Source organism: Cyprinus carpio, chromosome A8 (assembly GCF_018340385.1).
Source record: "Cyprinus carpio isolate SPL01 chromosome A8, ASM1834038v1, whole genome shotgun sequence".
Taxonomy (NCBI): Eukaryota; Metazoa; Chordata; class Actinopteri; order Cypriniformes; family Cyprinidae; genus Cyprinus; species Cyprinus carpio.
In genome coordinates, this window is record NC_056579.1 from 2,307,392 (window position 1) to 2,367,301 (window position 59,910).

At 36.4% G+C, this 59,910-nt stretch overlaps 2 protein-coding genes and 1 long non-coding RNA gene across 5 annotated transcripts; 2 read left to right on the forward strand and 1 right to left on the reverse strand.

Moving 5' to 3' along the window:
- Positions 1–10,996: 10,996 nt before the first annotated feature.
- Positions 10,997–25,209, forward strand: LOC109075777 (mucin-2-like). Its single transcript, XM_042763047.1, has 6 exons — positions 10,997–11,087; positions 14,042–14,140; positions 14,345–14,479; positions 14,653–14,694; positions 24,739–24,867; positions 24,997–25,209. Exons 1-6 carry the CDS (start codon positions 11,027–11,029, stop codon positions 25,137–25,139), a joined length of 609 nt encoding a protein of 202 aa, XP_042618981.1. The 5' UTR covers positions 10,997–11,026; the 3' UTR covers positions 25,140–25,209.
- Positions 25,210–38,084: 12,875 nt separating this feature from the next.
- On the forward strand, positions 38,085–39,700 carry LOC109095148. The gene is made up of 3 exons (XR_006160608.1): positions 38,085–38,179; positions 38,314–38,384; positions 38,766–39,700. It is a non-coding gene; the product is annotated as an uncharacterized LOC109095148 (long non-coding RNA).
- Positions 39,544–58,384, reverse strand: plat (plasminogen activator, tissue). Of its 3 annotated transcripts, none has more exons than XM_042761581.1 (15): positions 58,229–58,384; positions 52,867–52,953; positions 52,725–52,767; positions 51,635–51,769; positions 50,949–51,059; positions 48,940–49,114; positions 48,647–48,738; positions 48,395–48,569; positions 47,055–47,140; positions 45,917–45,979; positions 45,593–45,800; positions 44,617–44,753; positions 41,962–42,102; positions 40,731–40,879; positions 39,544–40,647 (listed from the first exon to the last, which is right to left on the reverse strand). In XM_042761581.1, the coding sequence occupies exons 2-15, from the start codon at positions 52,930–52,932 to the stop codon at positions 40,486–40,488; spliced, it is 1,743 nt and encodes a 580-aa protein (XP_042617515.1). In that variant the 5' UTR covers positions 52,933–52,953; positions 58,229–58,384; the 3' UTR covers positions 39,544–40,485. The 3 variants fall into 3 exon arrangements, with proteins under 3 accessions (XP_042617515.1, XP_042617516.1, XP_042617517.1); XM_042761582.1 differs by lacking the exon at positions 58,229–58,384 and adding an exon at positions 54,359–54,630; XM_042761583.1 differs by lacking the exon at positions 58,229–58,384 and adding an exon at positions 53,855–54,320.
- Positions 58,385–59,910: the final 1,526 nt, after the last annotated feature.

Consider the following 59,910-nt stretch of genomic DNA (forward strand, 5'->3'; position numbering starts at 1 on the left):
TCATTTGCAAATGAAACTAGCGGAGTATTCATTTATAATTTAGTATTTATTATTATAGGGTTATTGTTAATTCATCCTCTAAAAGTGCACTTTAATGAAAAGTGTAATGAAAAATAGCAATATTTTACATATGATTTGTAGTTTTTTTTAAAATTATCAAAAAATATAAAGGTGTGCATTATAGTTGACACCTGGATGAATGATTAACAGTTGTTTTTCATGACTGTTAGTCATTCTCTTGCATGCTATGGCGTTAGAGAAGTGTATAGTAGTTTGCATGTAACTTTAGAGACGGTCCCTAGATTTGCGAATATCAGACGTTAACGTCAAGTAACTTTATGCCAGTAAAAAGAGCGCGCATCGAGAGAAATATACAACAGATGTGCATGGTAACGCTTCTTTAACTTGAGCAAACGCTGCTAATACACATAGCATTTGTTAATAAAGTTAATAAAACGGAAGCCATGCATGTTTTAATTCTAGTGAATAAAGGCTTGATCCACTCGCATGCATCTGCTCATCATGACTACCTGGATCAGTGAGCTGCGTCTCGGACCGATGACGCCACTTCCAGGGAGCATGTTGTACACGCCCTGCCCCTTGACTCCACCCCGTCAAAACAGCGTCACAAAAGCGAGGCGCGCAGAAAAATAGAAAGCGCACAGGAAAAACTGCAGCGCCAAGCTCAAAACTAGACTGACCGCATAAGAAATAAAATCAGTGTTACCAAATAAATTGTAGATATGACCATGGAAAATATGTTTTGCAAAATCATTGCTTTTAAGCGGTATCATTTATGTTTTGCAATTCTTTATTTTTGTTTGCAAAAAGCAAAATTATTTTCCTCAATACTTTAATTTTGTTTGCAAAACTTTATTTTCCTTTGCAAAACTTTTATTTTTTGGTATATATGTGATATTATATTGACTCCATGGTGTATAATGCTGCAAAAACCTCGTCTGTGCAGGCGCAGATACGGCATGACAGGATGTGCAAAAGCCACACACACACACACACACACACACACACACAAATCGGCTTTCTCCATAGAATTATAGGTGTTTTAGTCACAAGATAAAATGCTGGTAGCAGGACTGTAAAAATGAATAGATGTGATTATGATGATTTCATAAATAGAAGAGAGGCTTCGCCATAGTTTGAGGTCATTTTACTTTGTTGTGTTTCCAATCCCTTGCGAGGAGCCGCTGATGTAGCCTCTTTAAAATGGTTTTGTGGGTGCCGTTGTTGTATTTTAAAACACAATTGCAATGTTTTTCAACTGACATTATAATTTAAAATAAATGGTATTTAAAATAAAATTATCCCCAAGCGTAGCTTTAATGGTAGCGCGTGTGACTGCGACACAATAAAAACAGAAGATTTGTGCTCTTGTAAAATAAAGCAAACAAACAGAATAAGTTGTCATCCTTTTTCTTTTCTTTCCGTGAACTTATGGAGCGCCGCCACACTTCTGTTTTAAATCCGTTATCTTAATTATTTAAGTCGGATATATTTCGCATATTTAAAAAAACAAAAAACAAAAACAAACAAAAAAACAACAACAACAACAAAAAAACAATTATGAAAACAAATTGTATTTTTTATGTTGGGCCTATTACTTAGGCTACACAGGCTATACATTTTCCTTAAAGCATCCCATTTTGTCCCAGGGCTTGAGAACCTGTGCACTAGGTGCGTGCAGAAACTTGTGAACGATGCTCGGCGTCACCGTTTAGTGACATCACTGAATGCGCGTGGGAAAAGTGTCGGTCACAGCGCCTGTTAATCGCTGTTTTGAATCCAGAAATTATTTATTTACAAATTATAAGCTATGGTTATGACAAGTGTGGTATAAAAGCTTTATTTATTAGAGGAATAATAGGAAATGTTAGATCGCGACCATGCCTCTGGATGCCGTTCGAGCCCATAGCCTTCATGTATGCAGCTTTGTTCTGGTTTGCCGGTTGGTCACGAATTTCCACAAATTCAATAACATATAGGCATTGTTTCTTTTCCTAAATCTTCACAGTCTAACCCTCTAATTTCGCAGGTTTATTTTATTAACTTTCACTTTTAATAACTGTTTTCGCATCTCTTACTGTGGTAAACATGGGAAGGGAAATTAAAGATTTCAAGAATTAAGAATTCGTTCGATTTATTCATTTGTTTCCTTATTTCACTTAAATCATGGGTTATTTAGGGAACAAAATTAATGAAAGATGGAAAGTTGCCACAAATTAATAAATCGTGGGAACGAATTAACAAGTTGTAGGATTGAATAGACTACCTGTCCTGTCACTGTGTCCCGCAGCCCTGCAAAGCGCACGATATGAAACAGTTATCTGATGATGAAATTACTTAGTTACTACATTTCTATTGCTTTTTATGTTGAATAACTTTTATGTTGTTTCTATTTTAATGTACTTTAAAGTTTAAATCACATTAAAAGCTTAATTTGTACATTGTGAATGATTGATGATGCTTTTATATACCGTCACCGTCACTCACAGCCGCTCGCACGTGTTTTGCGCATGAGCCGCACGCAGCCCAACCACTGATCTATGTATGTTCTATATTATAGATCAGTGAGCCCAACATTAAATCGGTTAACCGACCATCGACAGCCTTAATCGATTGCATCTCTTATCGACAATTAATCGATCATCGATTAATCGTTGACATCCCTTATCCAGACCATTAAATAAGAAGCCACTGAGAAGCTGAAGTCAGAAGATCACAGGCAGAGGTCTGACACACACTGAATCTATAGGATGGCTCCCACTGTTCTTCTGATCGGCTGTCTGCTCGCTACAATCAGCTGCTTAACCACAGGTAACATTCACATCAGCTGCACTGTAATCTGTGTCAGATCTGAATATAGTTTTCAATACAACATTAGATCCACCACTGATTTCCTTGATTTTAATTGCTTTGAGAGATTTTAAGAACCATCAGAAGCAAATGGAATAAATACCACACTGTTTCTCCACATCAATTAATGCTACTATTGCACAACCTAACGCAACAAACATTGCTTTGCAGTCTGTAAACACTTAGGATTCTCTGATTGTCTTTCATTCCACAGTTCAATCTACCACAACACCACCTTCACCAGCACCGACTACAACTACTACAACAACACCACCTACACCAACACCAACTACAACTACTACTACAACACCACCTTCACCAGCACCAACTACAACAGCACCTACACCACTGACTACCAACTCTGCAACTACAGTCAGTCCACCAACATGTGAGGCAAAATCCTGAATATTTAAAATTAATATTGCAGTAGTAACTAACTCTAAACTTGTACATGATTAAACAACATGCTGTTTAATTCCACTAGAGAAAAACATCCATGCACAGAAATATTTCCTTGTTCTTGTTTTATTAAACCATGTCTTGCTCAGACAGCTCTGTGGCTCATCAACGTTTAACTCTCTAACTTCAGTTACTACAGAGAATGGTGACCTCAGTGATGTGACCGACATCCCAGAAACCACACAGCCTGGAGTGACCAGTGTGACAAATACAACAACAACGACAGCTCAAGCTCCCGTGTGTGAGTGTTTTGTCTGTGTGTGTGTGTGTGTGGGTGATTAAATGACTGTGCCAATTGCATACTGTATATTATTTTGTATGAAATTACATGAACTGATGTGCTAGATGTATCTGTCATAGAAGAAAATTGTGCGAATCCAGATCTGTGCTGCTCTGGAAGGAATGACGCCTGTCGCCGCTTGAATTGTTTTTGTGATGTTGCTTGTCTGAGATTTAAAGACTGCTGCCCTGATTTCAAACCCACCCGCCTCACAGGTATTCAGAAATATTCATAGTGAATGAAGAAAACTGATTAATCTGTGCTGAAATCAATCACTTACTGTATTTTACATTCTAATTTATGAAAACCTAATAATATACTTTATCTGCACCTCTGTCCCATTTTTTAGTCAATAACACCACCAACGACACAAAACCAAACACCTTGCCACTGACAGGTATATTTTCTACTCCTTTATTTTATTTATATTATTTTATATCAAGTTAGAGGCTGTTTGCTTTTAAAAATGTTATGTCTCGTTTTTGAAAACTTCTTTTAAATTAATGGTGTGCTTATGCACAATATGGTGAAAAGGCAGTGAGAAGGAAGATCACATCATTTTACTGACCTTTGAATTTCATCCAGCATCTTTATTCAAAATAGGTTTGTTTGAGCAGAGTTTAAATGTTACATTATCAATCCAGCCCGATCTCACGGCAATTTGTACATATTTTACGAGGTGGCTAATTCGTACGAATTTGTACGACCTCACTCGTGCAAATTCATACGATTTGTGCTAAATCTTGCATATTTTACGAGTTGCACAATTCGTATGAATTTGTATGAATGACCTACACCTAACCCCACCCCTAAACCTGCCCATCACTGGGGTCTAGACAAAACGTACAAAATCATACGAGTGAGGTCGTACGAATTCGTACGAATTAGCCACCTTGTAAAATACGTACGAATTGCCATGAGAAAGCGTTGATCAATCCACATTATTCTTCAATGATTTGATGTAAATTTGATGTAAAATATTGCATATAATTTTTGAGGGTAACTTTTATTAAATAAGTGAGATTGGTCCTTAGTCTGTGTGACTATAAATTCTTATCTTAAATGACAAAATAATTTATATATATATATATATATATATATATATATATATATATATATATATATATATATATAGTTATTTTTATTTATTTAAGTTTTAATTATTTTAATACTTTAACTTAAACTAAATGAACAAGAAATATTTTTTTCAGCTAATATTTATTTTAAGTAATTATTTTAAGGATTTGGTTTAATTTTAGTTAACGATAATAACCCTATTTCTCAGAAAATATAAACTACTTACAATGTTTTTTTTTTTTAAAGGCAACATTAAAATTCATCCAAACACCTGAAACGAACACCTTCTGTGTGCCAGTGTCTTTAGCAAGCTTGAATAAGTGAGTGTACTGAGGAATGACGTGTCGTCTGCACTGCTCCTATAGGAACATGTTCACATCCGACTCTGTGCTGCAGTGGCTTGAACTACAGCTGTTTCAGAGGCTGTTTCTGTGATGATGTCTGCAAACAGCTTAATGACTGCTGTCCGGACTACAACAGCACCTGCAGTAAGAACCCGCATACACAGATACAGAGAGGTTTATGCTTTGCTTATTGAGAAGCACTCTTTGAGCTGAAGTATGTTGAGAGACTGAGAAGATTGTTTTAGTCTGTTGCTGATTTAATTGTTTCATTCAAGTCAGTGTCAGAGTAATCAGTATTGTATTATTGCATGATAAATCCTGAGTCCTCTTAAATACTACAACAGACATAGTATCTGTCACTTCCTCCACAGATTTCACTACCCCAACCACAGCTCCTCCCTTAGACTCCACTACAGCTCCACCCTTCGACTCCACTACAGCTCCTCCCTTAGACTCCACTACAGCTCCACCCTTCGACTCCACTACAGCTCCTCCCTTCGACTCCACTACAGCTCCACCCTTAGACTCCACTACAGCTCCACCCTTCGACTCCACTACAGCTCCACCCTTCGACTCCACTACAGCTCCACCCTTCGACTCCACTACAGCTCTACCCTTCGACTCCACTACAGCTCCACCCTTCGACTCCACTACAGCTCCACCCTTCGACTCCACTACAGCTCCACCCTTAGACTCCACTACAGCTCCACCCTTAGACTCCACTACAGCTCTACCCCTTTAGACTCCACTACAGCTCCACCCTTCGACTCCACTACAGCTCCACCCTTCGACTCCACTACAGCTCCACCCTTCGACTCCACTACAGCTCCACCCTTAGACTCCACTACAGCTCCTCCCTTCGACTCCACTACAGCTCCACCCTTCGACTCCACTACAGCTCCTCCCTTCGACTCCACTACAGCTCCACCCTTCGACTCCACTACAGCTCCACCCTTCAACTCAACTACAGCTCCACCTATCATCTCCAATACAACTCCACCCAAAGGTAATTTACTAGTGCATGTGTGAAGGATCAAGCCAGGGGTTCATCTTTTTGGAAGTTCAAGTAAAGAAAGTTTGTTTTACTATGTGTGTGTGTGTGTGTGTGTGTGTGTGTGTGTGTGTGTGTGTACATAATGCAGTGTATTTGAACTTACTGATTGTTGTGATGTTTGGGTATATCACAGATGTTCTGACGATACTCACTAATCTGGAGGTGGAGGTTTTGGCCGAGGAGTCGTCCACTGAAGAAGAGCGTCAGGCTGCACTGCTTCAGGTGAGAGGAGCGTTTCTGACTGTTTGACTGCGTCCAGATCACTTACTTGCACTACATGCTAAATGTACTTTGCTGTTGATGCGAAACTACACAGTTCTAAGTATGTAATTAATTTGCTGTTGATGCGAAACTACACAGTTCTAAGTATGTAAAATTAATGAAACTCAAAAAAACTGCTTTTGTAGCTTCAGCCTCACAGTTGTTCTACAATCGAGTTGAAACAGGTGTGGCGTCCATGCTAAATGTACTTTGCTGTTGATGCGAAACTACACAGTTCTAAGTATGTAAACAAAGTTCTTTATTAGAAATCCTCCATTATTGCTTGTTGCTCTAAACCATAAAAGTACATCAGTTAACATTGTTTACATTATATCACACTATAGAGCTGCAGTAGCATTTACAGTAGTTAAATTTTATGAATAAACATATCAGATTTGTGTAGAATTATATGAGGATATATGTTTATTATTATACTTTTGGTTTCACTAAGGAAAGATCCAAACTATATGAAATATACCATAATATCTGTAGTACTCATAAATTATGAATTGTTCTTAATTATTCTCATCTCGATGCATTATGGACAGTGTGTGAATTGAGAAAACTTCTGGACCTGTCTTTCTCATCTCATATGGTCTTTTTTCTCAGGTTGCTGCTTTGGTGGAGAGATTCTTAAGAGCGAATGATACTGACATCTACTCTTTTAGTGTCACGAGGATTAAGCCTTTATCACCATGTGACTGAGTCAGAAATCAGCTGAGAGGAACAGACATGAATAAATCCTCAGTGATGCAGAACTTTTACTATTTTAATATGAGACCTGATAATATATTGTGACAGTTCAACAAAAACACTGCATTTGTGTTGCATCTGCATAGGATCACTAATGATTGTTGATGCCTTAGAGTCCCTTTTAGCCTTTTGACATTTGCATATCAATTTCACGACTGGCCCCACAGCGTACATTTATATGGGTGCTAATTTTCCAAAGGTTTTCCCTCACCATCTAGAAGATATCTCTCTCTCTCCCCTGAACATGTTTGCTTAGTTTAGTTGTATGTTAGCTGTAGTTTCATTTATTAAATTCCTTATATTCACAAGGGACTGTCTGTGTGTGAGTCCCTAAAGGTTGATCTTGCTAACATATATTCGCATTGCTAGAAATATGAGATAATGTTCTTGTTAATGTTTACTAATGAACTTACTAAACATAACTTAATGATTATTTCATGTAAATTGAAATGCTTACAAATGTCAGTAAATTTTCAATTCATATGATCTTCATTTGTTGTCTTTGTTGTGTAATACATCTTCTATTAATTATTTGTTCATGTTTTTTTCAGTACCCAATCTAAAGTGGAAACTATTCATCATTTGTAAATGTTTATAAACGATTTCTAATCATTTAGTATCTTTATTGGCATAATGTGGCTAATGTAACAAGGTTTGTGTAAAAGATGGCTGGTTAAGTTTAGCTAAATGCTTGCTAAAGACATAACAGATTGTAATTTGGGTGTAAAAAAATGTTTTTCTCAACATTTCTCAATGTGTTCTCAACAATCACATGAGTCTACTACTCTTCAGTATAACATTAAGCATGATATTCCTTGAATCATAAATAAACAGGAGAAAACAAATCATTTTTTTAAAGAAAATACTCATTTATCAAATTATATGGAATTGAAAGTTTAATGATAATTGTAAGCATTTTAACTCACATGAAATAATGATTCATTTGTATATTATCTAATGTTTAATACGTTTATCAGCAAACATTAACAAGCACATTATCTAATGTTTCTAACTCTAAATATATATTAACTAATGATTCATTAAGCAGTATATAATGTTTGGTAAAGATTTATTAATGAAAGTTATTATAAAGTGTTACCATTTAAATACTTGTAATACTGATTCTTTTACAGTAAATTCTGAGATCTAATCTAAATATTTATAATTCATTATAAATATTTGTAAATAATCATAAATATTTCCCCTTTGAGATAATTTTCTACAGCTGACAATACTTATTTAAGTTTTTGTTGTTGTTGTTGTGCTTTAAAGCCTCTATGGCATGAATTTTTATTTTGGGTGGGGAAAAAAAAATATTTCATCCCATTTTTGGGGAGTTTGGGGTTCCCTGATAATATATCCATCATAAAACATAGTTTTAGTGTAAATTAAAAATAAAATAAGTCTTTAAACAAGCAAACGTTCTTCTTTACATACAAATGCACATGCATATATTTTTTAAAAAGTGATATTTATCTTACCACTGTATTTTCTGTAAAGCTGCTTCGTGTATTGTGAAAAGCGCTATACAGATAATTTAAAATTGAATTGAATTTGAATCGAATAACCAATTGGAGGCACTGTATCCCTTTTGCATTGCCAAAAGGCCACACGCACTTCAGACCATCATTTAATTGAACAAACATGTTCGGTGATATTATATATGTATATTTTTTTATTAAAAAAATAAAATAAATAAAGGGGTGGTTGGTGGTAGGTAAAATGATGTGGTGGGGTGGTATTATTAATAATAGAATTGTTGTTGATTAATGAAAACTATGGAAAGAATGTGTAAAATAAACATCAGGTTATTATCTGTTCTAAATGATTTCCTTGTTCCTCATTCATTCACACGGAAGGGAAACCCCTGCTGTTTTAAAATGACCTTCTTGACTTTTGAGATTCCTGTTTGTTGAATTACATGATCCTCAGTGGTCAGTGCTTTAAGTTTTCAGTCTGAACCTGGAGCTTTAAATCTAAGTTTCAAGTTACAAGAGGTATTAGCAAGTAATAGTTTTAAAAGATCAAATTTTGAATTTCTCATAAAATCAATATTTTGGCCATTCCCAAAATGTTAGCCGATGTAAGGTCCGCGCACTCGGTCCAAGGAAGGTATGCAGTGCTGGCTGAAGGTTTCTTGCGCGTTCGGTCTTTTCAGCACGCAAAGTTATTTAATTTAAGTTCAATTCTAATCTGACTCCATTTTAGTATGACCTCAAATTTAGGTTGAAAGGTAAATTGGTTGTTTGTCTGTCTCTAATTATTACTATTATTCTGACATTTGATTATTCTAGTTAACTCTTTACTCTATATTTACTATATTAGGGTTCTATGTTGCACAGGGTGCCTCACGTCGACCGTTCTACGTGTGCCCCACGATCACAAACTCGCCAGTCTGATAATTAGTCAGAGGTTATGACTAATACTATTTAATAGGTCGCCCATGCTTACCATTCTTTAAATAGTGTTTCTGTTTAGTCCCCCACAGTTACTCAAGTACAACTTAGTTAAAGCTCAAATCAATAATCAGCGGTTATGCTAGTACCATATGCATAGCCCCCAATAGTTATATAACTATGTACAATTTAACTAAATTTGAGACAATAATCAGCGGTTATGCAAGTACTATGAAATATGTTAATATTTCGATAGTAATTTTATCTAGCCCCCGATAGTTAATATAACCATGTACAACATAATTAAAGCTGAGACAATAACCAGCGCTTATGAGCAGTACTATGACTAGCCCCCCCATAGTTAATGCAATTGAGTACAACTTAACTAAAGTCAAGCAGTTATTCAGAAATCTATAATCTCACCTGATGTGCCCTTTGCTCCATCTAACCTGAGATTTAGTATACACTTAACACTGGACGCAGATTTGCGGGAACATACGACTTCACTTAATCTACTTGAGAAAATAATTTCAGAGTAAGTCAGAGTAAATCATATGTATTTATTATTTATCATCAGTCAGGTAAATATGTATTATGCCAATTACACAGCCAATTCAAATATATCAGCTCAATACAAAACATCAATTTCTCAAAGATGAATCTGACAGTAAGATGCACACTTCATACAGACTCATTCCAGCTACAGAAGTCCCAGTAATGTTTGGCCACTTCGCTTATATACCCATACCAGAACAAAGAAATCTTCAAGTCGTAAAAACATAGAAGACCTTTTGGTAGTTAGGGTCTCTTAACCCAAAAGGTCACACACCTAGTTTTGGAGATGAAAACAAATGGTCATCAAAGATCTTTATTGGGACATCTCCCGCATCAGAAGAACAGGTTTTGTTTTGTTTATTCTTGCCTGTTCTGTTGATGCGAGAGTAAAACCACTTTAACAGTCCCACCTGAAGTATTTATACTGACCACACATAAAACAGCTTGAAACAATAGATTTAGAGGGACAACAATAGAGGTATAAGTGGAGGAACCAGTGGAGGAACCAGTGCATATCTGAGAAGTGTTTTCCTGCATTTTCTCTCAGTGAGATGTGGGAACACATGTACGTATGTTAATGCACTGTGTCTATTGTATGTCTCAGAAGATCAAAATGTCTGAGGTTCTGTAATTCTTACACTGATATATTACAAAGTAGAAGCGATGAATAACACATCTCAAACTGTCTTCACTTATTAATATTTTTACTATTAAAAAGCAAACTGAACGTACAGTTGATTGTCAAGCCTGATTGCATTTTGGTAACAACTTTCATCAGGTATTCTTACAGTATTGTACAATAATACAGAATTTCAGGATCTCTGCAGATTACCTGATGAATCAGATTCTGATTAATTTGTCTCTGATGTAAGAGTGAAGTCAGGTGGCAGGACAGACACGTGAAGGGTTAAAAGGAAACGAGACAGCGATAAGATCACAGGCTTGGTCTGAGTCTGACACACACTGAACCTGTAGGATGGCTCCCACTGTTCTTCTGATCGGCTGTCTGCTGGCCACAATCAGCTGCTTAACCACAGGTAACATTCACATCAGCTGCACTGTAATCTGTGTCAGATTTGAATATAGTTTTAGTTTTCATTTACGGAATTAGTTCCACTGACTGGCTACGGATACTACAACTACCACATCAACGACCTCCTTACCTACTACAACACCACCTACACCAGCACTAATTACATCTAGAGCTGATTATTGATACAGACGATTTTGATTTACAAGCATACTGTGTGTATGTATACAAAATAGGTAATTGTAGCATTTTATAATCGCAGCGTTTTATCTCACAAATCTTTGACTCTTCTCATAATTTATATATTGCAGTTCTGATTTAAATTTTCTCTGAATTGTGAAAAAAAAAACTCTACTAAAAGTAAATAGTTACTTTATTTATTTATTTATTTTTACTATGTGACTAGTCTCGTGTAGCCAGACCTTCAGCCTGAAGGTCTGGAATGTATGGCAGCTTTCACTGGCCAAAGCCTGCCCATGAGGCCATTTCACCGACATGTCAAACAACCAATCACAGTTCGTTTCAATCATCATTACGTTTCGATGCGTGGAAATGTCGCCACAATAACAGACTGGTGTGTAAAACTCTTGAACATATTTTAAAGATTCTATGCCGCGAACATTAAATATTTCACATGTTTTTTTTAAATCCAGCGTTTAGTTGATCCTGATAAGTGCTCATTGTCACAGTTGCAAACACAGCAGCTTTCTTATTTCGTGAGGGGGTTTGGCGCCACGGTATATTTGTTTCCGGGTGGAATGTTAAAGAACGAGACACACATCTTGCAGAAATCCTGTAGAATTCAACCAATCTGATGATGACTTCGACACTCCTGAAGTGTTTTCCACTTTTGTGTCCCATATGCATCAGATGTTTAGCCAACGTTCCATGGGCGTGATATCTGATGCTGAGACTACTATGTGACCAAAACAAGCTTCCATAGTATACAAACATTTGCATTATATTTAGCAATATACATCTTTCCAGAGGTGTGGGCACTTGAATAAATCACCGCAGGAACTTTACCCAGGAACTAGGGACTTTGGGCTGGTACTCGGTGTGTTTCCACTGCAGGAACCAGGAACTAAATAAAGTTCCAGGTAAAAAAATGTCCCTCGGAAAGTCCCTGCTTGCGAGGTAGTACTTTTTCAAAGTTCCGGAACTTTTGGGGGCGGGACTTGGGCGCCAAACATGCCGATTGGTTGAGTTCACTCAGCATTGTGATTTCAACCACCATTTATTCTGATCATTTTTAAAATATTACTGTTATTATGTCATGAAATGTAATTTTAAAAGTATTTCAGGCGAGAATATAGTTGTTTAAAACTCAAATCTGTTGTTTATTTATAAAGACAGCGCCTATTTAAAAATGTGTTTCACCGATTTCAGAGACGGTCAGCTCCACGTGATCAGCGGGAGCTCAGTGATCATGTATCCGCGGAGAGCAGCCTCACCTCGGCTAGTGCTTCTGATATGTGCCGCTGGCTCTGATGTCTCTTTAGTGGTTATACATAAAATATAATTTGTTTTGAGTAAATCTAACAGGTAATCTTTGGTCTGTATTCAACTTATCTATATGTTAAAATGAATATAAAAAAGGCAAATTGATATAATATTTCGTTTCATTGTAATGGCTGTATATATACACATTTCCCTGAACTAAGCACATTTCTGCCGCTATTATTATTATCTTCAAATTTAAACGAAAGGAGGCAGTGGTATTTGATATCCTATTTCGTTTTATTGTAAATATACATTGAGGAACATTGCAGTAGCCAAGGTGAGCTGACTGATGTTATCAAGTACGCTGCTGTTTTCAGAATTACCAGATTTACATCGTCGCGGACATCACACTCCCAAGTCGAATGCGCAAAGTCCGAACTACAGAGGATGCAAGTCCAAAATCAGCGTACTTTGTATTGAGAAATGCGCGCAGACCTACGTCACCAGACTATTTGCCTAATCTTCCCGGTACTTTAGACCACGGTGGAAACGCAGAAAGCAACAGGTCTGGGGGGAAAAAGTTCCTGGGGAAAAAAGTTCCTGGTACAAATGTTCTGGGTAATTTCAGTGGGAAAGCGGCATGTGGTAAATGTAACGGTCTGGGACACAAGCTGCTTTAATTGTAGGCGAATTAACAATTACATAATTTTTGTTTATTTCATTCTATTGTATAACTTGTAGTAAAGATAAAAATATGTTCAGTCTCCAGCTGAAGTTCCCATGAGCTCCTTTAAAGGGACTCCATACCAGACCTTTGCCACTGTATCCCAGACTCCATTTCCCATAACACCCTCTGCCCAGGAACTGATTGCATCCACACCTGTTTCCTATCAGTGGGACTATTTAAGCAGCACACAAACACGATCACATAGGGAAGTCTTGTTTAGCTGTTTGTAGACATTACTGAGTATTTCCATGATAACCTTGCCTCGTTTGCCTAGTTTATACCTTGCCTTACCTGTGTTTTGGACCATGGACTTTTATTGTTTTTGTAGTGGTTTGCTGCCTGCCCTGATCATTGCCTGTTTTTGGATTACTCTTTGTCATGCCTCGGATAATGTTGTTTGCTGATATTAGACCCTGCCAGTTTTGACCATGATTTGTTTTAATAAAAGCTTGCACTAAGATCTCCATTGTCACGCCCAGTCTGTTACAATTACAGTAAAGCATTCTCACTGTCGCGCATGATTAAACTAAACATTTTGTTTGAATTGTCTGATTACATTGACAATTTGAAAGCTGATACTTTGCTTCATCAAAAGTAACATAAAACAACTTTTTTTTTTATTGAATAGAGGTGTGATATAGTTCATTGTGTTTACTCATCTCATGCCTAGGATTTACAAATCAAGATAATTAGAATCAAGATTGCAATTAACCACAAAATCTATATTTTTGCCTAGCTCTAGACTCAGTTTATGTGCATGTTAGCCACATGTTTGCTCTCTGATTTTACAGTAGTGACTGGTCAAACTAGTAATGTGACCTCCACCCCTGTAACCACACGACCTGGAGTGACCAATGCAACAACCACAACTACCACTCAAACTCCTCTCCGTGAGTTTTTCTTTCATGTATGTGTACAATAAATCACATTGTATTCAGTGTCACATAATCCACATGAAATTATTCTAATATGCGGAATTGCTGCTCAAGAAACATTTCCGATTATTATCTGTGATAAACTGTGATTTGATGAATATTTATTTTGATATTTGTGTGATAAAATATTTTTTCACTGTAGTGATGTTTTTCTGACAGGTGGAAGTTGTGCAAGTCCAGATCTGTGCTGCCCTGGATATAATAGCAGCTGTCACCGCTTCAATTGTTATTGTGATGTTGTTTGTCTGAGATTTCGTGACTGCTGCCCTGATTTCAAACCCACCTGCCTCGCAGGTATTCAGAAAGATTCAGAAATGACACAAGTTGCAGTAATCAGATTGTGTTCTACTCTGTACTACATGATTTTAATGTACTTTACTGTGATCAGGTGCTCTTTGAGAGAGAGAAAAAAATACTGCACATGTACTAAGAAACTTATCAATCTTCACCTCTTTCCCCTTTTATAGTAAATAACAGCACAAACCCAAACAACACTTTGCCACTAACAGGTTTGTTTTATACTTATTATTTTCTATAATTATTCTATATCATGTGAGTCTGTATTATTATTTTGAGTTCTCTAGATCTTTAAATCTGCATTGGATCTCAAATGTTGCATCCATGTCTTGGTAACTGAAAATTCTGAAAACTGGTATTCAAGAACAACAGCAGATTTTTTTTTTTTTTGGCATTATTATTTTAATGTTATTTAAGTATATAAGTCAAGTCAAGTCAAGTCTGCTTTATTGTCAATTCTTCCACATGTACAGTACATACATACAGAGAATCGAAATTGCGTTACTCTCAGACCCCCGGTGCATACAGATAACACTAACAGTAGAGCCTAAAATCTGGATCAAATATAAAATATAAGATAAAACTATACAATAAGGGAATGTAAAAAAAAAAGACATAGAAAAAAATAAAATAAAACTATGGTTAAATAAAAGCAGCGCAAGGCACATGGCAGATAGAGTGCAAACCAGTGAACAAACAGTGCAGATAAAAAGATTTTTTAGTGCATAAAAAAAATAGCTTATTCAGTCTGATTAAAGTGACAAAGGGCTCAAGAGCAGTTATTTTATTTAAACTGACTGATGGGGAGGTAGAATGACGTCAGTTCCATGGTGAATGAGGTAGTGAGCAGACCAATGCTGCACAATGCTGCACGAAGCACTGGTGCATGACATCGTATGTTATTGGAAGGACCTGGGGATGTGGGACCTGGGGGTGACTGATCCAGGACGCGTTGCAGGCGCCATACCACACAGTGATGCAGCTAGTCAGAATGCTCTCGATGGTGCCTCTGTAGAAGGTGTACATGATGGGGTGTGGGGCTCTGGCTCTCCTCAGTTTGCGGAGGAAGTAGAGACTGCTGCTGTGATTTCTTGGCCAGTGCTGCGGTGTTGTCGGTCCAGGAGAGGTCCTCTGTGATGTGCACACCCAGGAACTTGGTGCTGCTCACTCTCTCCACAGTCGCACCGTTGATGGTCAAAGGAACATGCTGAGTGTGCGCTCTCCTGAAGTCAACAACAATCTCCTTCGTCTTCTCCACATTCCGAGAGAGATTGTTGTCACTGCACCACCCGGCCAGGCGGCTCACCTCGCTCCTGTAGTTTGTCTCATCTCTGTTGCTAATGAGACCCACCACAGTCGTGTCATCCGCAAACTTAATGAAAAATAACGAAGGTTGTGTGACGGTGTGCAGTCGTGGGTCAGCAGAGTGAAGAGGAGGGGGCTCAGCACACATCCTTAGGGGGCCTCAGTGTTCAGTGTGATGGTGCTGGATGTGTTGCTGCCGAACTGTACTGCCTGAGGTCTTCCAGTCAGAAAGTCCAACAGCCAGTTGCACAGCGAAGTGTTGAGCCCCAGCTCGACCAGTTTGTGAATGAGCTGTTGAGGGATGATTGTGTTGAATGCTGAACTGAAGTCTATGAACAGCATTCTGACGTATGAGTCCTTTTTGTCTATATGTGTGAGTGCTGAGTGGATGAGGGTAGTTGAGATGGCATCGAGCGGTTCGGTCGACAAACTGGAATGGGTCCAGGGAGGGGGAGAGGGCAGACTTGATGTGGTGCATGACTAGCTGTTCGAAGCACTTCATGAGGATGGGAGTAAGTGCAACAGGACGGTAGTCATTGAAGAAGGATGGAGATGGCTTCTTCGGGACTGGAATGATGGTGGAAGTTTTGAAGCATGTGGGAACAACAGCCTGACTAAGTGAGATGTTGAAAATGTCTGTGAAGACATCAGTGAATTCTGCTGCACAGTCTCTTAGTAATATTTTATTTTCCCTAACAGGACCCGGAGCTTTGCGTGCATTGATCCTGCTGAAGGATCTCCTCACGCTGTCCGGTGTCAGCATCATCACCTGGTCACTGGGAGGAGGTGGAGTCTTCTGTGCAGTGGTGCTGTTTTGTTCCTCAAAGCGAGCGAAGAAGGTGTTCAGCTCATTCAGCAGAGAGATGTTGCTGTCACAGGTCCGCGGTGGGGGCTTGTAGTCCGTAATGGTCTGTATCCCCTGCCACAGGCTCTGAGTGTCTCTGCTGTCACTGAATTGATGGGTTATCCTCCTGGAGTACTGTCTCTTAGCATCTCTGATGCCGCGGGATAGGTTGGCCCTGGCTGTTCTCAGGCCCACCTCATCTCCAGCTCTGAATGCAGCGTTCCGCGTCTCCAGGAGTCTGTAGACCTCTCCTGTCATCCACGGCTTCTGGTTGGCCCGGACAGTGATGGTTTTTGTGACTGTTACATCCTCAATACACTTGGTGATGTAGGCAGTGACGGTCTCTGAGTACTCCTGGAGGTCAGTGGTGTTATTGTAAGTGGCAGCCTGCTTAAACATATTCCAGTCAGTTGTATCAAAGCAGTCTTGAAGAGCGTCAGACGACCCTTCTGGCCACACTTGAATCCGTTTCTGAACTGGTTTGGCAACTTTAATGAGCGGTCTGTATGCAGGCATTAGCATGACAGTGATGTGGTCTGATGCACCAAGGTGGGGGAGGGGGAGGGCTTTGTAAGCTCCTCTCTGTGTGGTGTAAACACAATCAAAAATATTTTTGCCTCTTGTTGGAAAGTTAATGTGTTGGTGTATTTGTATTTGGTGTATTTGGTGTAAGTCAGCATGGTTGAAATCCCCAGCTATGATGAGAAAAGCATCGGGGTGTGCTGTCTGCTGCTCACTGATGTGCTGGTGCAGTTCATTTAGTGCATCGTTCCTGATGCTGTTGTTGTTGTTCGGGGGAATGTAAACCGAAACGAGCAGTATGGCAGTATATTCCCTCGGCAGATAGAATGGCTTGCACTTAATAATCATAAACTCCACCAGGGGTGAGCAGTGTTTGCAGATCACAACAGCATCGCGGCACCACGCATCATTGACGTAAACACAAAGCCCGCTGCCGCGGGTTTTTCCTCCTGCGACGAGAGCTCTGTCTGCTCGATAGCACGTCAGCTGGTTGAGCTGAATAGCGCAGTCCGGAACGCTGTTGCTAAGCCATGTTTTCGTGAGCACAAAAACACAACAGTCTCTAACAGTCCTCTGAGTTGAACGTAGTAATCGGATGAAGTGCAGTTTATTGTCCAAAGAGCGTACGTTAGCCAGTACTATGGTGGGGATAGATGGCTTGTGTGGGTTAGCTGTTAGCCTGGCCCGGATACCTCCGCGCTTGCCCCTCTTCTGCTTCCTCTCACGCCGCTTGTGGCACCTCTGCTGTGGGCGAGATGCAGCAGTGGGGGTCGGTGATGATGTAGGCCTCCGGAGCAGTCCGAGATCTCGCAGCTGTTCCGCGTGCACGGAGTTTAACTCTAAAAATGCAGTTCTGCCGACATCCAGCAGAAACTCACGACTGTATGTGCACTTAAAGACAGGTAGACACGATGACGACATAAAAAAAACTGCGACTCACAAGACAAAAATCACGAAAACACCGTTATGTCGGGACAGAGAGAAGCCGCTGCATGTGGACGCGCCGCCATCAATAGCTACTAATATCAGTCCATTAGCTACTAATATGAGATATTAGTTACTAATATCTATTTCATTAGGTACTAGTACATATTCATTAGATACTAGTGCTTTATTAGCTACTAGTGCATATTCTTTAGGTATTAGTAACTTTTTTAAAGATACTAGGACTTATTCATTAGATACTAGTTCTTATTATTACATACTATACCTATTAATCAGATATTATTACTTTTTATTAGACACTAGTACTAGTTCATTAGTTACTATCACTGGTGTCAAAAGTATTCACATTCATTACTCAAGTAGAAGTATAGATACTAGGGTTTAAAAAGACTTTTGTAGAAGTTGAAGTATCAACTCAAGCTTTTTACTCAAGTAAAAGTGTAAAAGTACTGGTTTCAAAACTACTTAAAGTATAAAAGTAAAAGTAATGTAAGGGAAAAAAAATGCCATTAAGAACAAAATCTTAGGTTGCGCCACATGGTCCTATTGTGCACTAGGCCATAATGACTATAATGTTATATTAAAATGTTCATGTTGAAAAATTTGGCATGCACTACTGTTTCAGCCGCATATATGCCCATTGAAAATTAACGCAATTTAGTACAATGCAAATACATTAAATAACTAGAGATATGATGACTAGTTGCCTTTAAGTATTGTAATGGTGCAAAAAGTCAAACTTCAGAGGCATGTCATCAATAACCTTTAATGAAATGTAAATGTACATCCAAGCTTCGCTGCAGGAATCTGCGAGGGCAATGGACAAGAAAATTTGTGTACCCAGGGCAGGGTTAGTAACAATTACCCTTGTATGGTTGTCTATATACAATAAACATTAGTGTTGTCAAAATGAATGATGAATCCAAGTGATTAATCAAAAAATAAAAATGAAAAATAACTCATAATCCTAATACCTTCTTGATTGATAGCTTCCTGTATTCGCTACATACGTCTGCTATGTCCAGTGTTGGGGGTGGGGGGATAACGAGTTACAAAGTTGGTATAGCCTACTTATCACAACATTGTCAATCGCGAACGCTAATTTATTCAAACGTCTCGCTACCGAACTACCTACAGTAGCTTAATTTTCGGAGGAAGAAGAGAAAGCACCCATTTGATAAATGAGCCAGTAGTGAGACATAATAACTTTTAAGAAATATATTTTATGATAAACGAATCCAACACTGGCTATGTCCTTGCTGGAGTGTGATGTGATTTGTGTCATGTGCAGGTGCGATGGATCGCGTACAAACCACATCCGGATGGTGCGATTTATCTGGATAGTTTTTTTTTTTTTTTTTTGAATGATGACAAGCCGGAATGAAAACAAGGCGAAATGAAATAGCAGTAACTAACCTATTTTTTAAAATGTAAGGAGTAGAAAGTACAGATAATTGCGTGAAAATGTAAGGAGTAGAAGTAAAAAGTCGGCTGAAAAATAATTACTCCAGTAAAGTATAGATACCCAAAATTTATACTTAAGTAAGGTAACAAAGTATTTGTACTTCGTTACTTGACACCTCTGGTTACTATGTATTAGATAATAGGACTTATTCATTAGACACTAGTACTTATGTCAAAAGTGACTATTAACTATTGTATTGTTACTAGTAACACATAAAAAAAATTACATTGACTTCTGTGGGGATCTGTCATTCAGATATCAACTTTTCGCTTCTGACTAATATGTATTCCAATAGTGACAAGTCTAGTATATTTTTTGAGATAAGAGATAAGAATTGTTGCTACTAACAATTACAAAATATACCAGTGTCTAATAAATAAGTACTAGTACCTAATGAATAACTAGTAGTATGAAATGAAAAGTAATAGTGTTTAATAAATAAAGTGCTAGTATCTAATGAATACTAACTAGTAATATTTTAAAAGATATTAGTCATTACTGGAATACATACTAGTCAGAACTGAATAGTTGATATCTGAATGACAGATACAGTTACAAAATAGTTACTAGTCACTACTGAAATAATTACTAGTATCTAATAAATAAGAACTAGTGTCCAGTAAACTAGTATTTTTTTTAAAGTTACTAGTACCTAAAGAATAAGCACTAGTTGCTAAAAAGAACAAGCACTAGTATCTAATGAATGAGCACTAGTACCTTAAATAAATAATAGTAGCTGAAAAATAAGTACTAGTAGCATAAAAATAGATACTATTGCATTTTAAGAATTAAATGTTAAAACGACTTGCCATACTGGAAATATTTTGCAATTGAGACCTTAAGTGTACTGACTATTGAGCTTAGGAGCTGATTGAGGTGCAACCTAACGGTTTTGAGGATGGATTCAACATCTAATGTGCAGAGGTGTAAAATACTTGAGTAATTTTACTTGATTACTTTACTTTATTTTGGAGGATACAATTTTAACTGGTTACTTGTACTTTTACTTGATTACATTTCTGGAGAAAAAAAATACTTTTTACTCCTTACAATTTTATTTCATCCTAAAAAGTAGATTACATTTTTATTTTATTTTATGCACAATAAATATGGTAAACAGAAGTTCAAATGTCTGTGCTTGACGTGAGAACCAATGATCATTGTTTTCATGCATCAATTACAGACATTTCTACTTCATTTGTGACTTTCACTGGGTAAATGTCTGGCTTCAAAAGTTCACTATCAAATCTGAGGAAGCATCAAGATCAAAGTGGCAAAGAGGAATTATTCTGATAAAATAAGGACTCAGTTCACTTCCAACGACTCAGCATCAGTGTGGAAAAGTCTGAAAGAGATCACCAATTACAAGACACCACCCCCCAGCACTCTGGCAGACGATCTGAACGAGTTTTACTGCAGGTTTGAAAGAAGAACACCCATCACCTGCCCTGAACGCCTCTCCACACAACCGTTCACACCATTCACAACTCCTGCAACCCACCTTGAATGCCTCTCCAAACAACCGTTCTCACCATTCACAACTCTTGCAACCCGTCCATGCGGTGCGCCAGGTCTTCCGGAAGCAGAAAAGGAAAAAAGCACCAGGCCCAGACTGTGTAACACCAGCTTGTCTGAAATCCTGTGCTGACCAGCTGGCCCCCATCTTCACACAGATCTTCAACAGATCACTGGAGCTGTGTGAAGTCCCTTCATGCTTCAAACGCTCCACCATCATCCCCATCCCAAAGAAATCCAAAATTACAGGACTAAATGATTATAGGCCTGTGGCTTTAACGTCTGTGGTCATGAAGTCATTTGAAAAACTGGTGCTGGCCCACCTGAAGGACATTACTGGACCCTTACTGGATCCTCTTCAGTTTGCCTACAGAGCAAACAGGTCTGTGGATGATGCAGTAAACATTGGACTGCATTATGTTCTGCAACACCTTGACAGACCAGGGACTTATGTGAGAATCCTGTTTGTGGACTTCAGCTCGGCCTTTAACACGATCATCCCAAACCTCCTCCTGCCCAAACTAACCCAGCTCTCCGTGCCCACCTCCATCTGTCAGTGGATCAACAGCTTCCTGACAGACAGGCAACAGCTAGTGAGGCTGGGAAAATACACATCCAGCACCCGTACAATCAGCACTGGAGCTCCCCAGGGCTGCGTTCTCTCCCCACTGCTCTTCTCCCTGTACACTAACGATTGCACATCTAAGGACCCCTCTGTCAAGCTCCTGAAGTTTGCAGATGACACCACACTCATCGGCCTCATTCAGGACGGTGACGAGTCTGCTTACAGACAGGAGGTTAAAGAGCTGGCTGTCTGGTGCAGTCTCAACAACCTGGAGCTTAACACGCTCAAAACAGTGGAGATGATCGTGAACTTTAGGAGAAACCCCCCTACTAACCATCATGAACAGCACTGTGACTGTGGTGGAGTCATTCAGGTTCCTGGGCACCACCATCTCTCAGGACCTGAAGTGGGACATTCACATTGACTCCATTGTGAAAAAGGCCCAGCAGAGGTTGTACTTCCTTCGCCAGCTGAGGAAGTTTAACCTGCCACAGGAGCTGCTGAAACAGTTCTACTCAGCCGTCATTGAATCCGTCCTCTGCACTTCAGTAACTGTCTGGTTCAGCTCAGCTTCTAAATCTGACCTCAGAAGACTACAGAGGGTAGTCCGGACTGCTGAGAGAATCATCGGTACAACCCTCCCTTTTTCAAGAACTGTACTTATCCAGAGTGAAAGGGCTGGCAAAATCACTCTGGCCCCCTCACATCCAGCACACTCCCTGTTTGAACTGTTGCCATCTGGTCGACGCTACAGAGCTCTGAGCACCAGAACGGCCAGACACAGGAACAGTTTCTTCCCCCAGGCAATCCATCTAATGAACACTTGATAATAACTGTGGAACACATTACACTATTTATATTTACAGACACATACACTTATTATCTAACACACATACTTAGTGTACACTTAAATTATTATTTTTTTTTTTTTTGCACATAATATACCTGTACATACATAACTGCTCATTGTAATATATCTGCCATACAATTGTCAATTTGTATATTGTCATTCCTTACCTACTGATTTGTATTTTCTGTATTTTTTATTCTTTTATTGTGTGTTTTTTGTTCTGTCGCTGTCATTCTGTTGCACTGCGGAGCTTCTGTCACGAAAACAAATTCCTCGTATGTGTAAACATACCTGGCAATAAAGCTCATTCTGATTCTGAAAGCATATGAGGTAGCAAAGCTGCGTCACCACTCCCCCCTATTTTCTGTTTTGATAGAGCCATTAGCTGTGTAATATATTAGCTCAATGCACAAGATTGATTGCAAATAAATCAGTGATGAGAATTTAAATAAAATTCATATTTTTGTGGGAATTATTATTTTTTTTTATTTTATTTATTTTTTATTAAATGTATAAATCTCAAAAAAAAAAAAAAAAAAAAGCATTTAAATTAACATTTTATGTTAAATGAATTGTAATTTGTTTAGTGATGTTCTTACCAGGTGAAAGTGAAAGTCAAGTGAAAGTCGTGACATTTGTCAAGTATGGGTCACCATACTCGAAATTGGTGCTCTGCATTTAACCCATCCAAGTGCACACACACAGCAGTGAGAAGTGAACACACCGTGAACACACACCCGGAGCAGTGGGCAGCTATATCCAAGGACATAATATATAATGACATAATATCCACCAGGTAGTGGATATTATGTCATTATATGACACATCGAGTAGCAATTAAGACTGTCAATGAGTATTATTTGATTTGCTTATTAATCTAATGTCACAAATAATTTTTTTATCAATATTTGCTGAGAAAAAAACTCTAAATGCCCCAAATAAACAATTTATGTCAAGTCTGAATTAATCCTTAGATAGGGCAGAATGATGTTGAATAGACAACATAAAAAAAGTGGCCTTTCAAAGTTTTAATGTCGTATGCTTTTAATTCATTCTATGACTCTCCTCATTAATGCAACACATTCTTGTAGTCTGTCTGGAATATGTTTTAGCCTCTGCATCACATCTTGCTATTCAAAGGAATAGTTCACCTTCAAATGAAAATTCTCTCATCATTTACTCACCCCCATGTCGTCCCAGATGTTTATGACTTTCTTTCATCAGACAAACACAAGAAAAGATTTTTAGTCTGTATAATGCAAGGGGACAGGACCACTTCAGAAACCACACAAAGTGAACATGACGATCAAGTTTAAACTATTGGTATTTGTATTTTTTTTGTATTTACCCTTTCACTTAAGAAGACACTGATTCATTAACAGGGGTTGTATCAAATGTCCCATTCACTTGCATTAATCAAAGAGAGATTATTTTTTTCTAAAACTCTTAGTTTGTGTTCATCTGATAGATGAAAGTCACATATATATATATTGGATGGAGACGTTTCCTTTTAATCCCGGTTGTGTATGTGTGTGTGTGTGTGTGTGTGTGTGTGTGTGTGTGTGTGTGTGTGTGTGTGTGTGTGTGTGTGTTCCATTGTGCTGCATTTTAAATGCTGTTGCACTAGATGTATGTGTTTGACCTGTGCATTTTGTTTAGTTTTCTCCCTTTAACAAAACCTCTGTATACAGTATCTGTACTTTATTAATACTTGAGTACAATTTAAAGTTGTACTTTTTTACTTTTACTCAAGTATGTTTTTGGCCAGATACTTGTACTTTTAACTGAGTAAAATTTCACTTAAGTATCTGAATTTTTACTTGAGTAAGATTTTTTAGTACTTTTTTACCCACCCTCTGCTAATGTGTCCGTCTGCACTGCTCCTATAGGAAACAATGTTCACATCCGACTCTGTGCTGCAGTGGCACCAACTACAAACTGTTTCAGAGGCTGTTTCTGTGATGAGACCTGCAAACAGCTCAAGGACTGCTGTTCCCGACTACAACAGCACCGCAGTAAGAACACATATATGCAGATATAGAGATGCTGAATTGAATCAAAAGCTCTCTTTGCCTGAAGCATGTTAAGAGAGTGAGATGATTGTGTTTATTTAGTATTTTGTTCCTCGATGTTTCATGCACTGCAGTCAGAATCACAGTAATCAATTTTGTATTTGTTGCCAGATGATTCCTGGATGAAGTCCTCTCAGATAAAACATGCATTGCATCTGTGACTTTCTCTATAGGTTTCAATAGCACAACTGCAGCCCCTCCCTTCAACTCCACTACAGCTCCTCCCTTCAACTCCACTACAGCTCCACCCTTCAACTCCACTACAGCTCCTCCCTTCAACTCCACTACAGCTCCTCCCAAAGGTAATTAGTAGTAGTACTAGTAGGTAATTGTGGAGGTCAAGTTTTACCATCACTGTTGCAACTGAAGGACAGTGAAACCTGAAATAACTAATACGTGTTTTGTTTTGTTATTTTGCATATTTCTCACAGGACTCACTGTTCTTGAGGTGAAGGTGAAGACGTTGTTGACTGAAGAAGAGCATCAGGCTGCACTGCTTCAGGTGAGAGGAGCGTTTCTGACTGTTTGTCTGCGTCCTGTTCACATACTTGCACTTCATGCTAAATGTACTTAAAATGTGCTTAGTTTTAGGTATGTAATACAAAGTATACAAGTGTTTGGACAAACTATAAAACAAATCACTAGCATCACAGTCGTTGTACTCTTTCGTTGTAGCCGTCACTCTTTTAGGCCCCAAAGTGATTCTATTGGCTGGAATAACTTTTTTAGGGTATCATATTCTGTGCCTGATCAGAAAGCCTCCTTATTGCTTCTTGTTCTAGAACCATAAACATAAATCTTCTATGGAATTTGGAACACAGCTTTAATTCTAATCTTATTTCTATTCTCTTTCAAAAAAAACAAAAACAGCGACGCGGAGCGAAACAGCCCGCGGATGCAAAGGACAGAGTGAGGGGGGGGGGGAAAGTAGCAAAGCTGCGTCACCACTCCCCCCGATTTTCTGTTTGATAGAGCCATTATCTGTGTAATATATTTAGCTCAATGCACAAGATTGATTGCAAATAAATCAGTGATGAGAATTTAAATAAAATTCATATTTTTGTGGGAATTATTATTTTTTTATTTTTTATTTTTTATTAAATGTTACAAATCTCAAAAAAAAAAAAAAAAAAAAAAAAGCATTTAAATTAACATTTTATGTTAAATGAATTGTAATTTGTTTAGTGATGTTCTTACCAGGTGAAAGTGAAAGTCAAGTGAAAGTCGTGACATTTGTCAAGTATGGTAACCCATACTCGAAATTGGTGCTCTGCATTTAACCCATCCAAGTGCACACACACAGCAGTGAGAAGTGAACACACCGTGAACACACACCCGGAGCAGTGGGCAGCTATATCCAAGGACATAATATATAATGACATAATATCCACCAGGTAGTGGATATTATGTCCTTATATGACAACATCGAGTAGCAATTAAGATAGTCAATGAGTATTATTTGATTTGCTTATTAATCTATGTCACAAATAATTTTTTTATCAATATTTGCTGAGAAAAAAACTTGTCTAAATGCCCCAAAAAACATATTAAAAGTTGAATTGTATCCTTTAGATAGTGATGTTGAATAGGGACAACATATAAAAAAAGTGGCCCTTTCAAAGTTTTAATGTCGTATGTTTTAATTCTATGACTCTCCTCATTAATGCAACACATTCTTGTAGTCTGTCTGGAATATGTTTTAGCCTCTGCATCACATCTTGCTATTCAAAGGAATAGTTCACCTTCAAATGAAAATTCTCTCATCATTTACTCACGCCCCATGTCGTCCCAGATGTTGTATGACTTGCTTTCATCAGACGAAAACACAAGAAAAGATTTTTAGTTCTGTTATAATGCAAGGGGACAGGACCACTTCAGAAAACCACACAAAAGTGGAACATGGTGATCAAGTTTAAACTATTGGTATATGTATTTTTTTGTATTTACCCTTTCACTTAAGAAGACACTGATTCATTAACAGGGGTTGTATCAAATGGCCCCATTCACTTGCATTAATCAAAGAGAGATTATTTTTTTTTCTAAAACTCTTAGTTTGTGTTCATCTGATAGATGAAAGTCACATATATATATATTGGATGGAGAGTTTCCTTTTAATCCCTTTCTTTGTATGTGTGTGTGTGTGTGTGTGTGTGTGTGTGTGTGTGTGTGTGTGTGTGTGGTGTGTGTGGTGTGTGTTCCATTGTGCCCTGCATTTTAAATGCTGTTGCACTAGATGTAGTGTTTGACCTGTGCATTTTGTGTTAGTTTTCTCCCTTTAACAAAAACCCTCTGTATACAGTATCTGTACCTTTATTAATACTTGAGTACAATTTAAAGTTGTGATTGTTTTTACCTTTTACTCAAGTATGTTTTTGGCCAGATACTTGTACTTTTAACTGAGTAAAAATTTCACTAAGTATCTGAATTTTTACTTGAGTAAGATTTTTTAGTACTTTTTACACCTCTGCTAATGTGTCGTCTGCACTGCTCCTATAGGAACATGTTCACATCCGACTCTGTGCTGCAGTGGCACAAACTACAACTGTTTCAGAGGCTGTTTCTGTGATGAGGCGTGCAAACAGCTCAAGGACTGCTGTCCCGACTACAACAGCACCTGCAGTAAGAACACATATATGCAGATATAGAGATGCTGAATTGAATCAAAAGCTCTCTTTGGCCTGAAGCATGTTAAGAGAGTGAGATGATTGTGTTTATTTAGTATTTTGTTCCTCGATGTTTCATGCACTGCAGTCAGAATCACAGTAATCAATTTTGTATTTGTTGCCAGATGATTCCCTGGATGAAGTCCTCTCAGATAAAACAATGCATTGCATCTGTGACTTTTCATTATAGGTTTCAATAGCAGCAACTGCATAGCCCCTCCCTTCAACTCCACTACAGCTCTGTCCACCCTTCAACTCCACTACAGCTCCACCTCCTCAACTCCACTACAGCTCCTCCCTTCAACTCCACTACAGCTCCTCCCTTCAACTCCACTACAGAGCTCCACCCTTCACTCCACTACAGCTCCTCCCTTCAACTTCCACTACAGCTCCTGAGAGAGAGCGTTTCTCCTTCAACTCCACTACAGCTCGCTCCTCCCTTCAAACTCCACTACAGCTCCTCCCTTCAACTCCACTACAGCTCCTGAGGCCCTTCAGAAAACTCCACTACAGCTCCACCCGGAAAAGAATCAACTCCACTGAATTGGGAACAGCTCCTCCCTTCACTCCACTTCCTACAGCTCCTCCCTGTCAACTCCACTACAGCTCCTCCCAAAGGTAATTAGTAGTAGTACTAGTAGGTAATTGTGGAGGTCAAGTTTTACCATCACTGTTGCAACTGAGGACAGTGAAACCTGAAATAACTAATACGTGTTTTGTTTTGTTATTTTGCATATTTGGCTTCTCACAGGACTCACGGTTCTGGAGGTGAAGGTGAAGACGTTGTTGACTGAAGAAGAGCATCAGGCTGCACTGCTTCAGGTGAGAGGAGCGTTTCTGACTGTTTGTCTGCGTCCTGTTCACATACTTGCACTTCATGCTAAATGTACTTTAAAAATGTGCTTAGTTTTAGGTACGGGATAATACAAGATACAAGTGTTTGGACAAAACTATAAAACAAATCACTAGCATCACAGTCGTTGTACTCTTTTCGTTGTAGCCGTCACTCTTTTTAGGCCCCAAAGTGATTCTATTGGCTGAAATAACTTTTTTAGGTATCATCTATCTGTGCCTGATCAGAAATCCTCCATTATTGCTTCTTGTTTCTGAACCCATAAACATAAATCTTCTATGTGAATTGGTACACAGCTTTATTCTAATCTTATTTCTATTCTAATGTTTTCTCACTTCCTGTCATCTTTTTCCCCTCAGGTTGGCACTGTGCTGGAGAAATTGTTAAAAGAGAATAATACTGACATCTACTCTGTTAAAGTCATAAAAATTAAACGGGTATCACCATAGAATTGAGTCGGAAATCAGAGAGAGGAACAGACATGAATAAGTGCTCATTGCTGCTGAACTTTTACTATTTTAGATTATATATGTTGATGGTTCAACAAAATGAGTGTTTCTGTGTATGTATGATATGAAAAGAATGTGTTAGGAATCCCCAGATTTATTTTCTGTTCTAATGTAATTCTTCTGTGAAGGGAATCTGCTGCTGCTGTTTAAACTTTGTTTTCATTTCTCTGTTTTCTCTGTTTTTGAGATTTGTGTATGACGAAGAGTCTTATGCACTGAAATAATAAGAAAGGGTGTGGTGAGCTGCTGCATGACCTTATGAACCCGAAAACAAGCAAACAACTAAAACTGTCATTCTGTTGGGTTTTGTGATCGTCATTGCTCAGTGTGTTTCAAGCTAATTCTCGAATTTTTGCTGCTGCATGACTTTGTTCAGTAAATGTTGCATGAATAATTTCTCTGAGAAACTGAGCAACGGTTGTCTGAGTTTTTCTGGGGAAATATGGAGACAAACAGTGTGAATTCACAAATTTGGCCTCCAGTCCTGTTCTCTGAATTTGCCCATTCAACTATGAGAAGAGAATCTTATTTTAGACCAACTGCTGTCATCAGGACCAGACACCAGTGTCCTGAGCCCAACGGCTTTATAGGGTCCTAACGGTTTAAAATAATGTCGTCACTCGAATTTTTAATCACCTACGGTTTCAATTAGTTCTGACATTTTAGGACATTCTCGGATCCAGGACTTACAGAGCATGTTTTTTATTTAAGGAAATAAACCGAGGAAATTAGTTTTTTGCTGCAAGACTCCTGAAATGACAATCTAAGTGGAAACTTTTATTTTGTGTTAACTCTTTCACAGTAAGTTTTTTTTTCCTGAAATCACTCACATATTATCCAGTTTTGACTGAAACAAACAGTGATTGTTAGTGTGAATTCACAAAACACTCTGAAAAAAAAAATCTGAAGTATTTTTCATACAGAAGACAAACAACAGTTTCCAATTCACGATTTATAAAAAGTCATGCGAAAATAATATACATTTATAATATATTGTGACAGTTCAACAAAAACATTTGTGTTGCATCTGCATAGGATCACTAATGATTGTTGATGCCTTAGAGTCCCTTTTAGCCTTTTGACATGTGCATATCAATTTCATGACTGGCCCCACAGCGTACATTTATATGGGTGAGCTAAAGGTTTTCTTTTCCTCTCACCATCTAGAAGTTTCAGGTTCAGAAGATATCTCTCTCTCTCCCCTGAACATGTTTGCTTAGTTTAGTTGTATGTTAGCTGTAGTTTCATTTATTAAATTCCTTATATTCACAACTGTGTGTGAGTCCCTAAAGGTTGATCTTGCTAATATAGATTCGCATTGCTAGAAATATGAGATAACGGCCGCCGGTTCTGAGATAATGTTCTTGTTAATGTTTACTAATGAACTTACTAAAATTATTTCACATAAATTGAAATGCTTACAAATGTCAGTAAATTTTCAATTCATATGATCTTCATTTGTTGTCTTTGTTGTGTAATACATCTTCTATTAATTATTTGTTCATGTTTTTTTCAGTACCCCATCTTAGTGGAAACTATTCAGATCATTTGTAAATGTTTATAAACGATTTCTAATCATTTAGTATCTTTATTGGCATAATGTGGCTAATGTAACAAGGTTTGTGTAAAAGATGGCTGGTTAAGTTTAGCTAAATGCTTGCTAAAGACATAAAAGATTGTAATTTTGGTGTAAAAAATGTTTTTATTGTCTCAACAATCACATGAGTCTACTACTCTTCAGTATAACATTAAACATAATATTCCTTGAATCATAAATAAACAGGAGAAACAAATAATTTTTTAAAGAAAATACTCATTTATCAAATTATATAGAATTGAAAGTTTAATGATAATTGTAAGCATTTTAACTCACATGAAATAATGATTTGTTTGTATATTATCTAATGTTTAATAAGTTTATCAGCAAACATTCTAACTCTGAACATATATTAACTAATGATCCATTAAGCATTATATATATAATGTTTGTTATAATGATTTTTTAAAGAAAGTTATTATAACTTGATACCATTTAAATACTTGTAATATTGATTCTTCTACAGTTAATTCTGAGATCTACAGACCATCATTTTATTGAACAGACATGTCAGGTGATATATTATATATGTATTTTTTTATTTAAAAAAATTAAAGGGGTGGTGAGAGGTCCAAAAATGCCATGGAGGGATAGTCTTAAACATACAAGCCTGGTAGCTATGTAAAGAATGTAAAGCAACTGGCATTATTGTCTCTGTTTTACCCTATCCCCGCGGGAAAAGAATGTGTGGAAAATGCTCCGTGGAATACAAGCCTGGTAGCTATGTAAAGCAAACTATGGAAAGAATGTGTAAATAAACATCAGGTTTATTACCTGTTCTAATGGATTTCCTTTTTTCCTCTCGATTTTTGAGATTCCTGTTTGTTGAATTTCATGATCCTCAGTGGTTAGATGCTTTCAGTCTGCTTTAAGTTTTCAGTCTGAAGCTGGAGCTTTAACTCTAAAGGTTTTAACTTTCAAGTAGTTACCAGACATATGAGCAAGTAATAGTTTTAAAAGCTAAAATTTTGAATTCATCATATAATCAATATTTTTGCCCAGTCCCAAAATGTTAGCCGATATAAATAAAACAATATGATTGAAAAGCATTACAAAGTAGAAGTAATAACATATCCCAAAGTGTCTTCACTTATTAATATTTTTACTATTAAAAAGCAAACTGAACATACAGTTGACTGTCAAGCCTGATTGCATTTTGGCAACAACTTTCATCAGGTATTCTTACAGCATCGTAAAATAAACCAGTATTTCAGGATCTCTGCACATTACCTGATGAATCAGATTCTGATTTATTTGTCTCTGATGTAAGAGTGAAGTCAGGTGGCAGGGCAGACACGTGAAGGGTTAAAAGGAATGATCCGGAGACAGCGATAAGATCACAGGTAGAGATCTGATTCTGACACACACTGAACCTGTAGGATGGCTTCCGCTGTTTTATTCATCGGCTGTCTGCTCGCTACAATCAGCTGCTTAACCACAGGTAACATTCACATCAGCTGCACTGTAATCTGTGTCAGATCTGAATATAGTTTTAGTTTTATTTACGGAATTGATTCCACCGACTGGCTAAGGATACTACAACTACCACATCAACTACCTCCTTACCTACTACAACACCACCTACACCATCACTAACTACAACCACAACTACAGTCCATCCATCAAACCTGAATATCGAAATGTTACATTACAATGTAAACTTCTCAAACTTCTATTAAATTGATTGTAGATTTATATTGTATAAAAATCTGTTATATCGTACATCACATTCCTATACCTTCAATATGATTTACAAATATGTGCAGTGTGTAATTCTATTATTGTAAAAAAATCCATATTCATGCACAGCCTTGTCTTTTCAAGTGGTGTTTAAGACAGAGCTCTATGGCTTCATACTGAGCTTTCAACATATCTCTTCATTAGTACGAGATTTTCAGATTTAGTTTAGCAAGTTTGAAAAACAGTCTAACAAGTTTTGTCTTATGTAGGCAATTTGATTTTTTTTATTATAGTTATTAGAGCTGAGTACTGATACAGACGATTTCGATTCACAAGCATACTTGTGCTTCCATAGTATACAAACATTTGCATTATATTTAGTAATATACATCTTTCCAGAGATGTGGGCACTTGAATAAATTTAATACGGTTAATGTAATGGTCTGTGACACAAGCTACTTTAATTGCAGCCGACTGAACAATTACATAATTTTTGTTATTTTTTGTTTATTTCGTTCTATAGTATAACTTGTAGTAAAGATAAAAACATGTTCAATCTCCAGCTGAAGTGCCCATGAGCTCCTTTAAAGGGACTCCATACCAGACCTTTGCCACTGTATCACAGACTCCATTTCCTATAACACCGTCTGCCCAGGAACTGATTGCATCCACACCTGTTTCCTATCAGTAGGACTATTTAAGCAGCACACAAACACGCTAACGTTGGGAAGTCTTGTTTAGCTGTTTGTGGACATTACTGAGTGTTTTCCGTGATAACCTTGCCTTGTTTGCCTTGTTTATACCTTGCCTTGCCTGTGTTTTGGACCATGGACTGTTATATTGTTTTTGTGGTGGTTTGCTGCCTGCCCTGATCATTGCCTGTTTTTGGATTACTCTTTGCCATGCCTCGGATAATGTTGTTTGCTGATATTAGACCCTGCCTGTTTTGATCAAGATCTGTTTTAATAAAAGCATGCACTTGGATCTCCATTGTCACGCCCAGTCTGTTACAATTACAGTAAAGCGATCTCACTGTCGCGCATGATTAAACAAAACATTTTGTATGAATTGTGTGATAACACTGACATAATTTAAAAGCTGATACTTTGCCTAATCAAATGTATCATAAAGCAATGATTTACAAATCAAGATAATTAGAATCAAGATTGCAATTAACCACAAAATCTATATTTTTGCCTAGCTCTAGACTCAGTTTATGTGCATGTTAGCCATGTCACTGCTCTCTGATTTTCCAGGAGTGACAAGTCAGACTAGTAATGTGACCATCACCCCTGTAACCACACAACCTGGAGTGACCAATGCAACAACCACAACTACCACTCAAACTCCTCTCCGTGAGTGTTTCTTTCATGTACAGTATGTGTACAATAAATCACATTGTATTCAATGTCACATAATCCACATGAAATTATTCTAATATGCTGGATTGCTGCTCAAGAAACATTTCTGATTATTATCTGTGATAAACTGTGATTTGATGAATATATATTTTCTGGTATTTGTGTGATAAAACATTTTTTCACTGTAGTGATGTTTTTCTGACAGGTGGAAGTTGTGCGAGTCCAGATCTGTGCTGCTCTGGAGTGAATAACAGCTGTCACCGCTTGAATTGTTATTGTGATGTTGCTTGTCTGAGATTAAATGACTGCTGCCCTGATTTCAAACCCACCTGCCTCACAGGTATTCAGAAAGATTCAGAAATCAGATTGTGTTCTACTCTGTACTACATTATTTTAATGTACTTTACTGTGATCAAGTGCTCTTTGAGAGAGAGAAAAAATACTGCACATATACTAAGAAACTTATCAATCTTCCCCTCTTCCCCTCTTTCCCCTTTTATAGTAAATAACAGCACAAACCCAAACAACACTTTGCCACTAACAGGTTTGTTTTATACTTATTATTTTCTATAATTATTCTATATCACGTGAGTCTGTATTATTATTTTGAGTTCTCTAGATCTTTAAATCTGCATTGGATCTCAGATATTGCATCAATGTCTTGGTAACTGAAAATTCTGAAAACTCTGACTTATTACACATTCGGACACTGACTCTATTTCCAGCAACAGGACAATGTCCTCACTCTACAACATTACTACTGGTATTCATGAACAATAGCAGATATTATTTTTTTACTGACATTATTGTTTTAATGTTATTTAAAATATATAAATACTCTGTTCCATAAACCTGCAACATTTTGCCAGTAAAATAAATGTTAGTTGATTATGTTCACTACCTGTTTAGTGATGTAAGTTTATGCTGAGAAAATAGTTAAATGATGGTTGGTTGGTTGGTTGGTTTAAAACATTTATTGCATCACATGATGTGCATTGATTTTTTTATGAAAGAAACATACAGAGCATCGATGTTCCCTGGTTTTCACTATGCATTGTGGGATTTTTTTAGGGAGTGAATGTTTCAGTGGACTGCAATATGGCTAGCCATTTAACATTTAACACACTCCTTTTTTTAGCGACTAGAATCTATTTCATTAGGTACTAGTGCTCTATTAGCTACTAGTGCATATTAGTGACTTTTAAAAAGATATTAGTACTTATTCATTAGATATTATTACTTTTTATTAGACACTAGTAGTAGTTCATAAGATGTTATGTATTAGATACTATTACTTATTCATTAGCTACTAGTACTGTATGTCAATAGAGACTAGTGACTATTCTATTGTTACAAGTAACACATTTAAAAATAATTCCATTGACTTCTGTGGGGATCTGTCCTTCAGATATTAACTTTTCGCTTCTGACAAGTATGTATTCCAATAGTGACAAGTTTAGTATATTTGTTAATACTAGTATTAGTAGTTATTCATTAGGTACTAGTACTTATTTTTTTAGATACTTATAGATACTAGTACTTAATATTAGATACTAGTACTTATTATAAGCTCCTAGTAATTATTCAGTAGTTACTATTACTTGTACTTACTTTTTAATAGTAAGTTTTTTAACTAAACTCTACAGTGGCCATTCTGACTAGTTATAACATAAGAGTAAAAAAGCAGTTGTGACTCATGAGATAAGAATTGTTACTACAAACACTTTTAGTATCTAATGAATGAGCACTAGTACCTTAACCCTCTGGGGTCTAAGGGGGTTTTGGGGGCCTGGAGAAGTTTTGACATCCCCTGACTTTTGTGCTTTTTTCAGTTGCTTATAAATAGATACATGGCTGAAGTCTAATAACACTGTAATCAGTACAAACTGGGCTACAATAATACGTAAATGATTGTTGTTTGTGTTTTTTAGAAAACAACGTTTATGCGTGGTTAGTAAAAAAAATACTATTTTAAAGTCACTGAAATAAGGTCATAAAACACATACAAAACATTTGTTCACAAGACTGTCAAACCTGGAGCTTGTAGCCTAGAATTTTTGCTTCAAAATGATTGGAAAATCATCTTGATTACTCACTCACAGAAAACAATAGATTAATTTACATTTTCTAAGACACTTTTTGTTTCAAAAGGGCATATGTAAAAGGGCATAAATAATTATGTGATTCACACCTGAGAAGACAAAGACCCACATAATTAGCTGCATAATGAGCCTTTCAGTCAGGTATGTGACTGAGAGGGAAGAGTTACAAGATTAAATGTGAGGACAGTCACACGATCCTTCAGAGATCATTCTAATATTCTGATTTGTTACTCAAAAAAAAAAAACATTTATTATTATATATATATTTTTTTAATTAATTGAAAGAACAGCATCATTTGTAACATGATTATTGTATTTATCATCACTTGTGTGCTAAATAAGTATATATATACTGACTCCCAGCTTTTAAATGGTATAGTGTATATTGTTACAGTTGGAGTAAGACTGGAGTAATGATGCTGAAAATTTAGCTTTGATCACAGGAATAAATTAAATTTTAAAATATATTAAAATAGAAAGCAGTTATTTTAAATAGTAAAAATATTTCATAATATTACTGCTTTAGCAAATGCAACTTTCTGTATTTTGGATCAAATAAATGCAGGCTAATGTGTCATGTTGAAATATATAAATGAACGTCACATACCTGGCATTTCCAAAATGTGTATTGTTTGTGTGCTCTGAAGGACATACTTTTTTGAAGAGACGTTGAAGAGATGGGGAGTGTGTGCCTCGCTTGGTCTTAGCTGTGTTTCCAGGTTCCTGAGTGGGCTGCTTATTTGCATTGGCTCGCTTTGCAACAGGTTATTATTTATCTGAAATAAAAAAGTAAGCATGCTGTTTACACAAATAAACTGCATTATTAACATTTTTGTGATGGTCACTGATACTATTAGTAATTTATAGGAAAAAAAGAACACAATTACCACATAGCACATTTATTGTCAGTGATATTTACAGCTTACTTGAACCTCAGAAGCTTGCAAACACCAATGACGGGGTATAACACATTAAAAATATTTACACTAGAGCAGATATTGATGAACAGAAGCTTAGTTAGATTTTTGGAAACACAAGCATGCTTTGTATGATGGCCTATTCAATATATAGTTATAAATGGCTATATAGGAATACATGGCTATATTCGTGAACAGAGAATAGCCTATCACAGTAAAGTTTTGTCTAATCATTCTTACTGACATTAAGCTAGCAACATTATAGCTCATATTACTTTTATATTGTATTGCTGTCTATGTTAGAGAACATAAAAAAAAAATCCTGGCATAGTGAAACATTGAGATGATGTAAATGAAACTTCATGATGTTTCACCTGATTATACATTTAGTCAGGAATCATAGTTTGGAAAAAGTCTAACTAGTAACGTGTACAAGTTATATGAAAACTAATACAAGTAGATAAATAATAAAAAAGACTTACTCTTGTTTATGTCTGCTGGGTCAAGCCACTTCATTCTTCTTTCTGAGGTAATCCAAATCTTATTCCTCTCAGCGGTCTTATTGAGGTGAATTATGTCTTATTCCTCTCAGCGCGAAGCAAACAGTAACATTTAAAAAACATGAAGTACAGTCTCGCTGCTTTGTTTGCTCTGATGAGGGCGGTTACCCATCGCGAGCTTTAAGATTATAATCTCAATAGCGCGCTCCGCGCGTGGGCATGGTCGCATTAGATATAATGAAGGGAGACGTGAAAGACGGACATTGCGTTGTTTTCATATGGATTACTTTATCACAGAATATTTGTTTTGGGTAGCACTTGTTTAGTTTAAAATAGTTTGTCAAGCTTTCTATAGATATATCTCTCATGTCTCTGTGTTGAGTATTTGCTGAGTTACAGTTCATTTTAATGACGCGTTTCTGTATGAAGATCACCGCAGACCAAGGCTGCAGACAGCGCACCTTGTTTGTTTTCTTTATTTTATAAGTGCACAAAGTTTTGTTATTATTATGTGTGGATACAAATTAAAGTAGACCCTTTACAGATTCGATTGATGTATTGCTCTTATCTGTATGATCAAAACTGAAAGTGTAATTTAAGTTCTTTTCGGGGTTATCAAGAGAAAATGCCTCAACACGCGTATACGCGGGCATTGACTTCAGAGGGTTAAATAAATAATAGTAGCTGAAAAATAAGAACTAGTAGCATAAAATAGATACTATTGCATTTTAAGAATTAAATGTTAAAACGGCTTGCCATACTGGAAATTCTTTGCAATTGAGACCTTAAGGCTGTCTCCCTGATGAGTGCACTGACTATTGAGCTTGGGAGCTGATTGAGATGCAACCTAACGGGTTTGAGGATGGATTCAACATCTAATGTGTCGTCTGCACTGCTCCTATAGGAACATGTTCACATCCAACTCTGTGCTGCAGTGGCTTCAACTACAACTGTTTCAGAGGCTGTTTCTGTGATGAGGCGTGCAAACAGCTCAACGACTGCTGTCCCGACTACAACAGCACCTGCAGTAAGAACACATATATGCAGATATAGAGATGCTGAATTGAATCAAAAGCTCTCTTTGGCCTGAAGCATGTTAAGAGAGTGAGATGATTGTGTTTAGTTAGTATTTTGTTCCTCGATGTTTCATGCACTGCAGTCAGAATCACAGAAATCAGTTTTGTATTTGTTGCCAGATGATTCCTGGATGAAGTCCTCTCAGATAAAACATGCATTGCATCTGTGACTTTCTCTATAGGTTTCAATAGCACAACTGCAGCCCCTCCCTTCAACTCCACTACAGCTCCACCCTTCAATTTGCTACTTTCACTCTTCAACTCCACTACAGCTCCTCCCTTCATTTCCACTACAGCTCCACCCTTCAACTCCACTACAGCTCCACCCTTCATCTCCACTGCAGCTCCTCCCAAAGGTAATTAGTAGTAGTACTAGTAGGTAATTGTGGAAGTCAAGTTTTACCATCACTGTTGCAACTGAAGGACAGTGAAACCTGAAATAACTAATACGTGTTTTGTTTTGTTTTGTTATTTTGCATATTTCTCACAGGACTCACTGTTCTGGAGGTGAAGGTGAAGACGTTGTTGACTGAAGAAGAGCATCAGGCTGCACTGCTTCAGGTGAGAGGAGCGTTTCTGACTGTTTGTCTGCGTCCTGTTCACATACTTGCACTTCATGCTAAATGTACTTAAAATGTGCTTAGTTTTAGGGATGTGAAACAAAGTATACAAGTGTTTGGACAAACTATAAAACAAATCACTAGCATCACAGTCGTTGTACTCTTTCGTTGTAGCCGTCACTCTTTTAGGCCCCAAAGTGATTCTATTGGCTGAAATAACTTTTTTAGGGTATCTATTCTGTGCCTGATCAGAAATCCTCCATTATTGCTTCTTGTTCTGAACCATAAACATAAATCTTCTATGTGAATTGGAACACAGCTTTATTCTAATCTTATTTCTATTCTAATGTTTTCTCACTTCCTGTCATCTTTTTCCCCTCAGGTTGGCACTGTGCTAGAGAAGTTGTTAAAAGAGAATAATACTGACATCTACTCTGTTAAAGTCATAAAAATTAAACGGGTATCACCATAGAATTGAGTCGGAAATCAGAGAGAGGAACAGACATGAATAAGTGCTCATTGCTGCTGAACTTTTACTATTTTAGATTACATATGTTGATGGTTCAGCAAAAAGTGTGTTTCTGTGTATGTATGAATCAAACATGAAAAGAATGTGTTAGGAATCCCCAGATTTATTTTCTGTTCTAATGTAATTCTTCTGTGAAGGGAATCTGCTGCTGCTGTTTAAACTTTGTTTTCATTTCTCTGTTTTTGAGATTTGTGTATGACGATTGCACTGAAATAATAAGGAAGAGCTCTTATGAACCCAAACAAGCAAACAACTAAAACTGTCATTCTGTTGGGTTTTGTGATCGTCATTGCTCAGTGTGTTTCCTGCTGCTGCATGACTTTGTTCAGTAAATGTTGCATGAATAATTTCTCTGAGAACTGAGCAACGGTTTCTGAGTTTTTCTGGGAAATATGGAGACCAATTTGGCCTCCACTGTTCTCTGAAACCCATTCAACTATGAGAAGAGAATCTTATTTTAGACCAGACTGCTTCATCAGGACCAGACACCAGTGTGAGACGGCTTTATAAAATAATGTCGTCACTCGAATTTTTAATCACCTACGGTTTCAATTAGTTCTGACATTTTAGGACATTCTCCCAGACTTACAGAGCATGTTTTTATTTAAGGAAATAAACACGAGGAAATTAGTTTTTGCTGCAAGACTCCTGAAATGACTTTTATTTTGTAACTCTTTCGCAGTTTTTTTTCCTGAAATCACTCACTATTATCCAGTTTGACTAAACAAACAGTGTGAATTCACAAAACACTCTGAAAAAAAAAATCTGAAGTATTTTCATACAGAAGACAAACAACAGTTTCCATTTCACGATTTATAAAAAGTCATGCGAAAATAATATACAAGCATTTACTGTATAAAAACAAATAACAATAATTTAGCATTAGCTGATCGTGTGTATAAAAGTGTATAAAAGATGTTAAATATTAACTTACTATGCATCCCAACATCTAAAGTCCATAATAATATTAAATCTGGGTTGCTAAAGAAATTTTGCAGTCCAACAAGTCGTATTAAATACAGTCAAATGAATGTGTTTGGAACAACGTAGCAACACTGACCACCAAAATGAACGTCCCTCTGACCCAGCAGATGTTTAGTGTTAAAAATAACTATGATTTAACGTCATGACAAGCATTAATAAGCGTCACATAACATTCAAAAGTGCCATCTCACATCTTCACTATTTAAAAGCAAAGCAAAAGTGTCTCTAAATCCATTATCACTTTAAAACATGAAGTACTTTTAATAAATCTTGTGCATGAGAGTTTGCACTTTTTTTTCACCCTTTCTCATGTTTGCAGGGTGAAAATTGAAGGCCACGTTGTGTGTTGTAAATTAAAAACAGTCTTTGGATACAGATTTCTTGTCCTGTGTCCAACATGACATACAATGACCGACCGACGAGTCTCGCATTCCCACGTCTCCTCCTCAAATGCCACTCAAACCCGCAGCAGGTCAAATGTAGAGTCCAGTAGATGTGAAGGTCGGTGAATATGAGGCGTTTTCCCCATCACCTTATTTTCCGTACCCAACAGTGGCTGTATTTCGTGTGAATGATGTACGCTTGCGTCTCAGTTCGCTCTTATCTTGCTGGAGATCCAGTTTGTGTAGTTTGTGACGCGCGTGTAAACGCCAGGCGTGTCTTTCTTCCCGCAGCCGTCACCCCAGCTGATCAAACCCATCAGAGTCATCCTGCCGTTTTTGGGACACACCAGAGGACCGCCGGAATCCCCCTAAAGAACGACCAGGAGAAACCGATCACTAAAGAAGCAGAAATCACTCATGTAATGCAAACAGAGGCTGAATGTGTGGTTACCTTGCAGGCGTCGTCCAGGCCGCGCGTGTCTCCGGCGCACAGCATGTTTGGAGTGACCAGACGACCGGCCAGTTTCTCTGGGACACACTGTTCCTGCGGCCACAAGCGTACCAGACCACGCTTAATTCGCTCCGAGTAAAACGGAGAAACTGAGAGAGACGACGACAGAAGAAAGAGTCAAATTATCATACAGTACCTCAGTGACTTCAGTATTTTTTTGACTACTGATGCACTGCAAAAAAAACTTCTTAATTAGTCTTTTTGTCTTGTTTTTCAGTTAGATTTCCAAAATATCTTAAGGTTAAGGTTAAGAAGCTGTACTTTATTGTCCCAGAGGGAAATTTGTCTTGTGCTCAAAATAAAGCCACTGCATCACAACACTTAAAAACAGTGCACTGCACAATAAAAAACAGACACACATTAGTCTCTGACTCACTTAAATATCTATATTTGACAACACCCTTAAATATCCTGCTGCACTGACAAATTTTTCACTTATTTTTTAAAAGGTTTTTTTTTTTTTTTACTTTTTTTTACTGCATTGGCAAATTTTTCACTTTTTAATTTTTTTATTTATTTTATTTTATTTATTTTCTTTACTGCACTGGCAGATGCTTTCACTTATTTTAATTTTTTTATTTTATTTATTTATTATTTACTGCACTGGCAGATGCTTTCAATTGTTTTTATTTTTTATTTTATTTATTTATTTTTTTACTGCACTGGCAGATACTTTCACTTATTTTTATTTTTTTATTTTATTTATTTATTATTTACTGCACTGGCAGATGCTTTCAATTGTTTTTATTTTTTATTTTATTTATTTATTTTTTTACTGCACTGGCAGATACTTTCACTTATTTATATTTTTTATTTTATTTATTTATTTTTTACTGCACTGGCAGATGCTTTCACTTATTTTTATTTTTTATTTTATTTATTTATTTTTTGCAGCACTGGCAGATGCTTTCACTTATTTTTATTTTTTATTTTATTTATTTATTTATTTTTTTACTGCACTGGCAGATGCTTTGTGAAACAATCTGCAAGTGTGGTAAGAAAAAAATACATTCATATTAAAGACAGCCAATGAAAACAAGTCTGAATTTTTTTTTTTTTTTGCAGTTTTGCTTCTCAAATAAACTAACCTTCTCTGAAGGATTTTCTAATTAAAGAAAGATTATCAATTTTTTTTGGCAGTGAGCTATGTACATCTGATAATGAATCTTACACTCTTCCTCTTTTCCGTAGCCAGAGATCTCACACTCCGTCCAATCCGGTAAAGCCAGGTTTGGTTCTGGTAAACATGCAGGCAGAACTTCTGGAGAGTGAATGGCACACATACCGACCTCGCTCTTCAACTTGAGCAGAGCTGAAGACACAAGGAACATGACAGGAAATCACTTACAACTCAAGTCACATTTAAAACCTCATAAATACTGAAATGATGATCAAGTCACATGCTGTTTTTTTTGATTATATGTAACAGTTTATACCTGAGGGAAGTGAAGGAGTTACTGTGTGATAATGATAAAAATTAAACTTTCATATATTTTTAGATTCATTGCACAACCAACTGAAATATTTCATGGTCTTTTATTGTTTTAATACTGATGATTTTGGCATACAGCTCATGAAAACCCAAAATTCCTATCTCAAAAAATTAGCATATCATGAAAAGGTTCTCTAAACGAGCTATTAAACCTAATCATCTGAATCAACTAATTAACTCTAAACACCTGCAAAAGATTCCTGAGGCTTTTAAAACTCCCAGCCTGGTTCATTACTCAAAAAACCGCAATCATGGGTAAGACTGCCGACCTGACTGCTGTCCAGAAGGCCATCATTGGACACCCCCCAGAAGGCCAGTAAGACACAGAAAGAAATTTCTGAACGAATAGGCTGTTCCCAGAGTGCTGTATCAAGGCACCTCAGTGGGAAGTCTGTGGGAAGGAAAAAGTGTGGCAAAAAACGCTGCACAACGAGAAGAGGTGAGCGGACCCTGAGGAAGATTGTGGAGAAGGACCGATTCCAGACCTTGGGGGACCTGCGGAAGCAGTGGACTGAGTCTGGAGTAGAAACATCCAGAGCCACCCGTGCACAGGCGTGTGCTTTTGAACCAGAAACAGCGGCAGAAGCGCCTGACCTGGGCTACAGAGAAGCAGCACTGGACTGTTGCTCAGTGGTCCAAAGTACTTTTTTTTTCGGATGAAAGCAAACTGGACTTCAGGCTTCGGAAATCAAGGTGCCAGAGTCTGGAGGAAGACTGGGGAGAAGGAAATGCCAAAATGCCTGAAGTCCAGTGTCAAGTACCCACAGTCAGTGATGGTCTGGGGTGCCATGTCAGCTGCTGGTGTGGGTCCACTGTGTTTTATCAAGGGCAGGGTCAATGCAGCTAGCTATCAGGAGATTTTGGAGCACTTCATGCTTCCATCTGCTGAAAAGCTTTATGGAGATGAAGATTTCGTTTTTCAGCACGACCTGGCACCTGCTCACAGTGCCCAAAACTACTGGTAAATGGTTTACTGACCATGGTATTACTGTGCTCAATTGGCCTGCCAACTCTCCTGACCTGAACCCCATAGAGAATCTGTGGGATATTTGTGAAGAGGAAAGTTGAGAGAGACGCAAGACCCAACACTCTGGATGAGCTTAAGGCCGCTATCGAAGCAATCCTGGGCCTCCATAACACCTCAGCAGTGCCACAGGCTGCTTGCCTCCATGCCACGCCGCACTGAAGCAGTCATTTCTGCAAAAGGATTCCCGACCAAGTATTGAGTGCATAACATAATTATTTGAAGGTTGACTTTTTTTGTATTAAAAACACTTTTCTTTTATTGGTCGGATGAAATATGCTAATTTTTTGAGATAGGAATTTTGGGTTTTCATGAGCTGTATGCCAAAATCATCAGTATTAAAACAATAAAAGACCTGAAATATTTCAGTTGGTGTGCAATGAATCTAAAATATATGAAAGTTTAATTTGTATCATTACATTATGGAAAATAATGAACTTTTCACAATATGCAAATTTTTTGAGAAGGACCTGTATACCCTATGGGTATGAGCTACTCTTTCTTATATTCTACTGTTACAAATCATATCAATCATATCAAATTCCACATTTCATAAACACTATCAAAACTTCTTTTAGGATTAGGCAATAGATTGTTTTTCTAAAGTCTGAATTATAATATTAAATCAATGCACACTACCATTCAAAAGTCAGTCAGTAAGATTTTACTTAAATTATCTGTATTCATCAAGAACGCATTAAATTGATCAAAAGTGACAGTAAAGACATTTATAATGTTACAGAAGATTTCTGTTTCGAATAAATGCTGTTCTTTTAAACATCAAAGAATCCTGAAAAAATAAAATAGATCATGGTTTTCACAAAAATATTGGGCAGCACAACTGTTGATAATAACATTGATAATAATCAAAAATCAGCATATCAGAATGATTTCTGAAGGATCATGTGACACTGAAGACTGGAGTAATGATGCTGAAAATACAGCTGCGCATCACAGGAATAAATTACACTTTAACAGATATTCACATGTAAAACAGCTATTTTAAATTGTAATAATATTTCACAATATTACTGATTTTACTGTGTTTTTGATCAAATAAATGCAGCCTTGGTGAGCAGAAGAGACTTCTTTCAAAATGTTAAAAAATCTCACTGAACCTAATCTTTTGAATGATAGTATGTATACAAAATGCAACATATATCAAATGTAAAAACATAATAACAGTGGCCACGTCAGCAGCTGACTGTGAGCAGATGATCTTTGAGATCTGTTGAGATATGTGTGTAAGAGTGCAGAATGGATTCCAGTGGAGTGTGTGTGATTCGTCAGTGAAGGATCTGAAATCTCACCGATGTCATTGTCATACGTCTCGTCGTCGTACTGCTCATGAATCCAGTACTTCTCCACGTCAAAGATCTGCTCGCTGCTGGAGTTCTGAAGCCTGAAGGTTCGGCCCAGAACCACTCGAAGACGATTCTCATCAAACCTGAACACAGATCACACAAGACAAATTGTAGGGTTTCTGAAGGTAAATTCAAAACTTCAAGACCAAGTAAAGAATATTTAAGGAAACCAAATACATCAGTACCATCTCTAAATAAAAAAAAAAGTTTACACAATGAGTTGCATAAGCAACACTTACATAAATGCAATCTCCATTACTTTTTAAATCAAATTAATCAAAATGAAGTGAGTTTATGCTTAAAACAAGAACAAATATCTGCCAGTGGAATCTGAAAAATTTACTTAATTAAAAGGGAAGCTTTCATATACCCTACTGATATTACATTTGTCCTTGTTTTAAGCATAAAAGCATTATTAAGCATTTTTCGATCATTTTTACATTGCAAGTTAATGCATCTTGATCTAAGGATGTTTCCATTTTAAAAGTAAAATACGGAGGAATATGTTCATAGTTTTTCTTATTTTTTATTCCAGTTTAAGTTTAGTTATTTTAGTACATCGAAGGGAACTAGCTGAAACAAAACGTTTCTTAGATTTTATTTTATGTCAGTTAACGATCACTTCAAGTTATATAATCGTTTTTATGGATTTAATAGTAGTTTTAGTTTCGTTATCTATAATAAGCCTGGTTCAAATAATGTGCCTTGAATGTTTTTTTGACGTGCAATGTTTCAAGCAGTGAACGATGGTTAATCAGCACAAATGTATCTGATTATGATCAGCAGATTGCATGCATGATTTTTTTGATTCTTGGCGTCATGATGGAGGAAGTAAGATCTGTGAAATAAAATTGTCTAACATGCATCCTATTTTGTCAAGAAGGCAGTGAAACTGATCAAACACACACACACACACACACACCTCTCCTGGAAGCAGTGAGCGGCGGAGAGGATCCAGCAGGAGTCGATGAGGACGCCTCCGCACAGGAAGTTGTATGATTTGGCACGTGGGAGATAGACGGTGATGGCGGCTTGCCACGGATGCTCTCGGATATCGCTGGCCTGACCTCCACGAATCCTGAACATGGGCAGAGAGTTTGTAGGAGCTTCAGTGCGCTGCCCGCAGGAGCCTGAGCACGAGAGATAATGAGGAAAAACTCATAGAGGTCACAATCACAGAGACTCTTTTCAAGCGACTCGTTTTCTTTATGAAATGTGAAAGTCTCTGTGTCTTTCACCGTCTCACCTTTATTGTTGGTGATCATCGGGGCTCGTGGTCTGAGTGTGGTGATTGAAGGAATTTTCCTCGCTGTGGAAGAAGACAAATATGCTTTAAAAAGCACACACTCAGTTTTAGAAAAATAAATGTGTCAAGACCGATTTAAATGAATAACAGCGCATCGAAACCAAAACATGAGGCACATACTGAGTCCACATTACATTCACAGGTATTTTAGAAACCCAATTCAATCAAATATTAATAATAATAATAATAAAAATTAGTTGAAGCATGATAACAATAATAATTATTTTAATTTGAATTATCTGTTTATTAAAAGTCAAAATAATAATAATAATACGTTAAAGCATGATAACAATAATTATTTTATTTTTATTTTCTGTTTATTTAATTTTGTATTTTTTTACTAATATATAATATTTAGTCAAAACAATAATAACAATAAAAAATTATTATTATCATTATCATCATATAATAGTTATTTATTATTATTATTAACTAATTATAAAACTAAGACAAATATATTACTGTTGTAAATTACAATTGTACTTAAAATTATTATAATCTATTTTTTTATTTTAATTTACATTAGTTACAATATAAATGTTTTTGTTTTAAATTCTTCACTTTCAAACATTCAAATTATCATAAACTAAAACATAAAAAAAAACATTTTCATTCGTTGAATTAAAAATAAACATTAACTGAAATAATATATAAAAAAATCAACATTGTTTCAGCTAGTTGTCAAAGCAACATTCCTCATTTTCATTTAGTTTATCTTGATGTACTAGAATAACTAAAACCGAAAGAAAAACTAAAACGATAGACATATTTGATGAAATTATGAAAACACACAACAAAATTACTAAAACCTTAAAATTAAAATATTAAGTAAAACAGATTATAATCTCTCTGATACCAAAATAACACTAATTTCAAATTCTCAAGCTTTTATTTCAGTGGAATATCTCCGTAAAGCTGTAAACTTGTCTCCTCAAAAGTAGTGTAAAATTATACAAATGAGAACCTTGTGCACAGAAAATCTTACATTAATCTAAAACTGAACAGTGAAGCGCATCAGTGAGTCGTGTGCTTGTAGATCAGTGACTAATGTATTGATCAGGCAGCAGTGCAGACTTACGGCACTTAGGGACGTCACAGAGCTCCCAGGTCAGCTGAGACCCTTTATAGACGTGACACCAGGGGCCGAGGTCACCGTCCGGGTTCCTGTGAGGGAAAACAGGGAAAGAGTTAGAGATGAAGTGTGGAGACCTGATTTCTGATGCTTTAGGAACACTGAGGATGAGACTTCACAGTGTTTTTACCACACTTGAAGGATTTTAAGAGCATAACTGGTGTAACTTCTACACTCCAAAGTAGAAGACTAAAGAATTCCACAGGATTAACATGTAACATATTCAAACAAAGCATTTAACTCTTTCCCAGCCATTGATGAGTTATCTGGTCATTTAGAAGACAACGCTTCCCTGCCATTGACGAGTTTTTATGGCTTTTCGTGTTTTCACTGTTATACACTCGGGGGCGCTATTACACATCTTCTGAAGTACAAAACCTCCTGAATAAAAACACACGTGAACAGGATGGAGAAACTAGCGATCTCTTATATAAACAGATTCATATGATAAATAATGTGATCATCAGCAATAGACCTCATATAAATGAAAACTGCATAATGTTACAGTGTAAAATGTTGATCCAGGAAGTGGTATATGTCTGTGCAAGCTTTGGAGGTGTTGATGGAAGCGATTTACTGGATTTATGCTTTGATAATCCTAATGAATATTATCCAGATGTAGTTTTTGATAAAAATTAGATTTTCTCACCTTTTTGCTCAAAATTATACATTTGAAACCTACCTATATTCAAGTGTGGATAAAAATGAATGCTTTAAACTAGAATAAAATGGAGGGGAAAAGGGTTTGATTTTTATTTTAGTGTTTTGCATATTCAAATATTAATACAGCAAAATATAACGTAAGCCATCAAATTTTAGTGAAAATCATCAAAATCGCTGGTGGTGGCTGGCAACTTTTTTCAAAAATGCTGGAGGGGAAAGAGTTAATACTTTTTTTTGTTAGTCAACACACAGCCTTTCACGACAGCAAGGCGATAGAATTCACCAGTGTTCAACTGAAATTTTAAAAAACAAAATAATTTCATTGTCGAATGGTCACTTTTGTGTCCGAAAGCATGAAAGGTTAGTTAGAAAGATGATACAATTTTTGTGTAATAATATTTCGACTATACGTAAGCTTTATTTACACAAATGTAAATTTTTTAAAGTTGCTCCAAGTTTTGTGCCATTTAAAAATGAATTTAAAACTTCAATCCTTTAAAGCAGCTAAAAAAAGGAATGCTTTAAAAATCTCTCTCTCTCTATATATATATATATATATATGTGTGTGTGTGTGTGTGTGTGTGTGTGTGTGTGTGTGTGTGTGTGTGTGTAATTCATTGTACCTGCAGAAGTTGTGGCTGCCGATGCCCATCTCTCTGGCATCGGACCTCCAAGCGTTGTAGCTCTTACGAGACACTGCGGGCGAGTCCCACGACAGACACTTCAAACCGCTGCGTGAGACGGCTTTTGTCCCTCTGTAGGACTGACCTGATCCCCGTCTGCACTCTAGATAGGGGTCTGAAACGACACAGCTTTAATTAGTAAACACTATATGGATATGGATATCTATGTCTGTGTGTGCTGAGTGTTTGTACCGGTTACGCAGGTCGGTAAAGAGCAGAACTCCCATGAGAGCTGAGCCTTTTTATAAACGTAACACCAGGGTTTAGCGTCTCCATCTGGATTCCTGAGGATTAAAACACAACCCAAACATGATTGTTATTAATATACTCACCAACAACACAATGCAGCTCAATGCATGAAAGCAAAAAGCATTATTTTGGTTTTAAAGCATGGTGAAATCTGCAAATCGCATGGAAGAGCAATATGACATCAGTGTTTAATCTCATGCATTAATGAACAAAGGGAGGAGGAAGTGCATGTGCACCTGCAGTAGTTGTGATTTCCCAGTCCTAGTGTGTTTGCCTCTGGTCTCCCAGCAGTGAACTTCTTCCCTCGGAGTGCGCTGGAATTCCAGTTAATACACTCCAGTCCTGAGATGCTCATGCTCCAGGTGCCACGGTAACCCAACCCCTGACCCCTGAAACATCGCTCAGCTGTATCTGAGAGAAAAACATACCATCAAGATGGGCCTTATTAATGTTCATGTCATCAATTATTGCATGCTTTTGCTGAATGATTTACACATGTATGAGGCCAAAAGAGAATCTCAATGAGGGTGATAGCAACGAATCATACTAAAAAGACTATGTTACACCAATTATACTATTTTTTCTAGCAACTAATAATATTTAAAAGATTAAGTTACACTAGTTATACTATTTTTACTAGCAACTAATAATATTTAAAAGAGGAAGTTACACTAGTTATACTTATTCTACTAGCAACTAATAATATTAAAATAAGTTACACTTATTTTACTAGCAACTAGCAACAAATAATACTACACACTAGTTTCACCAATTTTACTAGCAACTTATAAAACTAAAAATAGTAGGTAATATTGGTTATGCTAATTTTATTAGCAACTACTACTACTAAAAACAGTACTAATACTTCAAAAATAGTACATAATACTAGTTATGCAAATTTTACTAGGAACTAATGATACTAAAAATATTAAGTTTTACTACTTATGCTAATTTTACTGGCAAGTAATGTACTAAAATACTAGTTATACTAGTCACACTAAATTTATTAGCAACTAATGATACTAAAAAAAGAAAGTTATACTAACTACACTAGCAACTAATAATACTAAAAATGATAAGTTATATTAGTTACACAATTTATTAGCAATTAATGATACTAAAAAATTTAAACTAGATATACTAATTATACTAGCAGCTAATAATACTACAAAATAGTAAGTTATACTAGTTATACTAGTAAATGTTAATACTAACAAATAGTAAGTTATACTAATATACTAAAAATAGTAAATTATACTCATTGTCTAGCAACTACTACTACTAAAAACAGTACATACCTAGCAACTAATACTTCAAAAATAGTACATAATACAAGTTACGCAAATTTTACTAAGAACTAATGATACTAAAAATATTAAGTTTTACTACTTATGCTAATTTTACTGGCAAGCAATGTACTTAAATACTAGTTATACTAGGCACACTAAAATTTATTAGCAACTAATGATACTAAAAAAGTAAGTTATACTAACTACACTAGCAATTAATAATACTAAAAATTATAAGTCATATTAGTTACACAATTGTTTAGTAATTTATGATACTAAAAAGATAATACTAGATATACTAATTTTACTACCAACTAAAAATTCTAAAAATAGTAAGTGACACTAGTTATGCCAATTTTACTAGCAACTTAGAAAACTAAAAATAATGGGTTATATTGGTTATACAAATTTTCTAGCAACTACTACTACTAAAAACAGTACATACCTAGAAACTAATACTACAAAAATAGTACATAATACTAGTTACGCAAATTTGACTAGGAACTAATGACACTAAAAATATTAAGCTTTACTACTTATGCTAATTTTACTGGCAAGTAATGTACTAAAATACTAGTTATACTAGTCACTAATGATACTAAAAAGTAAGTTATACTAACTACACTAGCAATTAATAATACTAAAAATTATAAGATATATTAGTTACACAATTTGTTTTAGCAATTAATGATACTAAAAAGATAATACTAGATATACTAATTATACTAGCAGCTAATAATACTACAAAATAGTAAGTTATACTAGTAAATATTAATACTAACAAATAGTAAGTTATACTAATATACTAAAAAATAGTAAATTATAAAAATTTTCTAGCAACTAATAATACAAAGCAAAAACAAAATTATATACAAGTAAAATTAGTATAACTAGTAAAGCCTCTAAACAGTGATAAACAGCTGTATTTGCTGCAAGGTCAAATGCTGATGGCTTACTGATTTCACACTGTGTTCCTTTAAACCCGTACGGACACTGGCAGATGAAGTCATTGGAGTAAACAGCTTCTTTACACAACCCTCCATTATAACACTTAGACACGAAACATTCTGAAAAACAGAATAATAAACACCTGTATGTCCATTGTGGACTATTTCTGAGTTCAATAAATTACATTTATTTAATTGCATAGAAATGCTTTCCAAAATATTCGTAATGAATTGGGTGTAAAGTGGTTTTGCATAATGATTACATCATTTTATATTTAGAAATATAACAACTTTTACAACATAAGGATGAATAAAACACGTGTTTTTAATTCCAGTGATTTTTCCGTGACCGCAGAATGAGAATATAGTTTGGATCTGCTTGAGCGAGTGACTCATGGGGAGGAGACGCTCTGCGTGACTCTACACTCAAATTTGAATGATTTGAATTAAAATAATTTGCTGCACAAAAGTTGTGTTTTTCATCCAGCGGACACACTGACACACACACACACACATGTTTTTCGATATATATATATATATATATATATATATATATAGATATATATATATATACACACACATTTTACAATTTATACACACTTATTATTTTATAAATCAAATAATAAATGTTTCTTTTTCTTTTAAAAGGTTAGTCTATTGTAAAAAGCTGAATGGTAGAGTGTGTGATCACTCACTGGTCACTGGTATCTCATGACAGCGTACTCTTCCTCGTGTAGCGCAGCGGCAAAATTCAACTCTCTGACCCCTCCATCGCAGCCATGATGCCCCAATGTCTCTGACCGCGGCCGAATTGGCATCCACACAAGCGTCTGACACACACAGACACAAAATGACACAGAAATTAAGACATTATGGTTGTGGTCAGGGATAGATGCAAATTAAATGACTCAAGCCTTCTCCTCCTCCACATCAGACTGGGGAAAGATAGAGAGGACAGAAACAAACAAAGGACAAAATTAAATACAGCATTCTAAGCAGAAGGCACAGTGCTGATGTGTTTGTCCTGAATGCAGAAGTTCTGCTTGTGAATGCGTGACATGTATGTTTTCCCTTTGTACATAGCGCCCCCTAATGGACAACAACATACTGAGGATATTATTGATATAGCATACTAACACATTACATTACTACATTACTATTTTGGTTACCATCTTGAAAATGGCTAGTTACTAGAGAAGCCATAATAGCATATTACACAATAACAGATGTATTGCAGATGAACAAACACTAAAAAAAGGCATCTTGCAGATGTAAATGCAGACGTCAAATCAGGGAAGCCAGTGACAAACATGACTCGATACTGAATGCTTCAGCTAGCCTTGATTACATTTCAGGAAACCTCTCATAAGCAATATAAAAGTATTTTCCAGTTACTATTTGAAGAGAAAATAAATAGGTTTCCGTCAAATACGTTCAAACTAAACTCTAGCTCTGATTGCACTCTAATGACGTACGCAACTCATAGATGCAACTTAATGCATGATTGCGTAAGTTAACTCAGGTCTATATAGAAAAACTCATCGTGAATCATTCATACTGTTAAGGAAAGCAAATAAGCAATACGTTAAAAATAAACAAATAAGATGGAAATTTAAAAATAAAATGGAAATTTATTTATTTATGTGTTACACCAGCAGAAGTGTTTTGCTGGCCATGTGAGTTTGCCACTGTTGTATTCCATGCATAACAGAAATTAGCATAATGCATACATACTGCAGAAATAACATACATTACATGAAGTTGAGAGGTCAGAATAAAACTCACCTCTATATGTGCGCGTGCCTCTCTTCTGTCTGATATTCAGCACCTGTCAGAGATGCAGAATGTTGTTCAGTCCAGATATCATCCATTTACTGTACATCTCTCTCACACACACACACACACACACACACACACACACACTTACTGTGGGATCTGCAACACAGTACAGAGCAGTTAGAAGCTGCAGCATCAGGTTTAGTAATAAATTCATGTTGACCTGAAGGTTTCTCTCCTGCAAAACAAACAGAAAGGTTTGTTACACGTTTCACAGGAGAATGTTATTGCTCATACAGTATGTTGCTCTTTTATATCTTAATGGAAAAAATGAACAACAATAATACAAATAAATAGAAATATATTTTTTTAAAAATATTCAAAATGAAACCAACAGAAGTACTAAATATTTCACTAAAACTTAAAATGGAAAAATATAAACTATAAAGTGTTACTAACATAACACTGGTTTATATTTAAAAAAAAGCACAAAAATGTGTCATGGCATCAGCAGAAATGCAATGACAATCCGTTTCCACTTTGAAACCAAGTTTTGTGGTAATGTGTTGGCCTTTTTTAGTCTAAACATAGAAAGGGTTTAATGGCTTTATGATCTGTTTTTCTTTTGTCTGACATTGTGAGCGTCCCCTGAGGAACAGAGACTTTAACAAGGACCACAAAACAGAGAAAAGAGTTTCTGCTTCTGAAAAGAAATTAGTCATGCACTACCCCATCACACACACACACACACACACAGTGGCTCAAAGTGTGTGTGTGTGTGTGTGTGTGTGTGTGTGTGTGTGTGTGTGTGTGTGTGTGTGTGTGTGTGTGTGTGTGTGTGTGTGTGTGTGTGTGTGTGTGTGTGTGTGTGTGTGTGAGCTGTAGCCGGACAGGAAGTTTATGGGTGTCTTCCTGTTGGCTGCAGTGCCTTGTAAACATATTTGTGTCATGAGAAAACAAGGGAGTGTTTCTGATATGTAAAACTATTTAATAGTAATATATGTTTGGATACAAAAACTAAATTAAGTCCATGCAACTAATGTAAAAAAACAACAACAAAAAAAACAACAACTCATTAATAAAATTATTCTCTTATTAAACATTTCAAGGGCAAAACGCAAGAACAGAACAATACTCACTGTGTCTATTAGATTACAACCTAATCAGTTTATCCAGCACTCCTCAGCGAGACGGTTATACATTTTAACAATTATTATTCAATCAGCACTGACGGATTAAGGTGGGAAAATCCCTGTCACAACTGCTTCTCCTAAACACCATTGTGAATCAAAATCTTTCTCAGATGTTTCTCCAGAGAAAAATCCCCCAAGAATCGTTTCATTTCTCATCAAATTCTTCCAAGATCACTGTATGTCAGTGGCTGAGTCACTTGTATCTGTTTATTTGTCAGAATAAACACATCTGCCACCAAGTTGGCGTTAAATGCAAACACAAAAACACATGCACATAAGGTCAGCACTCATGCAGTTTAATGCAGCAGTTAGTTGCATGCTCATTAAGGGCGTGAGACGTTACAGGGACCATGGTGTGCAGGAAACATATGGAGCCAGCTGACATGAGAGAGAGAAAACACACACACACACACAGACTCAAGAGAAACAAAACAAGCGGATCTGTCTGACCTGATGCGAGCCGAGCGTCTGCAGAATGACACTGCTGTAAAACCTCACCCGCTTTTCTTTCTCTTTCCCCCTCTCCACTCCCTTTCCTTCCGTTCTCTTCTCTTGGTATCGTTATTATTTGACCTCATTCACAATGTGCAGCAGCTCTCATGAGTCAGTATGAACTCTCTCTTTATGAGTCACATACATATAAAACCACAGACTGGCAACGACCTCAAACTTAAGAGTATTTTGTCTACAACCTTCTTCAGCCTCAAGCTGGAGTATTTTTTGTCTTAAACTTACTCAACCTTTGAACTTAAGAGTATTTTAGTCTTTAAACTTCTTCAGACTCAACCTTGAGAGCATTTTAGTCTTAAGCCTATGTCTATAAACCTTTTCAACCTCAAACTTCAGTATTTTTAGGCTTCAAACTTGAGTATTTCGTCTTCAGGCTTCTTCGATCTCAAGTTTAAGATTATTTTTAGTCTTAAAACATCTTGAACTTCACACTTAATAGTATTTCTGTCTTTAAACTTCCTTGACCTCAATCTTAAGAGTATTTTTGACTTCACACTTCTTCAAACTCAAACCCGAGTATTTTTGTCTTGAAAGTTTTTTCAAGTTCTTGAAAGTTCTTTTTTCAAATCTCAAACTTATGAGTATTTTTAGTCTTCAAACATCTTGAAGTTAACTCTTAACGGTATTTTTGACTTTAAACTTTTTCAACCTAAACCTGAGTATTTTTAGGCTTTAAACTTCTTCTCCGTCAAACTTGGATTTTTGTCTTCAAGTTTTTTTGATCTCAAGCTTAAGAGTATTTTATTCTTTAAACATCTTGAACTTCAGACCTAATAGTATTTTCTGTCTTTAAACTTCCTTGACCTCAATCTTAAAGAGTATTTTTGACTTCACACTTCTTCAAACTCAAACTTTGTATTTTTGTCTTGAAAGTTCTTTTTTCAAATCTCAAACTTATGAGTATTTTTAGTCTTCAAACATCTTGAACTTCACATTTAACAGTATTTTTGAATTCAAACTTTTTCAACCTCAAACTTGAGTATGTTTATGCTTTAAACGTCTTCACCTTCAAGCTTGAGTATTTTGTCTTCAAGCTTCTTCGATCTCAAGCTTAAGAGTATTTTTACTCTTCAAACATCTTGATCTTCACACTTAACAGTATATCTGTCTTTGAACTTCTTCAAACTCAAACCTGAGTGTTTTCGTCTGTAAACTTCAGCCTCAAACTTAATTCTTCAAAGTTATTAAACCATAAACTTATTTTATTTTTGTAAAAGTATTTTCTCTTCAAACATAAACCTTAAATTTGAGAATTTTTAACTGCAAAATTCTTCAGCCGCAAAAATTAGTATTTTTTTTCTTCAAACATCTCAAGCTCAAACTAAAGAGTATTTCTGTCTTCAAACTTCAACCTCAAACTTGAGTATTTCTGATTTCAATCTTCCTCAACCTCACACTTAAGACTATTTTTTCAGCTAACAATCAAAAATATCTAAACATCCTTAAAACAAGACTTATTCATCTGAGAGTTAACACTGCACAAAATTCACTGCACAGAATTCAGTACATGCATCTTGAATATAAGCAAATGCAGAACCATCTGTCTTGAATTCAAAGCATTTTAAGCATAAAAATCATTGCGAGAACAGCTGGCACAAATCTTTAAATGTAACAAAACAAATCACATTTATATTCAAGTCTTAATATCCTGTATCAGTTACACCTCCCAAATCTTGTTTTAAGGATGTTTTAACTGGAAAACAAGAAGTTGTTTCACTGTTGCAAAGGAAAAACATGCAGCATTTGATATCCACATGCACACACTTGTGTGCAGTGTGTGTGAGAAATCTGATCCTTCTTTTGGCCCCAAAGGCAGAACACAGCACCATTGTCCAGCAGACAGAAACACGTGGGAGGGAACAATAGACAAGTAGATCGCTGCAAACGTGATGAGTGAGTCGAAAAGCTTGTAAAGGAGTGAAGCTGAGTCACCACACACACACACACACACACAGAGAGAGAGAGAGAGAGAGACAGCGTCCTCATTACGAGTCTGTCTATCTGTCCTGCATCTGTCCATCTGTAAGCGCTCGATAAATACGAGGGCTGAACGAGCGCAGGATAAGAGAAGCTGCCTGCAATTTGAAGCAAAAACAACTAGTGACATGTTAACGTCAGCACAAGCAGACCTGGTGAGTTATGAGCAGCCTAAAAAGAATCCAGCTTAAAACCAACAAAGAGCCACCAACACAGCAGTGTGTCTGTAAAGCACAGATCTTATGCATTAGAGCGTGCTGTAGATGTGCTGACTGTGAGCCGACTGCAAACATTCACCAGAGCTCTGATCTTAATAAAAGCCAGAGGCAGTTTGTACTCATTCTGGTCTGGTGGGTTAATATTGCAACCGTCTTTAGATCAGACCAGTTTTAAAGTGTGCCTGACACACGGTATCTCTCATACGAATGACGTTTTTAGACGCACAGCGCTGGACGTTCACGGTACAAGCATGTGGTTTCGTAGTTCTGCAGATAAGAGCGGATTTATACACAGCAGAGTGTTATTAGAGGAATAACAAATTCCTGAGCGTCAGCGTCACACGAGTCTGAAGGAGTCCACATGAATTATAGTCTGTACTGTAAGTGCTGGATGAACGTCTGATGACCGCAGTGTAGTAAAGTATGCAGATCACAAGCACATGACCAAAACTCTATATGCATTTTATACACATGCTGTGAAAATACAAAGTGCTCTTCTGGTTAAACTTAAATTAACACGTTTGTCTCAAGCCAAACCAGATCAACCTGAATATATAGAGTTGCACCATCATAAGTCACTTTAACACGTTTAAATCAGGTACAAATAGATTATTAAGGCAACAACTGCACATTTACAAATTTTACAATGTATAAAAAAGAAAAAGAAAAACCGACTGAAAGTCTGTCTTACCCTCACGTTCACATTCTTTTATACTAGATCTATAATATCAACAGATTTTACTTATATATTACATAACATGTCGATATCTATACTATTAAATGACTGAATCAACTTTTCAATTTACAAATAAGTAATTTTAAGAATCAGGTATAAATAGCTGCATAAGGAAACAACTGTACATGTACAAGTTTACAGTGCTTTATATATATTTCACACGCTATACAAGTATGTAGTACTGTATATGCAAGTAAAATAAATGCATAACTCTTTGGCAGTGTTTTTATACCTGTACATAAGTAAGATTTTATATAATAAATGCTCAGTTTGGCATATATTGTGCACTGTAAAAATGATAATCAAAAATATGATCCTCATATATATATATATATATATATATATATATATATATAATATATATATATATATATATATATATATGAGGCTTATAATATATATATATATATATATATATATATATATATATATATATTATATATATATATATATAAAACGTAATATGACTCAATCAACCTGAGTACATGCGCTTACAGTACATTTTAAGAAATAATGAATCAATTTTAAGAGCCTTGTCAAGTATAAAAAATAACCTAAATGGAGACAATTGAGCATGTTCGTGTTTACAGTCTATATTAACTATAAGTCATTTTCATATACTATGCAATTTTGCAGACTAGACTATATAAGTGAAATAAATGCATACTCGGTGGTGTCTCAAATGCCAGCTCGCTGCGCACTAGTAAAACAATCTTTTTGGGCATCATTGCTGCATGTTTTCTTGCATCAGATGTTTTCCGGATCGGAACGCGATAATGCCCCAAAAATGCTGCTGTCTAGGAAGCACTGCGCTGTTCTGAACTCAAACGCATAAATCGAAAGTTTAAGCATGAAATAAAGTGTGTGTTCGGGTCTTACCTTCCGAAACAAGTGCGCTGTACTCCGCTTCCTCTTCAGTGCGCGTGAATGCGTCTTAATCCGAACTAAAGCGTCTCTCCGGATCTCCTCCGTGTCTCTGTGTCTGAGCTCGTGAATCTCAGGGTATTTATTCCGGAGGTGATGATGCTGGTGCGGGGCGGGGAGAGGCACAGGAATGCCCGATAAGTGTGCGAGATCAGTGAGGAATGACTTGTCAGTGATGTAGGCTAATACTCAACCTAATTATATGGGCACGTAAAAAATGTACGCAATGTACGCATTGCATTAGACAACATCAAGAGTCAGTTATTGTAAAGACCGCAAAAGCTGAAGCCCGTTTGCGTCACGGAGAAAAAAAAAAAATAGGCATAACAAGATAATCGCGATTTTTCATGTCACAATTCGGACTTTGTCGCAATTCTGTGAAAAAAAAAAATCAATTGTGAGATATAAACTCGCAATTGCGATTAAAAAAAAGAGAAAAGAATTGTAATTGAATTGTAATAAAAATATTCACAAGTAGCCTAATTTTATTTAGCCTATTTATTGGGGAAAAAAATAATCGCGATATTATTACGAAATAGGCAGAATCGTGAGATGTAAATTCTGAATCTAAATTCTGAGTTTATCTCTCGAAATTCTGAAAATGAAATTCTGAAAATGGGGGTTTATATTATTACACAATATAAACTGCCTATTTTGGCTTTTTCTCAGAATTGAAAAATTTCTCTGATAACTTATAAAAATCATTTTACAGTGTGTGTGCAAATGAGGGGAACTGACTTCATAAAGAAACGGTAAAACTTTACAATAAAGTTCATTAAAATTAATTAACTACTTTAGTTAGCATAAACTAAGCATAGCCTGCTTCTACAGCATTTATTAATCTTAGTTAATGTTAATTTCAACATTTTCTAATGCATTAGGCAATTAAAATCAAAAGTTGAGCTTGTTAATATGAGTTAAGGCACTGTGACTAAACAACTGTGTTTTATTAACTAACATTAACAAAGACTGATAAATACTGTAATGAATGTAGGCTGTTGTTCATAGGCCTACATTAACTAACATTAACTAACTAAACTAGGCCTGGAAAGTTGTTTCTGAGTTGTAGCCTAATGATGCTTAGATCGCAGAAAACAAGAAAATATTCCTGCTTCTTATTTTACAGTCTAATTTCACTGTACATCTGTTAGTCCATTAGACTCTTCATAAAGACTGTGCTTTCCTCAGCAGAAAATTAAGAAAACAAATTAGAAGAAATGACCTCGGCGCCTGTGCTGTTAACCACTGGTGTATTTAGTAGCTCGTTCCACTATTATGTGGCCCTGTGTGTTTTGAGGGGAAAATCATTGTGACGTCCTAACATGTGTCATCAACTAGAGGGGATCTGAACAGTAAACACCATTGGTTTTGGTCTGGTTTTCCCCCGGGTGTGAGGGTGACAAGAGCTGAGAAAATAAAATATATACAAGTTAATATGGAGTAATTTACATTTTAGATAAATTGCCTTTGCCTCTTTGTAATCCACCAACGAAAAACTCAAATGAAAGCCTAATCAGACCCTTTCCGTAATTCTTGCTGAATCAAGTTGTTAAAAAGAATCGGTTGAGCAAATGATTCAATGACTCTCTCAAATTGTTTCATTCCTGAATAAAACAGTGTTGTTGAACGAATCGCTT

Bases quoted from the DNA above. Each gene is read 5' to 3' on its own strand.
- LOC109075777 (XM_042763047.1), top strand. From the start codon at position 11,027: ATGGCTCCCACTGTTCTTCTGATCGGCTGTCTGCTGGCCACAATCAGC. The intron at 11,088-14,041 runs GTAACATTCACA...CTGATTTTACAG, and splicing joins AATCAGCTGCTTAACCACAG to TAGTGACTGGTCAAACTAGT. The intron at 24,868-24,996 runs GTAATTAGTAGT...TATTTCTCACAG, and splicing joins CACTACAGCTCCTCCCAAAG to GACTCACTGTTCTTGAGGTG.
- plat (XM_042761581.1), bottom strand. From the start codon at position 52,932: ATGAATTTATTACTAAACCTGATGCTGCAGCTTCTAACTGCTCTGTAC. The intron at 45,980-47,054 runs GTAAGTCTGCAC...CTTCTTCCACAG, and splicing joins CTGTGACGTCCCTAAGTGCC to CGAGGAAAATTCCTTCAATC. The intron at 44,754-45,592 runs GTGTGTGTGTGT...ATCTGTGTTCAG, and splicing joins GCTCACTGCTTCCAGGAGAG to GTTTGATGAGAATCGTCTTC.